Source organism: Chlorocebus sabaeus, chromosome 17 (assembly GCF_047675955.1).
Source record: "Chlorocebus sabaeus isolate Y175 chromosome 17, mChlSab1.0.hap1, whole genome shotgun sequence".
NCBI classification, from domain to species: Eukaryota; Metazoa; Chordata; class Mammalia; order Primates; family Cercopithecidae; genus Chlorocebus; species Chlorocebus sabaeus.
In genome coordinates this window covers 44,485,096-44,554,330 of record NC_132920.1, presented here as the reverse complement: position 1 = coordinate 44,554,330, position 69,235 = coordinate 44,485,096, and the positions used below count along the sequence as shown (strand labels likewise).

General features: G+C 50.5%; 4 protein-coding genes across 7 annotated transcripts in view; 3 read left to right on the top strand and 1 right to left on the bottom strand.

Moving 5' to 3' along the window:
• Nucleotides 1–22,611: 22,611 nt before the first annotated feature.
• On the top strand, nt 22,612–36,345 carry AARS2 (alanyl-tRNA synthetase 2, mitochondrial). 3 transcript variants are annotated; one of them, XM_007972392.3, is made up of 22 exons: nt 22,612–22,878; nt 23,707–23,898; nt 24,431–24,576; nt 24,805–24,972; nt 25,525–25,669; nt 28,588–28,733; nt 28,953–29,061; nt 29,449–29,487; nt 29,590–29,701; nt 30,195–30,328; nt 30,775–30,919; nt 31,150–31,322; nt 31,433–31,546; nt 31,644–31,784; nt 32,539–32,676; nt 32,787–32,896; nt 33,054–33,162; nt 33,456–33,578; nt 33,809–33,919; nt 34,526–34,609; nt 34,724–34,834; nt 35,283–36,345. In XM_007972392.3, the coding sequence occupies exons 1-22, from the start codon at nt 22,636–22,638 to the stop codon at nt 35,445–35,447; spliced, it is 2,958 nt and encodes a 985-aa protein (XP_007970583.3). In that variant the 5' UTR covers nt 22,612–22,635; the 3' UTR covers nt 35,448–36,345. The 3 variants fall into 3 exon arrangements, with proteins under 3 accessions (XP_007970583.3, XP_007970582.3, XP_007970584.3); XM_007972391.3 differs by having other exon boundaries at nt 22,617–22,878; nt 25,378–25,669; XM_007972393.3 differs by lacking the exons at nt 25,525–25,669; nt 28,588–28,733 and having other exon boundaries at nt 22,617–22,878.
• A 10,832-nt stretch (nt 36,346–47,177) lies between these two features.
• Nucleotides 47,178–55,586, top strand: DRC5 (dynein regulatory complex subunit 5). Its single transcript, XM_007972386.3, has 4 exons — nt 47,178–47,552; nt 48,571–49,139; nt 52,548–52,997; nt 54,731–55,586. Exons 1-4 carry the CDS (start codon nt 47,276–47,278, stop codon nt 54,938–54,940), a joined length of 1,506 nt encoding a protein of 501 aa, XP_007970577.1. The 5' UTR covers nt 47,178–47,275; the 3' UTR covers nt 54,941–55,586.
• Nucleotides 55,587–55,675: 89 nt separating this feature from the next.
• On the bottom strand, nt 55,676–64,335 carry TMEM151B (transmembrane protein 151B). 2 transcript variants are annotated; one of them, XM_007972384.3, is made up of 3 exons: nt 63,907–64,335; nt 61,276–61,716; nt 55,676–59,691 (listed from the first exon to the last, which is right to left on the bottom strand). In XM_007972384.3, the coding sequence occupies exons 1-3, from the start codon at nt 64,039–64,041 to the stop codon at nt 58,567–58,569; spliced, it is 1,701 nt and encodes a 566-aa protein (XP_007970575.1). In that variant the 5' UTR covers nt 64,042–64,335; the 3' UTR covers nt 55,676–58,566. The 2 variants fall into 2 exon arrangements, with proteins under 2 accessions (XP_007970575.1, XP_007970574.1); XM_007972383.3 differs by lacking the exon at nt 63,907–64,335 and having other exon boundaries at nt 61,276–63,630.
• Nucleotides 64,336–69,225: 4,890 nt separating this feature from the next.
• Nucleotides 69,226–69,235, top strand: part of NFKBIE (NFKB inhibitor epsilon) — a 7,646-nt gene continuing 7,636 nt past the window's right edge. Inside the window, exon 1 of the mRNA XM_007972394.3 lies at nt 69,226–69,235. This exon is cut by the window's right edge and continues 560 nt beyond it. The gene's annotated coding sequence lies outside the window, so the exon portion shown is untranslated.

The following is a 69,235-nucleotide window of genomic DNA, read 5'->3' as shown; positions in this document are numbered from 1 at the left end:
CTCCCAGCTGTTACAGCCCTGAGGCATTGCCCCATTCCCTGCTGCTTTTCCTAAACCCACCTGCACCTCTGTGAATAGCGCCTTTATTATACCCTGCAGTTACCCATCTGGAGGGTGCCATTTCTTTCTTAGTAGAACCCTAGAGCTCTAGGGAGATTAGTCTGATGAGGTGGGAAGGCTGCTGTCTGAGGAAAAGGGCCAGCCAGAAGGAACTTAATGGATATGAGAAGCCAACCAAACAGAGGAGACAAAGACAACCCCAAGACTTATGGCCTGAGGACATCAAGTCTTGGAAAAATAGATCTAATTTTACATGAGTCTCTGTGCGAGCTGGAGAGGAAAGAGGGGTAGCAAAAGAAATGGTTAAGTTGGTTTCGGCCAGGCTGAGAGTGAGAGATGTTGGCATACTAACAGGAAGTTGAATGAACTTTTTCTGGTGCCTGGAATTTGTACCTGGGGCTCCAAGTTGGAGACAAAGAGGCATTAAATAATCCATATTCTAAAGAGAACATTCACCCATGGAAGGCCAGATTATTCCTGGAGCCTATTAAAAGGCTGCCAAATTGCTGAACATTGCTGAATATTTGTTACTTTTGCAGAAAATATAAGCAAATAAATGTTATTGTGGTCTTCAACCCAGACAATACTGTGAAAATAAGCATTATGACGTCAGAAGTACAAGTGCGGTCTTCAGAACCAAAGTTTCCGAGCGCAAATCTTGCCACTCCTGCTTACCAGCTGTCCACTCTAGGTAAGTTACTCAGTCCCTGTGAGCCTCAGTTGTCTCATCTGTAAAGGGAGATCATAATAGTACTTCCCTCATAAGGTTGAGAGGATTCATGAATAAATACATGTCAGTCACTTAGAATGACATGCACATGGTAGGAAATCAATAACTGTGTGCTTTTGTTATGAAGAGCAATTTCTTCTACGACTGATTTCTATAACAAAGAAGTACAAACACTCAAATCTGATGCAAGAGGAACTGTACAGCAGTTGGCCTGTTCTCTTGGGAAAGGGTGGAGGAGAGAAACCAATAGAAGCGATTTCATTCTTGCAAGTTGTTAAAGAGCTGAAGGTCCTTGGGGAAGAAGTTAGACCATCTCCATACCCTGTTCATCATGAACTCTGAGAGGAGGGTGGCTACATCCTCCTGCATCTTCACTCAGGTTTGAACCAGGACTAGGGACAGACTAAAACCCTCCAGAAGGGCCAGCTTTTAGAAGACAATGGGGAAGACTGCCTCCTGAGACAGACGGGCTTCTCCAGACAAACTCTAAGAAAAATGCAAAAATGGCTAGGTAGTGAGCTCACTGGCCTTGGAAACTCTCCCCTGAAAAAGCAGAGTGCAAGACAGAACTAGGGCAGGATTCTATGGTAGGTTAGGAAAATAAATGCAAGTTAGCATGACAGGATCTTCCTGGTTTAAAAAGCCCCAGCTGTTGTTGTGATGAAGGTCATATGATCCATTTCACAAACCACAGGTGCAGCAGAGGGGTCACCTAGCTTATGGTGGAAGTGCCAACTATAAAATAGCATTTCCACAGCCCAAGCTGGTGGCAAGAGATAGCATACTGCTGAGCTCTGCCATCTGCTCTTTCAGGTCCACCTCCACCTTTTTTCCCCCCTGCAAGCATAAGAATAGACAGATTTCCTGAGAAACAGAGAAAGGGGAAAGAAAACAAAAGCCAGCAGGTTGGCTGATGTGGGCTGAGGAACAAATGGTAGAAGTCAGATTTCTGCTCGGGGTATTGCCAAGGAGAGTTCAAACTTAGTGCGACAGTCTATTTGGTGGGGACTTCGACTTTTTTTTTTTTTTTTTTTTTTTTTGAGACAGAACCTCACTCTGTCACCAGGCTGGAGTGCGGTGGCGCAATCTCGGCTCACTGCAACCTCCGCTTTCTGGGTTCAAGCAATTCTTGTGCCTCAGCCTCCCGAGTAGCTGGGATTACAGGCACACACGACCACATCCAGCTAATTTTTTTGTATTTTTAGTAGAGACGGGGTTTCACCATGTTGGCCAGGATGGTCTTGATCTCCTGACCTCAGGTGATCCAACCACCTCGGCCTCCCAAAGTGCTGGGATTACAGCCATGAGCCACTGCGCTCGGCCTTCTACTTTTAAGAAATATCTAGGCTCAGGAAAACAAGACATATTCATTTCTTACTGGACACCAGATATCAGTCTCATTACAAAATGGCAGCATAAATTGTGCATGGTAGCACATATCTATAGGCTCAGCTACTCAGGAGGCTGAGGCAGGAAGATCACTTGAGCCAAAGAGCTCAAAGCCAGCTTGGGCAACATAGCAAGACCCCAACTCAAAACAAAAAAAAAGAAAAGGAGAGAAATGGCGACATGGCTATTTATGCTAATTCATGGTGGGCTTCACTCTGTGCCAGGCATTATGTCAGAGGCTCCCTGCATTGACTCTTTGTAACAATCCTGTGGGGATAGGTACTGTTATTATCCCCATTACCTCCTAGCCTGAGTTTGGAGAGATTAAGTAGTTTCCTCAAGGTCACAGGACCTTACAGAGCCTGCTCACACCAACATGGCCCAGAAGTTTTGCTTTGGAGGGCTAGTTCCCTCTACTAATGACTGTGTAGAGTTAGGGAGCTCGCAGCTAGTGATGCCAATACCCATTCAGCAGCGTTCTCCTTAGATCTCACATGCCCCATCTTTCCATTATTGTTCCATTGACATAGCATGACCACGAGCCCATGTAGACCCCATAACTGGAAATCTTGACCCTGTTAGGAGTCAAACTTCTACTCTCTGGAAGCCTCCGGGATATTGACAACACTGAACAAAGATGTAAGGCCCAGTACTCAGTAGAAGCACAGAGGAGGGGTGTGTGGGGCGGGGGGCTGCCCCTCCATCCAGCCTCTGGTGGAACTGCAGTGCAGTATTCCATTCCTCCATCCTCTCCGCCTTGTTCCTGCAGGCCCTTCCCCACATGCTGTCTGCTCAGATCCCACCATCACTTCTGTATTGACTCACACATCAGCCACCTACTTCAGTTGCCCTTTTACTCTTGGCTTCTGTATTTTGGCCTTTGTATTACTCAGCTATTGACAAAATAGCGTTGTATAACAAACTACCTCAAACTCAGTGGCCTACAACAACGAACAGCTATTTTGCTCAGTCACGAGTCTGGAGGTCGGCTAACATCAATCTACTTCAGGCTAGACCTGGTCAACGGAGCCTGGCTTCAGACTGCAGCTCAGATCCAGGTTCGCTCCCTGGGGTTGATCTCATTCCCTAGGGATCAGCAGCAGCTCCCCAAGGCCTGTTCTTCTCATGTCAAATGGCATAGCACACGAGGGGTGAGTGAAAACGCATCACATCTCTTGAGGCCTGTGCCTGAAATTGTTGCACTGTCACTTTCACTCATATTCTGTTGGCCAAAGCAGGTCACATGGGAAAACCCAAAATCAGTGAGGTGAACACACAGACTCCATCTTCACATGTGGGAGATAATGCAAAGTCACGTGGCACAGAGCATGGCTGTGTCGTCCTAACACAGGGAGGCTGTGAGGAGTGGAGAACGATTATTGAGTCCTGTGAATTTCATCCATCCTCAACATCCCTCCAAGACATCCACGAGGTCAGGAGGCCGTTGGTTCTTGTTACTTTGCAAGTGGAGGGAAAGCACCTTCCTCTTCAGTCTTCTGCAACTCGAGAGGAACTTGTGGTCCACGTTCATGACGACTGGACTGCTCGCTGGTTTGTTATGGGGCTTTGGAGGGAGACAGGCCCAGCTGCAGGACTGGCCATTTCCTCCAAACCAAATGTTGTCATGGTTTTCAGGTTCTGGAGTGAGAAGTGGACATGTTCTCCCGCCACACTTCAATCTTGTGAAATTTCCATTCTGCTCTTTCATTTTCCGGAAATACTCTAATACAGATGTGCCTTTCTCTCACATGAAAAAGGCCTTTAAAAGCCCCAGATGTTCCTTATTCAGCGAAACAGGATTTAGGAGATTATTCAGCTAAAACAGATTTAGGAGAAGGGGTAATGGCAGGAAAGAAGCAGAACTGCATACTTAACACTTTTTTTTTCCCCCCAAACTGACGCTGTTTTGGGTACAAAACCTACCAATTTAGGAAGAAATCTTTCAGAGGAGATGAAGAAGAAAAATTCAGAAATCATCACTGGTAGAAGCAGCATCCTCCAAACATAGCGTCCATTTGTTCTGAGAGATCGTGTTCACAGCACCACTGGGCTCTTAACCGAATCCACTTAAGTGGAAGGAATCCACTTATTACTGTGACGGGCAAGAGGAATTAACTGTGAAGCTGGCAGCTCCTCCTGCTCACACTGGAGACTGCGGTCTGACATGGAAGCATTAGCTGCATCACAGTGATGACAGGAAATGAGAGAAAAATGCCTGTGCACAGTCTTCAAGGCACCGTAGCTGGCTGGGGACCGTCATCACACGGTTTACCATACACTTATGCCAAATAAACAGAAACAGGAGGCACATGATGTCAGGTGCTCAGGGTCACAGCCAGTGACTCATGACCACATATAATGTATCTGGAATAGTCAGACTGATGGAGGCAGAAAGTAGAATGGTGGGTGCCAGGGGCCATGGGGAGGGGAATGGGGACTTCACGTTTAATAGGTACAGAGCTTCAGTCGAGGTGATGAAAAAGTTCTGGAGATGGATAGCAGTGATGGCTGGCTACACAACAATGTGAGTGTACTCAATGCCACTGAATTGTACACTTAAAATGGTTAAAATGAGGCCAGGCATGGTGGCTCATGCCTGTAATCCCAGCTACTTGGGAGGCTTAGGCAGGGAGAAGTGCTTGAACCCAGGAGGCGGAGGTTGCAGTGAGCCGAGATCGCGCCACTGCACTCCAGCTGGGTGACAGAGCGAGACTGTCTCAAAAACAAAAACAACAACAAAAACAAATCGTTGAAATGGCAAATACTGTGTTATGTATATTTTACAACTACATGAACAAATAACATTTTTGAAAGTCCATGACCCCCAAAAAATGCATCCAGCAGTTCACTTGTGCACTTTTCTGCACATATGTTATTCTTCAATGACAAGTTTTAATATGATAGAGAAATGAACATAAAAATGAGAGCTAGAAATAAGTGCTATGAGACCAGGCACAGTGGCTCATGCCTGTAATCCCAACACTTTCGGAGGCCAAGGCAGGCGGATCACTTGAGGCCTGGAGTTCAAGACCAGGCTGGACAACATGGCAAAACCCCATCTCTACTAAAAATACAAAAATTAGCCAGGTGTGGTGGTAGGCGCCTGTAATCCCACCTGCTCAGGACGCTGAAGTACAAGAATCGCTTGAACCCAGGAGGCGGAGGCTACAGTGAGCCAAGATCACACCACTGCACTCCAGCCTGGGTGACAGACTAAGAACCTGTCTGAAAAAAAAAAAGAAAAAGAAAAAGAAAAAGAAAAGGAAGAAGTGCTATGAAGAAAATGAAATAGTGTAAGGGCATGGAGAATAAAGGAAGGAGAGGCAAGACTCAGGGCACAGTGCTCAGAAGGCTGTTATAAATTTAATTCTCTCTTCTAAGAACACCAGGAAGCAATTTTACACTTTTTTTTTTTTGTAGGGAGATTAGATTAAAATTCAAGCACTTAGTGTAGTGTGTATAGTAGTTACAGCTCAATATATTTGCCTATTACGTCAAAGAGGACAATGGTAACACATTCAGGGTTACATTTATGTTAAATAGAGGCCTTCTCATTTATCATTAAATTTTCATTTCAGCAAAATTCAAGAGCTCTTTCTTTCAGTATTTTATTTGTTCTATTATATTATCTTTTTTCACCTAGTCGCAACATTTTGCATGAAAAGCAAATGTGATAAATACATCTTTGTTGAAAGCCAAGTGAAAAGCATCTGTGTATATGTATATGTGCATACACATATATATTAGTCCATTTTCACACTGCTGATAAAGACATACCTGAAAGCCAGGTGCGGTGGCTCATGCCTATAATCCCAGCACTTTGGGAGGCCGAGGCAGGCAGATCACAAGGTCAGGAGATTGAGACCATCATGGCTAACACGGTGAAACTCCGTCTCTATTAAAAATAAAAATAGGCCGGGCGCGGTGGCTCACGCCTGTAATCCCAGCACTTTGGGAGGCCGAGGCGGGCGGATCACGAGGTCAGGAGATCGAGACCATCCTGGCTAACACGGTGAAACCCCGTCTCTACTAAAAATGCAAAAAATTAGCCGGGCGAGGTGGCGGGCGCTTGTAGTCCCGGCTACCCGGGAGGCTGAGGCAGGAGAATGGCGTGAACCCGGGAGGCGGAGCTTGCAGTGAGCCGAGATCGCGCCACTGCACTCCAGCCTGGGCGACTGAGCCAGACTCCGTCTCAAAAAAAAATAATAATAATAAAAAAAATAAAAAAAATAAAAATAAAAATAAAAAAAATAGCTGGGCATGGTGGCAGGCGCCTATAGTCCCAGCTACTTGGGAGGCTGAGGCTGGAGAATCACTTGAACCTGGGAGGTGGAGGTTGCCGTGAGCCGAGATCATGCCACTGCCCTCCAGCCTGGGTGACAGAGTGAGACTCCGTCTAAAAAAAAATGGACTCGGCCGGGCGCGGTGGCTCAAGCCTGTAATCCCAGCACTTTGGGAGGCCGAGACGGGCGGATCATGAGGTCAGGAGATCAAGACCATCCTGGCTAACCCGGTGAAACCCCGTCTCTACTAAAAAATACAAAAAAAAATCTAGCCGGGCGAGGTGGCGGGCGCCTGTAGTCCCAGCTACTCGGGAGGCTGAGGCAGGAGAATGGCGTGAACCCGGGAGGCGGAGCTTGCAGTGAGCTGAGATCCAGCCACTGCACTCCAGCCTGGGCGACAGAGCGAAACTCCGCCTCAAAAAAAAAAAAAAAAAAAAAAAAATGGACTCACAGTTCCATATGGCTGGGAGACTTCACAATCATGGCAGAAGGCAGAAGGCACATCTTGCATGGTAGCAGAGAAGAGAGAATGAGAGCCAAGCAAAAGCGGTTTCCCCTTATGAAACCATCAGATCTCATGAGACTTATTCACTACCATGAGAACAGTATGGCGGAAACCACCTCCATGATCTCCCACCAGGTCCCTCCCACAACATGTGGGAATTATGGGAGCTACAGTTCAAGGTGAGATTTGGGTGGGGACACAGCCAAACCATATCACATATATGGGTATATACATAACATACATACGTATGTGTGTATACACACACTCTTTATGTGAAAGAATGCAATTTTCCTTAAAATATAATTTTAGGCAATTTTCCTAAAAGTCCATGACCATATACTGCTGAATTTTGGCTTTGACTTACAGCTGAGTCAGAATAGGCCCAGGTCTTAACTCTGGAGACTAGAGAGGTAAGGAAAAAGTTTGGGGTGAGACCCCAGGAATGCCAGCCTCAAACCACATTTCAGGGAAAGAAAATTTTCATGACTGACACTACTTACCTTTATCTTTCCTCGCTTCTCCTCTGCCTTCTACCATCTTCTACCCCAACTACCAGAATCTGGACTCTCTTCCTGAGTGAATACTCTCTAAGGAAAAGAGAATGTCAGGTATCTTTCAGACATCAATATTTCTGTGAGACTGCTCCAAGGTAATTAATTACTGACTTTATTTCACCGTCTGGCAAGTGCCATCTAATACCTTCGATTGATCATTCCCCACAGTCCTCAGCTTGGGCAAGGGTAGCATCATTGTCCTCAGACCTGACAACCAGAGTTAAATAATTTGTCCGTCCTCTATCTGCCTGTCATTGAGGATAAGGGTGAGTGAGTTCCCACTTCCGTGAGCACTGTTTTAACTCCCCGAGGCCCCTGGCGGCTCCTTCAGCTTTTATCGCTGCTTAAAGATGAAGGAAGAGATGCTATCAGCTAAGGACCCTTCCTAATCCTGGGTGATATAGCCTAGGTAATGTCTGCTTACCTACAGTGCAAGACAGCACATTGGCCACCCAAAAGTTCACCAGAACCTGTCCCATGGGTGCAAGGAGCTTGGAACAAAAAGGAAAGGGGGTAACTCAAGATGTTAGTTTCATAGGTCACATTTCTCAAGGAAGAGAGAAGCTTCTGGATCTGGATGGGCTTTTCAATTCCAACTTCCATAAAACACATGTACTCCTTTCTTTAAGGAAAACTCAACTTGTCTTCGGCCTTAGGACTTTGTTTGGCCATCTCTCCAAAGAGCCTTCTCTTATGCCCTAAGCCAGGGCTAGATTCTGCTGATGTCTGCATGCTCATCTGTCGGTGTTCCCCACACTCCAGTGACTGAGAGCTTCCTGAGGGCAAGGGCTCTATCAGCCTTGGCTAGAGCATAGTAGCCATTCCATAAACATTTGTGGAACTGAACTGAATTTACATGCTCTCTTTATTACATCCAGCAAATAAAGTATACTTCCTTTTACTGTCATCATTAAGGAATTTTCCAGAGATATTTCCAAAGAATTAAAGTTGCCCCTCTTAGGACTCAAAGCTTGTTTATTATTGAATTTCTAAATGCTTTGAATAATTCCTTGACTTGTTAATATAAAGTAGCCTTTCTTTCATGCCCTGGGATAAATTCATTGGCTTGTGAGTTTGGCTGCTATCATAGAGATTTAAAGCATCTTAAACAGAAGAGTTTATTTCTTTCACATGTAATAATGCAGGAATAGATAGTCCAAGGCATCCGTGGTAATTCCACGGGGTCGGAACCCAAGCTCTTTCCAACCTCTTGCTCTGCCACCCCTGGGTGTTACCTTTCTTAGCACTCTGAACCCTAAGACCAGATTCCAACTCGTAAAAAAGGAGAGGCAAAAGGGCAGAGCTTATATGACCTGGCACATCTCACTTCTGCTCCTAGTCCAGGGACCAAAAATGTATCCACATGGCCACATCCAGCAGCAAGACAGACTCAGCATCTGTGGTCTGTGCAAAAGCTGTTGTATAACTAAAAGAGAGAAGGAAACATTGAGCATGGCGGTTAATAGCACGGACTCTGGCCTCAGGCTGCCTGGGTTCAGATTCCTGCTCTACCATTTACTGTCTATATGATGTCCAGCAAGTCACTTCACTTCTCTCACTTTCTTCATCTGTAAAATGGGAATTAGAACTTACCTCATTGGATTGTTGTGAGGATTAAATAAGTTATTACATATAAAGCATGTTACCTGGTACATAGTAAGTACCCAATAAAAGGTAGCTACTATTAATAATATAAAGGAAGTTACTGATTCCAAGGGCCCTGAGTGAGTGTGGGAAAGATCCTCCTTTGAATTGAGCTTCTCAGACTTTATGGCAGCACTTCTTGCTGCTCAGAGGCCTTTCTTGCTCACTCCCATGCTCTGGGCTGTGTCCCAGATGGCTTAAAGCCACTGGAAGCTGGTGGGTCAGAGAAATGGAGTGCCATTGTAAATCGGAATCAACTTGAATTTGATGTTTTATCTCACTCACATCCGGCATGCATTTTTAATAGCATCTCAAAGACAATGGAGTAAATTGATAGCAAATGAAAATTTCATCAATGTTAGGATTCTTAATTCTGTGTTTACATTTCCATTCTCCAGACATCCTTACCAACAGACAGAGGGCCCATTTCAAGAAGGCATAATGGAATTCTCTGTTCTAATTTATTAAACACTTTTCATAGAAAGGCTTCCTATCACAGGTTTCTAGACCAAAGACAGAACAACTATCTCCTTCCCTAATAGCTCAAATGAAAGATGGAAGTCAGATACTCTGGTACATGAGCCAATTTGACTCCCAGCAGCCACAGACATCATACAACACCTGACTTCGTAGCATGTCTTCTGAAAGATAACGTTATTCTACAAACAAAAATCCCGCATTTAGCAAGGGGTCTGTCTAAATATCTTTAATATCTTTATGAAAGGAAAGGATTTGGTGATAAACTTACCTGTAGAATAAACAAGCAAAATAAAAACTAAGCAAAGAGAAACGAAAACAATATCAAAATAAGGTACCTTGACAGCAGAGCCTCATGGACATTTACTGAGACGCGGGGTCCCTGTCTCACAGTGTGGTGCTCATCTTTGTAACTGAAATTATGTTTAATCAGGGAAAGCCACAGCCTAAAATTTCCCTCTCTTATTTCCTCCAAGGACGTGGAGAACATTGTTTCCTGTTATTCTATGTCTCTCTTTTTATATTTTATTTATTTAATTTTGGATGGGAAGTTCATTTATGTAGCTTGCAAAACCAAAAACCATACAAAGGCATACAGGGAAAGCCTCTCTGCCGCCCCACACCCCCGGCCAAGCCCCACCTCCACCCCCATCTCAGTTAAAACCACTGTTATTTCTTCTTTTCTTTTCTTTTTTTTTTTTTTTTGAGATGGAGTTTCACTCTTGTCACCCAGGCTGGAGGGCAGTGGCATGATCTCGGCTCACGGCAACCTCCACCTCCCAGGTTCAAGCTAGTCTCCTGCCTCAGTTTCCCGAGTAGCTGGAATTACAGTTACACACCACCACGCCTGGCTAATTTTTGTATTTTTAGTAGAGACGGGTTTGCCATAAGCTGGTTTTGAACTCCTGACCTCAGGTGATCCCCCTGCCTCAGCCTCCCAAAGTGCTGGGATTATAGGCATGAGCCATTGCGCCCGGCAACCACCATTATTTCTTATGTGTCCCTTCCAGAGCTACACAAGCAAATATGAGTACGTGTTTGGGTTTTTTTTGTTTTTTGTTTTTTGTTTTTTCATTCCTTTATATGCAGTAGTAGCATACAATCATACTATTCTGCATGTTTTTTCTTTTCAAGCTTGGAGATCTTGTCATAGCATTACATACAGACCTTCTTTATTCCAGATTTTCTGGAGGAAGGAAAAAACATTACACAAGACCCCTGGCTTTGGTTAATTCTGATGAAAAAATTGATTCTTAATTGTGAGGCCTCCAGGAAAGCTGCCCAGACACTTTGCCACATGAGCTTCATTGGCTAGTCAAACGCACTGCTTAGCTAATAGGGCTGGGATTATAGATGTGTTCTTTGTGCATCTCAACCCCTCTTTCCTTCTTCCTTCCTCTTCATAGTACCAAAGCATCTCAGGTCCATCACTGGAAGGCAGTCTTCTAAACAACACAAACCCAGCATTCACAACTACACTTAAAAAAAGCTGCTTAGCCAGGCGAGGTGGCTGACACCTATAATCTCAACTCTGTGGAAGGCTGAGGTGGGCAGATCACTTGAGGTCAGGAATTCAAGACCAGCCTGGGCAACATGACAAAACCTGTCTCTACAAAAAATACAAAAATTAGCCGGGCATGGTGGCTTGCACCAGTAGTCCCAGCTACTCAGGGGGCTGAGGCAGGAGGATCGCTTGAGCCCAGGTGGTAAAGGTTGCAGTGAGCCTAGATTGCCCTACTGCTGTCCAGCCTGGGTGATGGGAGTGAAACTCTGTTTCAAAAATAAAATAAAATTAAGGCTGGATGCAGTGACTCACGCCTGTAATCCTACCACTTTGAGAGGCCCAGGTGGGTGGATCACCTGAGGTCAGGGGTTCAAAACCAGCCTGGCCAACAGGGTGAAACCCCATCTCTACTAAAAATACAAAAATTAGCTGGGCATGGTGGCACGTACCTGCAATCCCAGCTATTCAGGAGGCTGAGGCAGGAGAATCGCTGGAACCTGGGAGGCGGAGGCTGCAGTGAGCTGAGATCGAGCCACTGCACTCCAGTCTGGACGACAAAGCGAGACTCCATCTCAAAGTAAAATAAAATAAAATTAAATTAAAAATTTAAAAATAGATGTTTACCTGTCCTATAATTTCATAAAAATTGAATCATTAAGTACATACTCTTGGCCAGACAAGGTGGCTTATGCCTACAGTCCCAGCACTTTGGGAGGCCAAGGAGGCAAGATTGCTTGAGTCCAGGATTTGGAGGCCTGCCTAGGCAACATAGCAAGACTCTGCCTTCACAGAAAATTTAAAAATTAGCCTGGTGTGGTGGTGCTTACCTGTAATCCCAGCTACTCCAGAGGCTGGGGTGGGAGGATTGCTCAAGCCCAGAGTTTGAGGCTGCAGTGAACCACAATAGTGCCACTGCCCTCTCACCTGGGCAACCAAGCGAGAGCCCATCTCTAAAATAATAATAATAATAATAAAGATAAAAATTAGATTTTTAAAAATAGATGTTTGGGCCAGGCTCAGTGACTAACGCTTATAATTCCAGCACTTTGAGAGGCCAAGGCGAGTGGATTGCTTTAGCCTAGAAGTTTGAGACCAGCCTGGACAACATGACAAAACCCCATCTCTACAAAAAATACAAAAATTAGCCAGGCATTGGTGGTGCACAGCTGTAGTCCCAGCTACTTGGGAGACTGAGGTGGGATAATTGTGTGAACCCAGGAGGTAGAAGTTGCAGTGAGCCGAGATCACACCACTGCACTCCAGCCTGGGCAACAAAGCAAGACTGTGTCTCAGAAAAAAAAAAAAAAAAGATGTCTGCCTGTTCTATAACTTCTACAACTTCATAAAAATGAAATCATTAAGTATGTACTCTTTTGTGTAAGGCTTCTTTCACTGAGCATCTTTTTAGATTCATGTATATTGTGTGTATATCACTGGTTTGTTCTCATATTGCTGAGTTGTAGTTCATTGTATGAATATATCACAATTTGTTTATCCATTCCTCTGTTCATGGACACCTGGACCGTTTCAAGTTCTTGGTTATTACAAATAAAGTTGCTATGAATGTCCACATATAAGTCTTTTTGAAGATAGTTGTTTTCATTTCTTTTGCTGAAATACTTAGAAGAGGAATTGCTAGGTCATGGGTAATATTATTCTTGATATGGTTAGGTTTAGTGCCACCATTTTGCTATTCGTTTTCTGTTTGTTCTACATGTTTTTTGTTACTCTGTTCCTCCATTTCTAAGTGTGTGTGTGTGTGTGTGTGTGTGTGTGTGTTTAGTTTACTAAATAATTTTTGTAATTCAGTTTTAACTTATCTATTAATTTTTCTTTTTTTTTTTTTTTTTTTTTTGAGATGGAGTCTCACTCTGTCACCCAGGCTGGAGTGTGGTGGCGTGATCTCAGCCATGGCAACCTCTGCCTCCCGGGTTCAAGCAATTCTCCTGCCTCAGCCTCCCAAGTAGCAGGGATTACGGGCACACACCACCATGCCCAGCTAATTTTTTATATTTTTAGTAGAAATGGGGTTTCACTATGATGGCCAAGCTGGTTTTGAAATCCTGACCTCAAGTGATCCACCCGCCTCTGTCTCCCAAAGTGCTAGGATTACAGGCTTGAGCCACTGCTCCATTGAGCCACCTTCTCTATTAATTTTTAATGATATTTTGGCCAGGGACAGTGGCTCACACCTGTAATCCCAGCACTTTGGGAAGCTGAGGCGGAGAGATTGCTTGAGCCCAAGAGTTAAAGACCAGCCTAGGCAACATGGTGAAATCCTGTCTTTACCAAAAACACAAAAATTACCTGGGCGTGGTGGCACATACCTGTAGTCCCAGCTACTAAGGAGGCTGAAGTGGGAGGATGGCTTGAGCCTGGGGGGTCAAGGCTGCAGTGAGCTGTGAGCGTACCACTGTACTCCAGCATGGGTAACAGAGCAAGACCTTGTCTCAAAAACAAATAAATAAAATTAAAAATTAAATTTGTAATGATATTTTGTTGCACTATTTTTTTAATTGAGGTAAAATTTACATAACACAAAAATACTCATTTTAAAGTGTACAATTCAGAGGCATCTAGTACATTCACAATGTTCTGCAACCACCACCTCTATCTAGAGCTAAAACATTTTCATCATCCCAAAACAAAACTCTATCCATTAAGCCACACTTCCCATTCTCCTCTTCCTCAGCACCTGGAAACCACTGATCTGCTGTCTTAGTGAATTTACCTGTCCTGGACATTTCATATAAGTGAAATCATACAATATGTGCCCTTTTATGTCTGGCTTCTTTCATTTAGAGTAATGTTTTTGAGGTCCATCCCCACTGTAGCACGTATCAGGATTTCATTTCTTTCTGTGATTGACTAGTATTCCATTGTATGCACATACCACTTTTCATCTATCCATTCATCCACTGATGGACATTTGGATTGTTTCTCCCACAATGAATACTGCTGCTCATTGCATAATTTTTTAGTGGTTGCTGTAAAGCAGAAATTTTCAAATGTTTAGTTTCAGGCTGCACTCCTAAAAGGTATTGAAAACGCCCAAAGAGCTTCTATGTGGGTAATATGTATTAGAAATTAAACAGGGAGGCCAGGCGCGGTGGCTCATGCCTGTAATCCCAGCACTTTGGGAGGCCAAGGCAGGCAGATCACTTGAGGTCAGGAGTTTGAGACCAGCCTAACCAATGGCGAAACCTCGTCTCTACTAAAAATACAAAAATTAGTCAGGCATGGTGGCGTGCGCCTGTAATCCCAGCTATTCCGGAGACTGAGGCATGAGAATCGATTGAACCCAGGAGGCAGAGGTTGCAGTGAGCTGAGATTGCACCACTGCATTCCAGCCTGGGTGACAGAGCGAGACTCTGTCTCAAAAAAAAAAAAAAAAAAAAAGAAAAGAAAATTTAAAATTAAACTGGGAATCTTAAAAAATTCGTATTTAATTAAAATAATAAATCCACTACATGTTAACATAAATAACATGCTTCATTAAAAATAATATACTTTCTCCTCAAAATAGGAGAGTGACACTGTTTCACATTTTTGTAAATGTCTTCAATTTCTGGCTTCATGAAAGATGAATTCTTTTTTTTTTTGAGATGGAGTCTCACTCCCGTCGTGCAGGCTGCAGTGCAGTGGAGCTCTTGGCTCACTGTAACCTCCACCTCCCAGATTCAAGTGATTCTCCTGCCTCAGCCTCCCGAGTAGCTGGGATTACAGGCATGCACCACCACGCCTGGCTAATTTTTGTACTGTAGTAGAGATGGGGTTTCGCCATGTTGGCCACGCTGGTCTCCAGCTCCTGACCTCAAGTGATCCACCTCAGCCTCCCAAAGTGCTGGGATTACAGGCACGAGCCACCGCACCTGGCCATGAAAGATGAATTCTAATATCTGCTTCTTAATCTGTTGTAGATACATTGTTTTGGTTGACTTATATGAAGAAACTCCAGCCTCACACAGACACATAGCTGAAAATGGGAAGACCTCGAAGAAGTCCTAAATGGGTTTTGGGGACCCCCAAGGTTCTTGTACCACACTCTGAAAACCACTGCTCAAAGGATTACAAAATACATCTTTCACTTTTCAGAGTCTACCTAGAGTTAATATTATACCACTTCACGTAAAATGTAGTCACTTGCAACTGTATGGTTCAACTTACCATTCCCACTTTGTATGTTGTAGTCATAGTACATGTCCTGAAGGACAAGAGCAATAAACAGAACTAACAATTGCAATTTTTTTTTGTTTTTTGAGACAGAAGTCTCCCTCTGTTGCCGAGGCTGGAGTGCAGTGATGTGATCTCAGCTCACTGCAGCCTCGACCTCCCAGACACAAGCAATCCTCCCACCTTAGCCTCCCAAGTAGCTGGGGCTACAGGGCACATGCCACCATGCCCAGCTAATTTTTGTGTTTTTTGTAGAGATGGGGTTTTGCCATGTTACCAGCCTGGTCTCAAACTCCTACGCTCAGAAGAGCCACCCACCTCAGCTTCCCAAAGTGCTGGGATTACAGGCATGAACAACCACACTTGGCCAAATTCTTTTGCTTTAAACAGTTAAATATATATTTTTTAATTGAGGAAAAAATAGCATTTTATATTTATCTACATACAACTTAACATTTCGAGCACTCTTCATTCCTTCCTAAAGGTTCAACTTCCTATCTAGCCGTGTTTCCCTTTAGCCTGGAGAATTCTCTTATGGTGCAATCTGCTGGTGATAAACTCTCTTAGTTTTTATCTGAAAATTTTATTCTGTCTTCTTTAATGATATTTTTGCTGGATATAGAATTTTGTGTTTACGAGTTTTTTCTTTCAGTGCTTTAAAGAAGCCTTACCACTGTCTTTTGGACTCCTCTTTCTGATGTAAAGTCAGATTAAAGTTAAAATTTTCTCTTGCTAAACTAGTGACTACCTCTTTAACATAATATTTACATGTTACACACTAACAGTCTCTTGTCTCTTTCCTCCATCTAAAAAAAAAAAAAAAAAAGCTTCCAAAGGCAGGAGGGAGAAGTCACATGTCATATACATCATTATGTTTTTAAAGGTGTGTTTTAAGGTTTGAAACAGGATACTAAGGCTATTAGATGAAATGAGACCCAAGATGGGTAGTGTTTACAACTCAAATACTGAACAAGTTTCAGAACTTTAACCATTTCCCTGCAAGCACCCCTCTTCATGCCTGCCTGACCCCCATCACACTCAGATGGCAGGACCGAAGCCTGATTATGCCTAACTGTCTGCCTGCTCTGAACCTGCAAACAGTAGCTGGGCGTGGATGGAGAAAAGCCCACTGTGCTAATCAGTCTCAGTTTAAATCGAGGACCTCAAATCTTAAGTGAGCAGCCAACAGTGTCAGCTAATCCCTAGTAAATCACCTTCTCTCTTTCAAGACAGCAGTTTCATCTCTACACCTCACTGCATCTTCACTAAGGAAATAGGTGCATGAGAATGAGTACTCCCTTGCTTGCTCCTCAGCCCTGCAGCCACTGACGTACTAGAATTACTATCCTCCATCTCCTTCTCTTTTTTTTTTTCCAGACAGAGTCTTGCTCTGTTGCCCATGCTAGAGTGCAATGGTGCGATCTTGGCTCACTGCAACCTCCGCCTGCTGGGTTCAAGCAATTCTCCTGCCTCAGCCTCCCAAGTAGCTGGGATTACAGGCACCCACCACCACACCTGGCTAATTTTTGTATTTTTAGTAGAGATGGGGCTTTGCCAAACTGGTCAGGCTGGTTTTGAACTCCTGACATCAGGTGATCTGCCTGCCTCGGCCTCCCAAAGTGCTGGAATTACATCCTTCTCTTATTATAATAGAAGAGGTGTCCCTGCACATGGCAATGGCCTATCCCTCTATTTTGTACTGAATTTTATCTTTTCAAATACTTTAAAACTTTGTTCCTTCAATATCCTTTCATTTTCTTGCTTTATCAGCTTCTTCTCTGTACCAAATCACTTCTATCTGCATACAAATAAGCCAAATGTTGCTGTTCTTAAAAATAAACAAACAAGCCATGCACAGTGACTCACGCCTGTAATCCCAGCACTTTGGGAGGCCGAGGCGGTTGGATCACCTGAGGTCAGGAGTTCAAGACCAGCCTAGCCAACATGGCGAAACCACATCTCTACTAAAAACACAAAAATTAGCTGGGCGTGGTGGTAGGCACCTGTAATCCCAGTTACTTTGGAGGCTGAGGCAGGAGAATAACTTGAACCCGGGAGGCAGAGGTTGCAGTGAGCCAAGATCATGCCACTGCACTCTAGCCTGGACTTTCATATCGAACACTGAATGACCTCTCCATGTAGATGTCTAATTTGAAACTTAACATGACCAAAGTAGACTTACACAAATAAATAAACATACTCCCTAAAGCCCACAGTCCCGTCCAGCCTCTACTGTTTGTTTTGTTGTTGTTGTTGTTGTTGTTGTTGTTGTTTTTCCTACTTCTCTTTCCTGAAAAATTCCTCCGGAGTTGCCTATGCTTCCTGTCTCCACCTTCTTGTCTCTCCTCCTCTCCCACTCCAGTTGGGCTTTCCTTCCCATCATCCCACTGAAACTGCTCCCATCTTGCCTGATCCATTGGTTAGGTCTCCGCTCTTTTTCTGCTTAACCCCGCACAGCACCTGGCACACTGGCCACTCCCTTCTTCTTGAATACGGTCATCTGGAGGCCTTGGTGCAACCACACTCTTTCCAGTTTTCCTCCTGACCCTGACTGCCCTCTCAGCCTCTACTGCAGGCATCTCCTGTTCCAGCTCCCCAGGAAGCACCCATGATCTCACCTTCCTCTCTTTTTCTCCATCCTGATCTTCCACTAGATGATCTCATCTCATCCAGGACCACCAATGTGCTAGTAACCCCCCAAATCTACAGCTGCAGCTAGATCTTGCCTCTGCACTCCGGACTTTCATATCGAACACTGAATGATCTCTCCGTGTAGATGTCTAATTTCAAGCTCAACATGACCAAAGCAGACTTTTTATTTCCCTTCCACAGACCCGCTCGTTCTCCAGCTTTCCTATCTCAGTGAATGGCACCACCACCCTCCCTGTTATTCGGGTCATAAACTTAGAAATGAATCTTCTCCCCCTTTCTCTGCATCCCATCCATTGGCAAATATAGCCCTACCCTCACATGCAGCCTGAATCTAACCATTTCTCATCTTCACAGCTGCAATCCTGTCCATCATCTCTCTCCCAGACAATGTCAGCAACATCCTTAAAGGCATTGCTGCTTCTGCAATGACCCCCATAGTCAACTCTCCCTCAGTGGAAGGATCTTTCAAAGGCATAAATCAGATCATGTCGCTCCCCTGCTTAAAAACTGCTAACAAACTATTTTATCTGTAAATATATATTCCTCCTATCTCCGTCCTCTATAAAAATCTGGAAACAATGACTGACCCAGTAGCAATAAGTATCACTAGCACCTAGATTGTAGTGTTGAATTACCTTCTCACATTAAAAGTAGCTGGGATTTTTGTAAATGGCTGATTCCAGGTCTGGGGCAAAAAATGGACAAAATGAGCCAGAAATATCTTGCCATAACAGAAAGCAAGGAATCTATCAAAGATTACGAGAGTCATGTCAAAGGAACTCAGAAGCCAAATCAAAAAAGTTCCCACTAACCAAAGATGGGACACTTGTAGCTTTAATGGACACAGCACTGTAATTGCAATGGATTGAAACCGTCAAATAGGCCAAAATCCATGAGTTCACAATGATGCTGAAAATATAATAATAGCTCACTCTTGGAGAGTGATAGGAACAAATTCATTATCTCGAACACTGATAATCAAAGGAGGAAAAATCAAGCATGTAGCCTTTTCTACATTAACTATACCACTGGTTAACAAATAATTGATTAGCGGAAGCATCTTTTCATAAAGACTCCGATTAATAAATGAAAAAGAGATGATAGAATTAACATACCACCATGTTGCACCTTCCAGTGAGTTAACAGGTATAGGCATTATGTTATCAGGGCCTGCTAAGATCACAGAAATACAGACAACCAAACACTGATGTACCCTCTGGTGAAGGAGCATCTATGGTCTTGCCAAAGGGATTCAAAATTGTGTCTAATCAAATCTCTACATCCAGGTGCTAATTTGCATGAAATAGAGAAGACAGAGGAACATGTTGAATGTGAGTTGAATGTCGAATATGCAGTCAGCAAAAACCTAGACTGTGGGAAACCACAGAAAGGGAGAACCTAAGGGCACCTAAGTCTTAGGCTCCAGGACCAGACAAAAGAACATTTCCTAAAGCCTGTGTCCAGACTCCCCTCACGAGTCCTTTACTACATCCTTGTCACTCCAGGTATGGTCTAGTAGACTAGCATCAGCAGCAGCATCACCGGGGAGCCTGCTAGAAATGCAGAATTTCACCCACTCCAGACCTACCGGATCATAGTCTGCATATTTAACAAGATAGCAGGAGATCCATATGCATATTAATGTTTGACAAGTGTTGGTTGCTTTCACAACCCAGATAAGCCAATGCCATAAATAAACACATCAAACCAGAAACACCTCTCGTAGGTTGACTTTTTAACCTAGACGCTAAAAGACTGCTTTTATGATTTATAAGAGGAAATTCCCAAAGTTGAGTTCCCCATGCTCAGTGAGAGTGAAAATTCCCTCCTATCTTCTCTGACCATCAATCCAGGACAGAATGTCTCACCGATCTTGGGGTCTTGCTCTCAAAGCCAATGGGGAAATCAGAAAGGACACTTTCTACTCCTAGAATAAGAGTGTTACATCTTTTAAACAAGTGAAAGGGAGAGCACAAAGAATGGCTGGATGCCTTGAACGTACCAAGATAAGTAGGTCAAATGGCAACATAAGGGAAAATCCCACCTCCAGGGAAGATAAAACACCACTGTCTTAAACAATGAAAGGAGCACCCGAAACGTTGCTCACAAAACCCAGCTGAGTAACCCCCAAAAAGCAGACCCTATTTGCATGTTAAACCTCAAAATGAAATTCCCACAAATACTGAGACAGTAGATCAGTATCCTTCAGAGAAGTTCCCAGGGTTGGTAACTTCCCTGTCTGATGAGTTTTCTCCACCTCCATCTATCTTGGGAAGCTGCAGGCCTTCAGTTTAACTTCCTCATCAGATGACAGTTGCAAACCAGAACAGACACATCCCAAGCGTACATGAACCACTTTGCTTCACTGGGAAATATTAAAAAGAACCTAATGATTCATCAAAGAGCACCACATTTAAAGAAAAGAAAATTATCATTTTTAGTGGCAAAGACAAAATAAGATGAGAGAAAAACCTACTTCAAACAGAAAACAACTAAAAACATTTTTCTAAAAATCCAGGGTACATGCTACAACACAGATGAACCTTGAAAACATTATTTCATGTGAAAGAAGCCAGTTACAAAGAACTACATATTATATGATTCCATTTACATGAAATGTCCAGAATATACAAGTCTGTAGAGACAGAAGGTAGATTAGTGGTTGCCAAGGGCTAGGAGGGATGAGACGATTGGGGGTTAATGGCTAAAGGATTTGGGGTTTCATTTGGCAGTAATGAAAATGTTCTAAAAGGGATTGTGGTGATGGTTGGGCAATTCTATGTAAATATACTAAAAGGCATTGAACTATATACTTTATTTAAACGGGTGAATTGTATAGTATGTAAATTATATTTCAATAAAGCTGTTTTTAAAAATTATATGGCTCCATACTAGATCCAAGTTTGGAGTTTCTAATATAACACAACGACTTTCTGGGCAAAATCTGAAAAAAAAAAGGTGATGTCAGTACTGAGTAGAGGCCCCACCAGGTTTGTATGGCAAAACACTCCCATCTCAGTTTGGGAAATAATTTCACAGTCTTGTCTAAAGATCATCAATCTTAGCTGGGCGCGGTGGCTCATGCCTGTATTCCCAGCACTTCAGGAGGCCGAGGCAGGCAGATCGCCTGAGGTCGGGAGTTCAAGACCAGCCTGACCAACATGGAGAAACCCCATCTCTACTAAAAATACAAAATTAGCCAGGCATGGTGGTGCATGCCTGTAATCCCAGCTACTCAGGAGGCTAAGGCAGGAGAATTGCTTGAACCCATGAGGCGGAGGTTGCTGTGAGCCAAGATTGCGCTATTGTATTCCAGCCTGGGCAACAAGAGCGAAACTCCATCTAAAAAACAAAACAAAACAAAAATCATCAATCTCACAGAAATCCCCAGATGATTTTAGCTTCCTGTTCCAGAAACACTGGAAAAACCAAAATAGGCCAAACACACTTTCAAAACAATACCTTTAATCTATGTGGGCAAAGGGAGAAAAAGGGGATCATGGAATAGGAGTTATAGGTGCTGTCAGAATACAAAGTTGAGAATTTACTATCACTATAAAAATTCAAGTCCAATGTCGATTCCCCAAAGAAACTATGTATCCAAAGACCCCAAATAACTTAACACACACAGAATGGTGGCTAAAACAGACCACCTGGATGGTTAAGGCCTTCTCCATTATTACACTGACCTCAGCGCTGGAACCTCTGTTGAGTTTTAGCTTGGCAGATTCTCTTCTCTCTTCCTAATCTGTTTAATTTTCCAAGCCAAGGGCATCATGAGAAACCCCATGAGCACCCTGATTGCATCCACAAGGACCTGTTGGCTTCAGGGTCACAGCTGCTACTATGGAAAGACAGAAGGGAGAGGTAGGACGGGTATATCTCTTACCTTAAACGAAAACACACAAAACCTCAGTGCATTAGAAGGCTTAGAGAGTGAAATCTCTGCAGCTATCAGCCAACAGCTTCCTCCTGCCTTGACGACCTGGATTCTCTCTGATCCCCAGGCAAATGACAAGACCAAATGTTAGGCAATTAATAATATAGCAGATGCTGTTTGGTTTCTGTGTTGTCCTATAGACTCCTGCTTCAAGGGCAAAATGGCGGTGTCTGATGCCAAGGTCCAAGGGAACTGGCAAATGCCTAGAACGTTGCCTAGCACATACTAGGTCTTCAAAAACTATTTGTTGAATACCTCTTGAAGGAATGCTGATACTCCCCTGTCACTCTCTGCCTTCTTCCCTCAGCCTGGAAACATCGACACAAAACACACACACACATACGCACACACACGAAGTTGAATCCACACTTGTTTATTGCAACCCCATTTGTAACTTTGCAAAACTAATAAGCACAACAGCAATTACTGCTAGAATACAGATTTCAATGGGCAGGGCATTTTGTTAATTGTGTACCCTAAACGCCCAAAACAATGCCTAGCACATAGTAGGCTGTCAATATGTGTTTAATGCCGAATGACTTAAAAACCTACTATGTGCCAGGCGCTGTGCTAGATCGACTTCTGCCAGCGACCCAATCGATTACTTCCACACCGGCGGCAGAGCCGCCCTGAGTCCTCCTACAGCCAGGGGCCGCTGTAGGAAACGCCTGGCTTCCTTCCCTCGTCACTCTTTGACCCCGTAAAGTCACTGCCCGGAGCTAAGATGGCAGCGTCGGTGGTAGCTGCAGCTCGGCGGCTGCGGCGGGCCATTCGAAGGTCGCCCGCATGGCGGGGCCCCAGCCATCGGCCGCTCTCATCGGAGCCCCCTGCAGCCAAGGCCTCGGCCGTGAGGGCCGCCTTTCTGAACTTCTTTCGGGACCGCCATGGCCACCGGCTGGTGCCCTCCGCCTCCGTGCGGCCCCGCGGCGACCCCAGTTTGCTTTTTGTCAACGCGGGCATGAACCAGGTGAGGGCCGAACCATACTGATAGGGAGCAGAGTTTGTGAGTTTTCCGGTGAGAAAGACGCTGCAGGATTGGGCAAAAGAAGCGAGAGGCGGAGTTCGTAGCTTTTGGGGAAAGAGGGCGGTGCTTGGTTGGGTAAAGTGATGGGGGTACGGCGCTCAGAGTATAGGGAGGGCTTGGGGAGGGCTTGAACTGGGAACTTCTGAATTGGAATTGAGTATTAGGTCCAGAAATGGCTGGAGTGGAATCCCGTGGGGGCAGACTGGTGGGGGAAATCCCATTTCATTTATTCGCTCTTTAAATAAAGATAACACTTTCATTAAATGTTTATTGATCACCTGTTGTGTGCTGAGTACTATTTTCTAAGCTTTTGATTTTTATCAGCCACTTACCTTTTCTAGACTTCATTGTCCTCATCTGTAAAATAGGGGCGGCGTAAGTTAATCTTAGAGGCCGTCTGAGATCCCTACTAAATAAGTCTTAGTTTTGTACCCTGAAGTTATTTGGTGTGGTTGAAGAAGCTGAGACGGAGGATGCCACATTTCAGTGCCCTGTTTCCAGCTCCCAACACATTCCTCCTTTTACCTTGCCCATTTTACTAGCAGAGGGTCTCCGGTTCATGATTTATTTACCTCTTCTGTGCTCCCCACATACCAGAGATGGCTGTCTCCAGGCTCCCAGGTTGTCCTCCTAGACCAACATTACAGTGCACTCTCAGGGGCACCTTCAGCCTTCGGTCTGAACAGCCATCCCTAAACCCACTCCCCACATTTCCCTTCTACTGAGAAATTGCGATATCCCTCTCCTCCTCCCCACTCTATGTGCTTCCAGTTCAAGCCAATCTTTCTGGGCACCGTGGATCCACGAAGCGAAATGGCAGGCTTCCGACGTGTGGCCAACAGCCAGAAATGTGTGAGAGCTGGAGGACGCCATAACGACCTGGAAGATGTGGGTCGAGACCTTTCCCATCATACCTTCTTTGAAATGCTTGGCAATTGGGCCTTTGGGGGTGAATATTTTAAGGTGAGTCTCTGGAGAGCATTGATCAGCCAAGAAGGGAGTCAGTTTGTCCTGTTTCCATTGTACTGTCTGCTTAGGCAGGGCCTAATACCAGATGTGGAGGCAAAGTGCTAGTTGAGCAGGTGTAGCAGGAATTACCTCGCTTCCCTGATTGGATTGTAAGTCCCTCAAGGGCAGAGACTATGCTTCCTGCCTAATGACTACTCAAAAATTGTTGTTTGAGCAAATGGTCAAATAGCAATGCTAAGGTACTTACTAAAGTTAAAGATCACTCCAGGCTAGAGTAGGCAGAGAATTTCATGTGAAAGTGGGACTTGTTCTGGGACTTGAAAGAAGATAGGATTTAGAAGGGGAAGCTTTCTGGGCAGTAAACACTCAGAGGCAGTAATGGTTCATGGCTTATTCTGGGAACAAGATGGCCACAGAAATGCTTTTGTCTTAAGTGGGGGGCTAAACTCATGTGGCTTGATTACTTCAGTGGGGTCTCCGTCTCACCCATCTTCCTCCCCCGACCCCATGCTGGTTTCTGCTGCAGGAGGAGGCATGTAGCATGGCCTGGGAACTGCTGACTCAGGTCTATGGGATCCCTACGGAAAGGCTCTGGGTCTCCTACTTTGATGGTGACCCTAAGGCAGGGCTGGAGCCAGACCTGGAGACCAGGGACATTTGGCTGAGCTTAGGGTAAGTCAACCCCCTACTTATGTTCATTCCTGGAGGGCAGAAGGACTGGATAATGGAGACTACCAGCACCAATCCTCAGAGTCTCAGCATTTCATTCCAGGATACTGTGGACTTAGCCCTGTTCTTCCTCTTGCTGAGCTTCGACTTGAGGGAGGGGCTCTCGTGGCAGAGAGGGTCCCAGCTTCTGGGTCTATCTATCTCTCACCACTCGCCTGCCTTTCTCCTCAGGGTGCCTGCTACTCGTGTGCTTTCCTTTGGACCACAAGAGAACTTCTGGGAGATGGGGAATACTGGCCCTTGTGGACCCTGTACCGAGATCCACTATGACCTTGCTGGTGGGGTGGGAGCCCCCCAGCTGGTAGAACTTTGGAACCTGGTCTTCATGCAACACAACAGGTAAGGGGGTGCAGAAGCAGGACGAGAATCCAGAAGTGGAAAAGGTGGCAATTAGAAGACTTTGATCTGTTTCGTATAAAAACAAACACGTAAATGATGCTTACCATGTGCCAGGCACAATTCTCATCACCTTGTAGATAATAACTGATTTAATTGTAGTCTTTGCCTGTGACAGCTTAAACAAGTCACTGCTATTCTCTGTTGAACTTGATGATCAACAAATTGAGTTGAACTTGATGATCTCAGATTTTCTTCTAGCCTTGACATGTCTTTCTAGGGGCAAAGAATTCTGTCCCAAGATGGGATGTCTGCTGCCCAGGCAAGGGCCCAAGCAGGGGTGAGAGTGGAGATAGCTCTATATGAGAAAGGACAGGACCCCAAGGCCATCATCATCTGCTATTGCAGGGTGGCAGGAGAAGACACTGATTGTCTGGTTCCTCCCATTGTCATCCCCCTTGGGCTCACCGCCCCCCAACATTTCTCTACTCCACTTGGGCATCTCACACCTGTAATCCTGGATGGGGCCTCACCTTGCACACCTTCCCTGGACAGAGAGGCAGATGGAAGCCTGCAGCCCTTGCCCCAGTGGCATGTGGACACAGGAATGGGCCTGGAAAGGCTGGTGGCTGTGCTGCAAGGCAAACACTCCACCTATGACACTGACCTCTTTTCCCCGCTGCTCCACGCCATACAGCAGGTGAGTGCCTCTTCCCTTCCAGAAGCCCTCCAACTTGCTCATCATAGCCCTCAGCCCCATTGCATTCCATCTTTGTTGATAACTCAAAGTGTTCTCAGCATCTGAGGACAATAACCAACCAAGAATTCCAAGACGTCAAGCGAGACACTAGGATTAATTATTACCTGCTGTTCCTCCTAACTCCTTACCTCTTTCATTTATTCAGAAAATACTTGTTAAGTGCTTGCTTTATGTTAAGTCCTTTGTGTTTGGTACAGAAGACACAGCAGTAAGCAGGAAAGGGATCATGGAAATTATATGCTAGCATGAGAGATAGACAATAAATGTGTTAAAGAACAAAGTAATAGCTTACAGATTGTGAACAGGCAGTAAACATGGGTGAAAGTAACTAGGAAGAAGGAGGGGTACAGAGGAATCTTAGATAAGGTACTTGGGGAAGGCTCACCAAGAAGATGACCTTTGAGCTGAGCCCCGAAGAAGGAGGAGTCAGCCACAAGAAGCTCTTTCCAGGCAGAGGGGACAGCAGGTACCAAGGACCTTGGTACTGATGGATTAGATGGGGAGGGGAAAGAGACATCAAAGATGACTCCCAGGCTGTTGGCTTGAGCAACACAGTGAATGGCGTGACTGTTTACTGAGATGAAGAAGCCTGGGGAAGAGAGAGCTTTGGAGCTAGGTGAATCAAGCTCTCTGCTTTGGAGCATTTCCGTGTGTGTATAGCTTATACTCTCCCCGTTGCCCCCCAAGAAAGGGCTTGACATGTGCCAGAAACAAAAAGGTGGCCAGCCAGCTAAAGGAGAATCCCATGGGATATGATAGGACCATGTGTCAGTTAGCTTTTGCTGTATAACAAACCACCCTAATGCTCTGTGGCTTAACCACCAACCATGTATTTGCCCCCTGAGTCTGTGAGCTAGAGTTTAGGCTGGGCTTAGCTGGCTCGTTCTTTGGTCTTGTGTGAGCTCACTCATCCATCTGTGGTCGGCTGAGAGGCAACTCCTCCTCTGGGGCTTGGCTGTCTGTCAGTTTGGAGGCAGTAGGGGTGACTGGGCCATGTGTCTGTCATCACCTAGCTGGCTGGTCTGGGCTTGTCCACATCACAGCTCAGCAAGGTTCCAAGACAGAGAGCAGACACATAGGCTTAGAACAGTGTTGTTTCCAGTATATTCTGTGGGCCAAAGCAAGTCACAAAGCCAGCACAGATTCAGGGGATGGAGAAACAGAGTCTATCCCTTGATGGGAAACAGCTGTGAAGTCCCATTTTTAAAGTGGCATATGCATAGGAAAGGGCCATTTTTGTGAACAGTCTACCACAGACAAGAGGGCAGAGTTCAGTCTTGTGGGCCTTGAAGTCCAAAGTGGGGCTTTGATTCTCAGAGTGGCAAGAAGGGTTCTAAGGGCTGGGCACGGTGGTTCACGCCTGTAATCCTAGCACTTGGGGAGGCAGAGGGAGGCGGTTCGCTTGAGGTCGGGAGTTGGAGACCAGCCTGGCCAACATGGCAAAACCCTGTCTACTAAAAAATAGAAAAATCAGCAAGGCGTGCTGGCACATACGTGTAGTCCCGGCCACTTAGGAGGCTGAGACAGGAGAATCACTTGAACCCAGGAGGTGGAGGTTGCAATAAACTGAGATCGTGCTACTGCACTCCAACTTGGGCAACAGAGTGAGACTTCATCTCAAAAAACATAAATAAATAAAAATGTATATCAGATCATGCCACTCCCCACTGAGAACCCTTCTTTTTTTTTTTTTTTTTTTTTTTTTTTTTTTTTGAGACAGAGTCTTGCTCTGTCATGCAGGCTGGAGTGCAGTGGCATGATCTCAGCTCACTGCAACCTCTGCCTCTTGGGCTCAAGCGATTCTCATGCCTCAGCCTCTAGAGTAGCTGGGATTACAGCCACCCGCCATCACACAAAAAAATTGTATATTTTTAGTACAGATGGGGTTTCACCAAGTTGGCCAGGCTGGTGTGAAACTCCTGACCTCGGGTGATCACCTGCCTCAGCCTCCCAAAGTGTTGTGATTACAGGTGTGAGCCACCGCGCCCAGCATGATGTACACTTTTAAAAGCCTACTCCTGTTGCTGTGTGGAGGATGAACTGGAGGGAGATGAGAGCAGAAACTTAGGAATCGATTGGGAAGCTATTATCGATCCAGGCAAGAACCACAGGGCATGACTTCGGCTAACAGCAGTGGAAGTAGAGACAAGTAGATTGATTTGAGAGATCTCATGGAGGTAGAAGCAAAAGGACCCACTGATGGATTACGATGGGTAGGAGAAAGAATTCAAAGATGGCTCCCAGACAATTGATTTGAGCAACACAGTGAATGGCATGACTGTTAGATGAAGAAGTTTGGGGAAGAGAGAGGTGTGGAGCTAGGTAAATCAAGCTCCCTGCTTTGGAGCATTTCCATGTATGTAGCTTACACTCTCCCTCCCTGCCCACCCCCACAAAAGATGGGAGAGGCAAGAACAGGTAGTGGAGAGCACCTGGAGTCCGACAGGCCTGGCTGAGATCTCAGATCTGCTCCTTGAGAGCTGGGTAGCCTTGTGTCACTGAGTTCCTCTGAGCCTCAGCTTCCTCTTCTGTAAAGCAAGGATACTAATACCTCCTGGAATGGGCTGTTTTGGGGATTAGAGGTCATGTTGTTCAAGTTCTCACCCAGTTCTGATAGTAGAAATTCAGTAAATGATCACAGATATGTTCACTTGTAGCATCAAATATGAGCTCCGTGAGGGCAGGGCCTGGCTCCTGCTCATCCGTGAGGCTTCTCAGCCCAGGACTGGACTGGCAAGGCCATTCTGGATGTGGTTGGCTTTAGGGCTGAGTGCAGATGCTCTAGAGGCGATAAAGAGCACCTACCTGGGCCAGTTCAAGCAGGGCCACTGGCTGACTCTTTCTCTCCTGCTTCCCAGGGCTGCAGGGCACCCCCTTACTTGGGCCGGGTAGGGGTGGCAGACGAGGGGCGCACAGACACAGCGTACCGCGTGGTGGCTGACCACATCCGCACACTCAGTGTCTGCATCTCTGATGGCGTCTTCCCTGGGATGTCAGGTCCCCCGTGAGTCTGGAAGGGCTACAGAGAGGACAGGGGCTGCTGGGGGTCGCAGGTGGAGGAGGGAAGGAAGAGGAGAGGTGGGTCTGGTTGAGCCAGTAGGAGGAATGGGGAGAGGGAGAGCTTTGGGGTGGGAGCGCACACTGTGGATCTTGTCCTTCCCACTCCCCATGTTGCTGACCATGAGCTGCTAGGGGTTCATGTCTGGGCTCTGAAACCCTTTAGGCTGGTTCTTCGTCGGATCCTCCGTCGAGCTGTGCGTTTCTCCATGGAGATCTTAAAGGCACCACCTGGCTTCCTAGGCAGCCTGGTGCCTGTAGTGGTGGAGACATTGGTAAGGACAGAGCTTCTTCTCCACTGTGGGCCTCCCTGGGCACTTTGGGGAGCCTACCACTGAGCCTAGACAGTGCCCCCAGCCTGGGTGCCCAGAGGTCCCCACCCTAAATGTCCAGCCCAGCATCCTATCAGCAAGCTAAGAAAGCTGTTCTTGCTTACAAGAAGCAGGAAAACTTGAGGCTCCTTGCCCAAACCGCTGAGCCTTTGACCTCATGACCCCCTTCTGCCACCCTACAGGGAAACCAGTTCCCCATTTGAGTCCCTCTCCCAGCCCCTCAATGTGTCTGAGCCTCCAGGGCACGTGTCCTCAGGGAGGCCCAGGGTGGGGAGGTGGGGGTGGGTTGGTTGCCTTTCACACCTCCTCAGCCCTCTCCACCTCCCCCAGGGAGATGCTTATCCAGAACTGCAAAGGAACTCAGCCCAGGTACTGGATTCCGGTGGGAGAGAAAGGGGTTGATGGGAGAGTTGTGGAGAGAGACCCTCCTTTCAAGGAGACCTAGCTCCACTTCTGCTCTGTCTGGTTCAGATCTCCAACCTGGTGTTAGAGGACGAGGCAGCCTTCCTGGCCTCCCTGGAGCGGGGTCGGCGGATCATTGATCGGACTCTGAGGACCCTGGGGCCTTCAGATATGTTCCCTGGTCAGTGGGATACCTAGCCCATGCACAAGGGACTTGCTGAGACTCGCCAGGGTGGACAGAGGAGGGAGCTCTGGGCCAGCCCCCTGCCTCATGTCCACCCCCAACCTCTGCCCAATGTTCCTCTCTCCCTGGACTCTCCTTCCATACCCAGACCCCTCTGCAGCAGGAACACCACCCTGCCTCTCCCTATGTCCACACTGCCCAGCTAGCCCTGCCTCCTGCTCTCCTAGGTTGGCTTCATGCATAGACTGAGCGTCCCTCCTCTCTTGAAATGACCTGTGCCCAGGGAGTACCCTGGACTACCCCCAGCTCTGGCCTTGAGGCATGAAGCCTGAATGTGACCCCTCTCCTGAGGCTACCCAGTATGGAGGGGGTATTTGTGTTTGGCATGTGGTGGCTTCTGCGTGGTTAGAAGGACCCTGGACCTTATTTTTCTCCCCTTCTTCGTCTAATCCCTCCCCTTGTCAACACTCTTTGTCTTCCTTTCTTAAAGCTGAAGTGGCCTGGTCCTTGTCACTGTCTGGAGACCTGGGGCTCCCCTTGGACATGGTAGAGCTGATGCTGGAGGAGAAAGGGGTCCAGCTGGACTCCACTGGACTGGAGCGGTTGGCCCAGGAGGCGGCCCAGGTACAAGCTGTGGCACCCCCATGCTGGTTCTGTTGGGACACCCCTTCCCTAGCCCTGAGCTCCTGGGGGAAGAGCTATGGATATTGAAAGAAATCAAGAGTCTGAGATAGGATCTGTCCCCTCACCTGGGAGGTTTCTAAAACCTCAGGCCACAACTTGTAGAAAGCAACACTAGCCAAACACTGGCTAAACACAAGAGCAGAAGCCAGCACAGCTTCCTGGAGAGGGGCCTTCCAGGGGCAGCGGTGGGCAAGAAGGCCTAATCCCGAGGATCCCACATGATGGATGGTTCACCACCCAGCCCAGGGGCTCTAGCAGCCAGCCAAGCCCTGAATTCTTATTCCAGAAGGGCTGCAGAGTCCACAGCTGTGTGGCAGGGACAGGGCCCTGCGAGGCCGAAGTCCCACTTTCATTCTCCATGTACTTCTTCCATGCCCATCCTGCAGCACCAGGCACGGCAAGCTGAGCCAGTTCAGAAGCAGGGATTGTGGCTTGATGTCCATGCACTGGGGGAGCTGCAGCGCCAAGGAGTGCCCCCAACTGACAGCAGCCCCAAGTACAACTACTCCCTGCGACCCAACGGAAGTTATGGTGAGAGCCTGGACCGAGGTCTGCCACCACAAGCTTGCCTGACCATGACTGAGAAGAATGTCCAAGATGGTTGCTGCTGGCCCCTATGTATTCCCCAGGATGGCCACCAGGGGTCTCTGTGGCCCCCAGCTGGAAGTGCCCTGCGGGGTGCCTGTTAGCCCCAAGGCACAGACCCACCTTCATGTCCCCAGCCCCTGCCCACCACTAATAACCATTCTGTTCCCTGGCAGAGTTCGGCACCTGTGAGGCCCAGGTGTTGCAGCTGTATACAGAGGACGGGACAGCAGTGGCCTCTGTGGGGAAAGGCCAGCGCTGTGGCCTCCTGTTGGACAGGACCAACTTCTACGCAGAACAGGGGGGCCAGGCTTCAGACCGTGGCTACCTGGTGCGGGTAGGGCAAGAGGTGAGTCTCTACCACAGCCCAGGCTGATTTCTGTGGGTGGCAGACCCAAGCCTGGGTGGGAGCCAAGGGAGGGAAAGGCTACAGGCACCTTGACCCCTACCCTCCCCCAGGACGTGCTGTTCCCAGTAGCCCGGGCCGAGGTCTGTGGGGGTTTCATCCTGCATGAGGCAGTAGCCCCTGAGTGCCTACAGATCGGGGACCAGGTGCAGCTGCATGTGGATAAGGTAAGGATCCTCCCTAACTGTTCCCAATACCCTGCAGCCCTTCACTCTCCCCACCCCCTGCCCTCACCCAGGACCCTGGGTGACAAAAGTATTTCAGGCCTGGCGTCTAGGCTGCATGGTGAAGCACACGGCCACCCACCTGCTGAACTGGGCACTGCGGCAGACCCTGGGCCCTGGCACAGAGCAGCAGGGCTCCCATCTCAATCCTGAGCAGCTGCGCTTGGATGTGACCACCCAGGTGAGCCTGGCACAGAAAGACAGGCTTCATGTGAGGTGACAGGCTTAAAGAGAGACAGCCTGCTGTGAGCAGGTTGCCCTTAGAGGCCTGGGCTCTAGGCCCAGCACAGCCACCCAATCACTATGGGACCCTGGGCAAGTCCTTTCCCCTTGGGCTCCTCGTGCACCAGTGAGGAGTCAGGCTACAGAGTATCTAGGGCCTCACCCAGCTCTGATGTGGGATTCTGAAGGCCCTCCAGCAGGGGCCCTCCCTTCACCTCCAGCCACTCCTTCCTTGTTTCTACTGTCACCCGAGACATTCTTGCTCAAACTGGGCTGCCCTCTCCCTCTGCTGCCACCCTGTCTCCCTGCCCTTCTTACACATCTGGCTCAAATCCTTTCTCCAGGAAGTACTTGCTGGCTAATCCCCATCCCACCTGCTTATTCCCTGCCCCTGCATCCCCCCATCCTGTAGTTCTCTCTTCCATTGGGCTGCCCCTTGTAAGCTCCATGTGGGTACAGCCTCCTTTTTCTGTTTCTTCAACTTTTGGTGCCTATTGAAAGGCCTGGAGCTTCCAGTAAGCCCAACTCCCAGATAGCTTTCTAAGGAAAAGAATTGTTTGCTCAGCTAGTGTTTATTGAGCACCTATCATGTGCTAGCCACTATTCTAGAACCTGGGGATAGCTCAGTGAACATTGACCATGTTTCAGTGCATCAGTTACAGGTGTGGGGCTGACTGCATGTTGGTCTTTCCATTTCCTCCCCACCCCTCCAGACCGCATTGACCCCACAGCAGCTCCGGGCAGTGGAGAACACTGTGCAGGAGGCCGTGCAGCAGGATAAGCCTGTGTACATGGAGGAGGTGCCCCTGGCGCTCACTGCCCAGGTCCCTGGCCTGCGCTGTCTGGATGAAGTGAGTTGGGGAAGCCCTTTTGGTGGAGATCGGGGGCCTCCTTCAGGCATACCTGGAGGCTTTATCCTTCTCCTTTGGCAGTTAACGGGCCTGTCCCCTCTTGACCTCAGGTTTACCCAGACCCTGTACGGGTGGTGTCAGTGGGGGTACCCGTGGCCCATGCATTGGACCCAGCCTCCCAAGCCGCACTGCAGACCTCTGTGGAGCTATGCTGTGGGACGTGAGTCACTCCTTTGTGCTGCCTGGCCCAGGGGCCCCAGATCCTCGCCCTTCCCTTGGTCTTTGGAGCCATCACCCCTTGATGGGAGATGCACTCTGGCTTCTCCCTTGTCTCCTGTCATGTCCCCTGACATTCTGTTCCCTCCTTCCTCCCACAGGCACCTGTTACGTACAGGGGCTATAGGGGACCTGGTTATCATCGGGGACCGCCAGCTTTCCAAGGGCACTACCCGCCTGCTGGCCATCACTGGGGAGCAGGCCCAGCAGGTCAGCTTGCCAGTAGGCCTGGGACTTCTGGGTTGAGTGGGTGCATGGGACACACGCAGGTGACATGCTCGGGCTCAGGGGTACCCAGCAGCAGAGCCAGTATTAATACTTGCACACCAATGTGGCCATATCAGCTGTTGGCAGCTGGCATGTGTTTTATTTGGTGCTGGTGCCTTGACTGGTCTTGATTGTTATATCTTATTTGTCCCTGACCAGTAATGAGTTGAGAGGCCTTGTCCTGGGGAGATCAATGTAAGCCTGGCGGCCCTGACCCTCCTGTCCCCTCCGTGCAGGCCCGAGAGCTAGGCCAGAACCTGGCCCAGGAAGCAAAAGCAGCCACTGAGCGACTGAGTCAGGGGAGCCGGGATGTGGCAGAGGCACTGAGGCTGTCCAAGGACATAGGACGACTCATTGAAGTGAGGGCCACGCCTACTATGGAGCTGTTCCCCACCCTCTCTTGGCCCTATTCCCTCCCCTATTCCTCCCTGGACCCCTCTAGACTCTCTCTAGCACTCCAATCGGGTTGGGCTCCAGCTGGCCCAGATGTTTGTCTATAGGGTGGGTGTCTTCCCTGGCTCTGCTGGTCCCTACCTCAGAGACTATGGCTCAGGGAAGGGCAGGGGTGATGCACTGCTTCTGGCCATAGGCTGTGGAGACTTCTGTGATGCCCCAGTGGCAGCGGCGGGAGCTGCTGGCCACACTGAAGATGCTGCAGCGGCGTGCCAACACTGCCATCCGTAAGCTGCAGATGGGGCAGGTGAGAGGAGGTTTGGCTGCACCCATGTGCCCAGAGACACTCCAGCACATATACTGAGAAGTCTCGAGGGCTGGGGCGTGGGGGTGAGTCTGAGGCTGTGCAAGGACATGGGGACGGGGTGGTGGCAGCTTCTTCCTTCTCCCGCCAGCTGAAAACCATCACCCAGGCCATTCCCCCACTTCTGTCTCTTTCAAACTGTGTTTCTCCCCCAACTCCCAAGTCTGGCTCAGGCCCCCTAACCCCGGAAGCCTGCTGACTTGATTAGTGCCATTCAGCCCTGATTACACCTCCACTGTGGATCCCCTTTCTCCCGCCCACTCCTGGTCCATCTGTGCTCTGACCTTCCTCCTTTCACCTTCAGTGACCTATTTGTAGGGGCCTGAAGCTATGATGAAAGTGGCGAGGGAGGTGAGGAAGGACACATGTGGGACCCAAAAAGGAGGCCACCCTAGGCAGAGTCCCTGCCCCCTCTGCCTAGAGCTGATGACCTTTGGGGTGGGTGGGGGAAGCAGGGGATTGCTTAGCTGGGTCTCAGATCAGAGGTGGGGGCTAATTGGAAACTTGCCTCTCAGCCTGACCCCTCTGCTCATCCTTCCTGCCCCATAGGCTGCAAAGAAAACTCAGGAGCTGCTGGAGCGGCACTCGAAGGGGCCTCTGATTGTGGACACAGTCTCTGCTGAGTCTCTCTCTGTGAGTGCTGGCCAAGCGGGGCTGCCCCAGGGTCTGAGGAGGGCAAAGTCCTGACCAGGAGGTAGCTAGGGGTCTGGGAAGCTATGGGCTCACCATCTGTCTTTCATGGTCCAGGTGCTGGTGAAGGTGGTACGGCAGCTGTGTGAGCAGGCCCCCAGCACATCTGTGCTCCTACTCAGCCCCCAGTCCATGGGGAAGGTGTTGTGTGCCTGTCAGGTGGCCCAGGTGAGGGAAGTGGGAGAGCAGCCCACCACCCCCATTAATACCCATCCTGGTCCAGCTGTCTGATTCTACACCTTTAATTCTTCCCAGACAAAGGGGCCAAGGCTGGGTGGAGGTATCTATGAGAATACTCCAGGACAGGGATAGGGGAATCTCCTTGTTCCTAAAAACAGCCCCTCCCTACTCCAGAAAGCACCAGAGATTCCTTAATTACCAGCCCCTCCCAGGCCTCACATCCCTTGTAAACAAGTAGCAGATGTTCACATTCATAAACCTCCCCACACACATTTCCACCCCAAACCTTTTCCGACTTGTCACCTGACTGCCCCACCATGTGCCCAGCTGGGAAACGGGCGCTGATCACCTTCAACTCCACTCTTGAGGGTACCTTGGGTGGATGCTGGCAGGGAGGGCCACTCTGCATCACTTCCCCTTCTGATTCTGTTCCTAGGGTGCCATGCCCACTTTCACAGCAGAGGCCTGGGCACTGGCAGTGTGCAGCCACATGGGGGGCAAGGCCTGGGGCTCGCGAGTGGTGGCCCAAGGCACCGGAAGCACTACTGACCTGGAAGCTGCCCTCAGTACAGCCCGAGCCTATGCCCTCAGCCAGCTCTGACCCAGGCCCACCCGGGGACCCACATGGACTAAAGGCAATGCCAGGAGCCCTGAAGGAGCCAGCAGAACCTTCCCACTGGCTGAAGCAAGGACTAGAGGCTGGAGGCCAAGCAGCTGAGCCAAAGAGGATCACCTGGGCCAGGCCCTACATGACACAAGGAGACATGGGCTAGGGAAGGCAGAAGTGGGCCCAAAGACACACACCCCCTTGGTGAATGAGAAGACATGGGCAATTATGGCTGTGACTGCACATTAGAAATTATTTCACTGGCCGGGTATGGTGGTTAACGCCTGTAATCCCAGCACTTTGGGAGGCCGAGGCAGGATCATGAGGTCAAGAGATCAGAACCATCCTGGCTAACACAGTGAAACCCCATCTCTGCTAAAAACTCAAAAAATTAGGCGTGGTGGCACACGCCTGTAGTCCCAGCTACTCGGGAGGCCGAAGCAGAAGAATCGCTTGAACCTGGGAGGCGGAGGTTGCAGTGGGCCGAGATCGCACCACTGCACTCCAGCCTGGGTGACAGAACGAGACTCCGTCTCAAATAAGTAAATAATTTCACAGAGGACAGGAAGCTGCAGAGGTTCTGTTACTTTAAAAAAGAGTAGTTTTGCCCCTCCCAGCAACCTGGTATGGGTGCCCTAACACCAGTCTGAACTCACACTGTCTGAAAGGCCACCCAGGATCCAAATCAGGCCATCTTCATTGCCATGAGTGTTCAGACAGGCTCTGCGTGCCAGGCAACAGTGGGCATTGACAAAGGGCTCCTTGGCTACTGGGACAACACAGAACCATCCTGTGAAAATCATTTCAGCAGTGGAGACCTTTGCTATCACTTCTTTTCATTAGCAATGACCTCTAAATTAAATTAGGCCCTGCTGGTTGGTTGATGAATTGAGCAACTGAGAACGTGGCGGGCACCAAACACGGTTCCTTCCTTCATGGAGCCTGCTTCTTGTGGAGGAAACAGGCAGTAAAGCAAAAGAAGAGGGTCAGGCTTGGTGGCTCATGCCTATAATCCTGGCATTTTACGAGGCTGAGGTTGGAGGATTGCTTGAGGCCAGAAGTGCAAGACCAGCCTGCGCAAACACAGCAAGACCCTGTCTACAAAAAAAAAAAAAAAAAAAGTGATCTTCCTGCCTCAGCCTCCCAAGTAGCTGAGACTACCCACACTTTGGTCCCAGCTACTTGGGAGGCTGAGGTGGGAAAATCACTTTAGCCCAAGAATTCAAGGCCACAGTGAGCTATAATTGCACCACTGCACTCCAGGCAACAGAGTGAGGCCCTGTCTTACAAGGGAGAAAGTGTCAGATGATGATGAGGTCTGGGGGGAAAAATAGATAATGGGGATTAGGAGTGTGGATGGTAGTATTCCTTCACCGAGAGGTGGCATGTGAGCAGGCAGCTGGGAGGTGAAGGTGTGACCCATGTGGAAATCTGAGGGAAAAGCATTCCAGGCTGAGGGAACAGCCAATGCAGATGCTGTGAGGTGGCCAGTGCCACTGAGCAGTGAGCTGGGATAGGGGCAGGTGATGAGGTTGTAGAGCGGGGTCAGAAAAACTATACTTCTTAAAACAAGTTGTATAGCACCTGCCTCAAGCCTGAGCTGAAGCTGAAAATTGACACCTCAAAGCAGGTGGAAGCCAAGAGATGGAGGAAAGCCCTCCTTCCCTACTAGAATGAGTCCACCTCAGACAGCCAGATGTTGGACCTCTGCCTCTGTTCCTAGATCTCTGTTGCTAGATGAAGGAAAGGGCCCCAGGGGACCCATGTTCAAATCAAGGGCTCCCTGGGTACCAAGTTCTGTCTAGTAAAAATTCTAGCAGCGTGGGCCTGCCTGACATCATTTTCTGCACGGTTTCTCATTCTAATTAAGGCATAGATGATTCGCTGGTGAGGCACTGGTGAGGGCTTGAACGAACCCAATCCCTGGTGCCTGGCCCCTCGCTGCTTGCAAAGCTTTGCCTCAGCATCCTGGCCACTGGAGCAGTAGCCACTGTTCAGCAGTGCTCACCACAGGCCCTGGTCCAAGTTCCTCCGCGGGTGCCAAGATGAGTTGTGGCACCCCTGATTTATTGATGAGTTAACAGAGCTTCGAGATGTACATCCAGGGTAACCAACTAGTAGTCCTCGGCAGAGCTGAAATCAAAGCTACCCTTTGAAACCCCCACCACCCTGGCTGCCTCTCCCTTCCTGAAGGCCACTTTCTTTTTTTACTAGCCGTCCCTCTGAAGTCTGTCCCTCTCACCCTTCAGGAGATCAGGGGCCCCAACCACATCTTGTGGCGCCAGGGCTGGAAGGGTGTTTGGCACAGGGCATGGGCTGTGTGAAAGAGCACTGTTGGCCTGGAACCTTCCTGCGTCTGGTGCCAGACTTTCAGCCGGGGAAAAGGTGGACAGTGCCCTCCCGCAGGACCTAAGGTCAACAGGAGACCTCAGGGGAGTTCAGTGACTTATACAGGTGCCCTGGAGAAGGTCCGTCCACCCTCTTCATCTTCCACAGACGCTTTTCCTGGACCAGCTCCCTATCCATGGCCACACAAAAGCTAGCAAGAGAGCACAACCACTCCAGACCAGCAGCCTGCCCGACCTCCGCCTCCCGCAGAAAGCCCACCCGTTCCTAGACACGTCCCACGGAAGCACAGGGCCTAGCTCAAGGCCACGGTCCCACTACCCCCAAAGCGGCCGCTTCCACGGAACCGTCCGAAGGGCTGGCCTCGCCACCCTGCGCGCGAGTGAGCCGCTTGCCGTGCGCGCAGCTGCAGCCGAGGAAGCAGCAGCGCCCCCTCCTCCAAACCGCGGCGCACTCGTCCTCCCCGCCCGGCCCGCTCCTAGCAACACGGGGCGTCCCCAACGACAATGACCGGCGCCGGCGCGCGGGACTCTGTGAGGCAAGCGCCGAGGCTCCCGAAGCGGGTGAGGCGACCTCGGGGAGTGGGGACACACAGCCCCGGTCTCCCTTATCGGGGCCCGCTCAGGTCAGCTGGGCCCGGGAGCCCCTCTAGCGTCCTCTGCCCACACCGCCAGAAGCCCACAGGCTGCCATTGCCTGGGTTCCGTTTTCTGTGGCGGGGAAGCGCCGGTCCGTACCCACAGGAGACCCCACGCCCTCCATGCGAGGACGCCCCGCGCCTCCTCCCCACCACAGTCACAGTCTGCGGACTGTCTGGCCTGGGGCTGGGTATCCGAGTGAGGCGAGCGGAGGGACTATGGGAAGAAGAGGGGGAAAATGGGGCATCCGTAGGGCGTGGAGGAGAGCGGTCCCAAGCCCTGGGGCCCCAGCCTTCTGCGAAAGGCCGTCCCTGTTCCCAGCACCCGAGGGCTGTAATCCCTCCCGCGTGTCCAGAAGCTTGCTTCTGCGTCTCCCTCCCTCCCACCGCACTGCCGGTTTTCCTGGGTTACCAAGGAGAAACCAGGGCCTCTACACCCCAGGTAGGATGGGGGAGGGACCCCGTGGCCTTTGCAGCTGAGCTTCCCTGCTAGAGTGTCTGAGCTGAAGGTAAGGAGGGGTGGGAGCAGAGCCGCTGGTGTCCCTTTGGAGACAACAGACCTGAGTGGTCAGGAGTTGGGAGGAGGCCAGCCCGGGGGCTGTGGTAAGTGAACTGGCGGTTTCACCCAGCCCAAGTCCAAGTACGCGGGCCGAGGCCCAGTTGGAGAAAGTTTTTTGCCCTTCCATAAATGGAATTCCCAACTTGGGAGTGACTTACCCCAAAGTAAGACATGGTGGCCATGAAAGAAATGGAGGTGGGTGTAGACAAAAGCCGAGAGTCTTGAGGACAGACGAGGGCTCTCTTGAGGGGATCTGGGATGGGAGCGGCTAAGAAGGCAGTCAGAGCAGTGGGTGCAGAGCCAGCTCCTGGGGAAGTGTCCCAGGCACAGAGGTGCTGTCTGCCCAAAGAGAACTGGGTGTCTCCTCTTCTCGGCTAAGAGGAAGGGAGGTAAGGACAGTTGAGGACCAGGACTGTGATGCACAAGAAGGTGAGAATGCTCCCCTACAGCATCTTCCTCGTGTTCCCATTAGGGCAGGTGGAAGGAGCTCCTGCCCAGAATGGTTAGATTTAGCTGGGGACCTGAGGAAGGATGGAGAAGACCGGAGACTTCCTGTGGAGGGAATGTGCCAGGGGCAGGAGAGCACTACTCTGCAGCAGTCCGTTGGGCTCCTCCGGCCCTCCAAAGGATGCAGGCAGTGGTCCAGCCTTGCAGAAGGCTCCTGTGCCCAGCAGTGAACTGGAAGAGGGAGCCTGGACTATTTAGGTCAGCACCAAGCGGATAACCCTGGGCTCCGTGTTGGTGAACAAGAGAGCTCATGAGCTGGAGAAAGTGGGAGACTCACTGGAAAAGTGCTGTGAATGACTGAGTTGGGAGCAATTTATAAGCAACCCCAGCATCTCATGGAAGTAAGAGCATTAGACAGACACAAACTAAAACCTCAGCTTCTCCACTTACTAGCTAGTGACATTTAGTAAGTTACTTAAGCTTTCTAAGTTTCAGTTTCTTCATTTGTGAAACAGGGACAATAGTGTTCAATAATAATCCTCAATAATTCATTTGAGAATTTAATGAAATTATGTAAGTAAGCCATCTAGCATCTTCACTCTATCTAACACACATCTTGAGTGCTGGCTCTGGGCCCAGCACTCTATGAAATGTCTCACACACATTAACACCTTAATCTTCTGGGTAATCATATGAAATAGGTACTATTAAGTACTGTCCTCACATTATAGATGAAGAAACTGAGGCAAGCAGGGACCTGCCCAAGGTTGCGCAGATAGTGGGGGCCACTGTGGAGATTTGACTTGAGGCAGCAGCTCAACTCCTGAGTACTTAGCCAGCTGCTGTCCTGCCTCCTGCTATGTACATGCTATTGAAGGCCTAGAGCTCTCAATAAATCATAGCTATATATAGCCAAGGGTATGGTTCCCAGAACACCTGTCCACCAGATTCAAGCCATCAGAAATGAGGACAACTCTGGCCAAACTGGAGCATCTTGTCACTTTCTATTACACGTGCTTGGGCATGGAAAGAGCAGTCCTTCACACCCGGTCCTTTGAGTTAATGGCCTGGTATGGATGATGTTCCCTGTGTGTGATTTCAGGACCCTGGACCCTGGTCCTGAGGATGCACAGTAGGGGCCCAGGGGAGGAGGATTGGCCCTTCCCTAGGGACTGTGGTACCGGGTTAGAGACACAGCCATGTGAAGCCGAACAAGCTGGTAAAGGCAGGCCCCAGAGAAGTGAAAGTCCACTGCTTGTGTCCCCACTTTCCCCCTCTGAGAGCACAGCACATCCTTGGATGGGGACACCAGGTGGTGGCACAAGACATACCCACTCCTGGTGGCCCTGACCTCTCTGGAATGTCAGGATTCCTGCCCTGCCCATGTTCAAGACTGGAGTCTTGAATGTGCTCCTAGTCTTCAAACTCTGGGATTCTCTGACTGACCCAACAGGTTCCCCAGGGAAGGAAAGCTCCAGAGAGGAAGGTGACCCTTCAGCCACCTCCAGGACTGCCCTGATGAAAATATTAAATTTTGTTTCATTTAGGGGGAAAATGCATTTACCCTAACAGGGATGAAAACTGTACATTAGGGCCCTGAAATTCCCATAGTAAAGTACCAAAGGCCTGGGAGTGCTCTCAGCACAGGGAGGCCCTCCCCACTTTCCAAGGAGCAAGAATATTCTTTCTTCTTTCCTAGTGGAGGGCAGGAACAGCCAGGGGAGGGGGACATACTGAGTGACTGTGGAGGGGTAGTGTATTGTGACTAGAGGTAGGAGACCTGCCCTCAGATGCTGGCCCCGGCTCTCATAGGTGTTTTAGACCCAGTCATTTCCTGTTTCCTTGTTTCTTCATCTGTAAAATAGGGATAAGGAAGCCCATCCTAGCTCCATTATAGGGTGGTTGAAGAGTCACATGAGATTTTTTTTCTTTTTTAGAGATAGCATCTCGCTATATTGGCCAGGTTGGTCTTGAATTCTTGGCCCCAAGCAATCCTCCTGCCTTGGCCTCCCAAAGTGCTAGGATTACAGGTGTGAGCCACCACACCCAGCCTTTTTTTTTTTTTTTCCCTGAGAGGATAGTTCTGAAAGGACCTTGAAAGGACCTTGCAGCTGTTAAGTGCTGGACAGTTGTAAGGTGCTGATACTGTCCCAGCCCTGGAGACATGGAATGTGAGACTAGAGGCTCAATGTAGTCAAGAGAGGAAGAGGCCACAGGAGTGAATCAGGTCCTGTGAGTAATAACCTGGGGGCCTTTGGCCCTTCTCAGCTATCCCTTTGAACTCTTTCATCTACTGATTTAGGATTTTTCCCATAATTTCACTCACCAAACAGTGAGCCTTTTGGTCAAAATGGGGCAGGACCTTTTGGTCAAAAGGAGTAGAAACCCAACTCTTAGCTTTGGCAAAGGGACTTATTAGAAGGCTGCCAACTTAGCTCTCAGAGCTGAAGGCACTGCCAACGAGCCAGACAGCTCTGGGAGCCTCCGGGACTAGGCATGGGGATCGAAGATACCAGGATGCTGTCTGGGTCTATCTTTCGTTTCTGCTGCTCTCCCCCAGGCTTGATTCCCTCCTGCTGCAAACAGACCTTGTAAGTGTGGAGAGAAATGACTTCCAGCAGCAGGAGATCCAGATCCTTCAAGGACACATGTCCTTCTGTCCTCCTCCACTTGGACAAATCTCAAGAAGGACTCTGATTGGCTTATATCAGATAGCCACCCCCAAACAAGTTGCCCTGATCAACAGGATACTCCTGTTGGCCAGAATCTATTATCAGAAGCCAGTGGAGCAGCCCCAAACACCAGCTACCTCGCCTAAAGCAGACCTACCACTGGGCTAGGAATTGGAAACAAAAATGAGGAGGAGACAGCCCCTACACCTCGAGCAGCTCACAGTCTAGTGTGGGTGTGGTGAGAGGGTGGGCAGTCAGGTCACTGGAGTGATGCAGGTACTGGAAAGATGGGGTCTGACAATGGGAGGGGTTGTTTTGTGGCATCAGGGACAAAGAAGCACCTCGCCTTCAGAGAGGAAGTGGTGCTTGAGCTCAGACTCAGAAGACCAGTGATTGTCCCTTTCCCTGGCTGAGATGGTGGGAAAAGCATTTCAGAGAGAACAATTTGAGCAAGGGCTTGGCAGCATGAACTGGGCTGCAATGTCCCAGATGCAAAGAGGAGCTTATTTCCAACAAGGTGTCCAGCCACGGAGGGCCTCACACACCAAGGTGAGGAGGCTGGATTTTACCGTAAGCAGTGATGAGCCGCTAGAGGGCTTACAAGGAGCCTGCCACAGTGGCTGTGTGAAGGCTGGATGTGAGAGAACCAGACTGGATGCCAGAGACTACATGCCCAACAGCTGATGCTGTGATCCAGACAGACACTGAGGCCCTGAGCTAAGGCGGCAGCAGGAAAGGAGAGGCTGCCTGGGGGGGAGGCAGAACTGAATCAGTAACTAGATGGTGGGGTGGGGTGGGAGGGCTGAAAGAGAGGTGACTCCCTGGCTTCTGGTGCCGGCATCCGGATGGATTGAGTTTGAGGGACCTAGGCAGCATCCCAGTGGACTTGAGTCTGGAATGCAGATGTAGGAGAGTCTGGCATTACTCACACCACCACCCCGCAGCCTCACCATCCTGGTAAGCAGTACCCTCTGCTTCTCTGGGACGTCACAGTTAGGAAACCCCACCTGGAAGAGGTGAAAGCTAGAGTCCATCAGCAGGAATGAGTGGACGACCAGGGCAGAATTCTGAGGGACCTTGGCACATGGGGGATGGGCAGAGGGAGAGAAGTCTGTGGTGAAGACTTTTGGAAAAAGAATGGTCGGAAAGTAGGAGGAGAGCCAAGAGAGTGGTACACCAAAGGGTGGCCCCCAAGGGCAGGGGTCAGAACGTGGCCCGCCGAGGGAGGAGCCACACTGCATATCCTCCTCATAACAGTGATAGCGGGGCAGCAAGGAGTTAGTTTTGCTCGTTATCCTTTTAAATATACTGTGTTTTCTATTTTGTTAGTTTTAAAAGTAGATTTTTAAAAAACACTTAGAACTAAAATCCTCCTTAGAAGAATCTTCTGTGTCTGGTAATAATTTGCCTGCCAAAATATTTTTGCAATATCCATTTTTTAAAAATCAGGAGATGATTAAATGAAAATTATCCACTCTGATCTTACGCAGTTAATTTTTTCAGCATTTGCCTGCCTTGTGGTATGGATGATCCTGTAAACGCTGAAGGTGGCAGGGGCTCATTTTTATACCAGCCATGCACACGGCAGCCATGTGATTTGGAGCGAGGCCCTGCGCCTTCCTTCTGAGAAGTTGATTCAGGGCCCTGGAACATGCCCCGATGGGTCCTGCTGTGTCATGCCCAGAGGCGGGCTGCAGGCACGAAACAGCAGCAAGAGCAATTAGGACCAGATGGCAGGAAGAACTCCAGGTCCTGAAAGTGAGGTGCTAGGCGGTGGGACTAGAGTGACCTCATTGCAGAGGCATCCCGCCTGGCCCTGGGTGGGGTTTCCCAGGTGTGGCTCCCCAGGAGAAGAAGGAGAAGGGACTGCCTGCCAGGATGCTGAGGCTGGATGGTGCTGTGAGGAATGACTAAAGAGCCAACTCCAGGGCAATGCATACCAGCAACCTGGGGCTCCCCCTGCCAAGCCTGGTCCTGCTCCCTGGGTGTGGCCCATGGGTGTCCAGGGACATATCTGGGACCAAGGGAAATTATAGAATGTTTTAGGCCAAAACCAAGCAGGAGTTGGTCTAGTCTGTTGCCTCTGACCTTCCTCCATTGCCTCTGTCGTGCTGTCTATGAGCCCTCAACACCACCCTGCCTCCTTGCTCTTCACATGGATCCTGGAAATAGGGAAGGACCTCAGAAACACTGCACTCATCCAAAGATACCATCTCAGGTCAGCATTCAAGAAGCAGGTCTCCAGGATGTGTTCTCTCCAGCCTCAGACCCCTGCCCCTCATAGTACCTTCATTCTCCACACACCCCTCCTATATTCTTTACAATGATCAATATTAACCGACCATTATCTCAGGGGGATCTCCACTACAGCCCATGTAGGAAGATATTATTATCCAGTTTCACAGATAAGAAACTGAAGCTCAGATAGGTTAAGTAACTTGGCCAAGGTCACAAAGCACATAACTGGCAAAGTCAGAAATGCAAAGTCAGCGGGTACCGCTAAGCAACAACCCCCTCCAGCCCTACACTCTGAGAGGCCATTAGTCAAAAAGCACGATCTGGTTATTCCACAATTCTGGACACAATCTGTGTGTGAATTTGCATTTGATTTGCATAAGGGATGTCACAATACCTAGATATCTTTCCTGCACTATCCCTCTCCCCGCCACCTGCCTCTCAACCAGGCTTTTCCTCCTTGAGATGCCTGGCAGGCTGGGGAGCACCATCTGGTCCCTCCCTCTGCCAAGGATGCCTTTGCTGGTTCAGAGTGTTCCCTCCCACCGGCCACTACCCAGTGCACTGAGTCGTCAGGGTGCACATCTGATGGGAAACTGCCTGGAGGAGGAGCTAAGTGCCAGCAGCCCCATTTCCTCCTGCAGATCTCAGGGCAGGAGTGCAAGGGTACAGGAATGGGCAAATGGGGGAGGGTCCCCGGACCAAGACACATCCTCTGTCTTCTGTCTTCAGCCCCAGATTTAGCTACCTTCTCGCCTCCCACGCCTGCCCGCTGCTGTCTGGAATGCTGGGAGGCTGGGAGAGCTAGAGGCACACTGGATGGGGAGATGGAAGGGAAGGGACCTGGAGCTTGAGCTCTCAGTGGGAAGGAGGAGAGGAGGCTGCGGGCACCCTGGGCAGGGCATGGGTCTCTTTCCCCTCTCCTTTCTCTCTCAACCTGCACTTTCCAAAACGGTAGCCACAGGCTTAATGTGCCCATTGAGCCATCAGATTTTGAAGACTTCATATGAAAACATAGTATATAAAATATCTCATTAATAATTTTATATTGATTATATGATAAATAACATTTTAGACATACTGGGCTAAATATAAAATTAATTTCATGGTCAGGCACTGTGGCTCACGCCTGTAATCCCAGTACTTTGGGAGGCTGAGGCGGGTGGATCACTTGAGGTCAGGAGTTCGAGACCAGCCTGGCCAACATGGTGAAACCCAATCTCTACTAAAAATACAAAAATTGGGCCGGGCGCGGTGGCTCAAGCCTGTAATCCCAGCACTTTGGGAGGCCGAGACGGGCGAATCACGAGGTCAGGAGATCGAGACCATCCTGGCGAACACGGTGAAACCCTTCTCTACTAAAAAATACAAAAAACTAGCTGGGCGAGGTGGCGGGCGCCTGTAGTCCCAGCTACTCAGGAAGGTGAGGCGGGAGAATGGCGTGAACCCGGGAGGCGGAGCTTGCAGTGAGCTGAGATCCGGCCACTGCACTCCAGCCTGGGCAACAGAGCGAGACTCCATCTCAAAAAACCAAAAAAAATTTACAAAAATTAGCTGGGTGTGGTGGCGGGCACCTGTAATCCCAGCTACCTGGGAGGCTGAGGCAGGAGAATCACTTGAATCCAAGAGGTGGAGGTTGCAGTGAGCCAAAATCGCACCATTGCATTCCAGCCTGGGCAACAAGAGCAAGACAGAAAAAAAAAAAAACTACTAATGTCACCTGTTTCTCTTTACTTTTTTTTTTTTTCTTTTAGGACAGAGACTTGCTCTATCACCCAGGCTGGAGTGCAGTAGTGCAATCTTGGCTCACCTCTGCCCTCCAGGTTTAAGTGATTCTCATGCCTCAGCCTTCCGAGTAGCTGGGACTACAGGCGCCTACCACCATGCCCGGCTAATTTGTGTATTTTTAGTAGAGATGGGATTTCACCATGTTGGCCAGGCTGGTCTCGAATTCCTGACCTCAAGTGACCCACCCACCTTGGCCTCCCAAAGTGCTGGGATTACAGGCATGAGCCACCACGCCCAGCCTTGTTTCTCCTTACTTTTTAAAATGTGGGCACTAAAGAAATTAAAATAGCATATGTGGCTTGCATTTTGGCTTGCATTATATTTCTGTTGGCCAGAGCTGTTCTCAACCCCATCCTACAGATCAGGCAGTTGCTGTTCTATAGAATACTTAGTGCAGGGTCCTGTTTTGAGTTGAATGGCTCTTTATTATACCTGTCTTTTGGCAGTATACACCCCTCACCCTCAGAGGGCCCATCCAATGTAGGGTTCAGAGCATGAATTTGACAGACTGAATTTAAACCCACCCGTAATATTTCTAAGCTGCATGACATTGGGCAAGTCAATTCGCCTCTCTGTGCTTTAGTTTCCCAGCAGAAAAATGGGAATAATACAAGTGCCTATCTGAAAAAGGCTTTTCTGAAAAAGGTTTTTCTGAGGACACATGAATTAATAGGCATAAAGAACTAAAAAGATTGTCTGGCACAGAGCAATTACTGTAATTGCTATAGAGCTATTATCTAAAATTTTGGGCTGCTCCTTGCTAGTTTCATGTGTCAGATAATATATTATGCCCTTTGGATACATTATTTTATCCACTCCTCCAAATAATCCTACTGGAACTGCGACCTTCATTTCTAAGAGGCAGCATCTGAAATTCAGAGAGGTTCAGTAACTTGCCTGAGGTCACACAGATAACCAGTGGATGTGTACCTGGATCTGCTTCACTCCAGGGACTGATCCTTAAGCACTATTCTGTACCACCTCTCTTAGTAAATGCCCACCAAGACCCTCCAAAGTAACACCACTACCTCTTCCTTTTGCTCCAGATCCCTACCTGTATCAAGGACCTGCCAGTCTGAGAAGTTTCTTGTCATAAGGCCATCTAGGGGCCACCCGGCCCTACATTACCAGCCTCCAGCATGCAGGATACTGTAACAACATCAGCATTGTTGGACCCCAGCCACTCCTCAGTCTCCACCCAGGACAAGTCCTCCACTGGCGGACACACTTCAAGCACAGGCCCACAGCCCTCAAAGCCTTCAATCACACCAGTCTCTGCAAAGTCCAGGAACCCACATCCTGGGGCCAATTTCCATCGGATGCGCCGGATCATTGCTGAAGATCCTGAGTGGTCACTGGCCATCGTGCCCCTCCTCACAGAGCTCTGCATTCAGCACATCATCAGGAACTTCCAGAGTGAGTCTGTCCCTGCTTTGGGTAGGAAGAAGAAGGCCAAGAGTGGGGCAAGGTGGGTGGGACTCTCTGGAGCCAAGACTGCAGAACCTGGGTCCTGGGGCAGCCCCTGCTCTCCCGTATGGCATCCTCATACCTACTCAACACTTCCCTTCCACCCAGGGCCAAGGCAGTTTCTCCTTCTGTTCCCACTGGCAGATCCCACCAGGCTCCCACCCACACTGCACCCTCCATGCCTCTGCCCTCTCCTTGCCTTTTCCACTCTCTCCAACAAAACTCAGCCTGAGCCATATCTACTTCCTTCCCCAGAAAGCCTTCCCAAGTGAACCACCCTCCACTCTGATGGAGTCTTCCATGCCATGTAAGGTCTCTTGGTTTGTTCCATATTTTGTGCTCTGTAATATGGATCCTTTCCAAAGATGGGTTGCCAGCCTCTCCTACCAGATGGAGCGCTGTCTGAGGACAGGGCCATTATTTCATCTCCAGCAACTATTGTCACCCAGTCTCACTCATTTTACTTGTTTATTGTCAGCCTCCCCTCACTGGAATGTAAACTCCAAAAGGGAAGAGCCCTGTTTTGCTTACTCTTATATCTCCAGCACGTGGGACATAGTAGTCTCTCGTAGTGGTACCTCCAGTTTCTGGCACATAGTAGGTGCTCAAAAAATTTCTTGTTTTGAAATGGATGAATCAAATAAGATTGGAAGCCTCTGACCTCAGGAATTGTATTCCCCATCAGACCAGGTGATAATTGAGAGTTGGATCTGAGATTCTTCCTCAGTCTGGGAGCTCCCTGAGAACAGATGCTGAGATGTCCCCCTTCAGGCAGGGAACATCCCAAAGCTAAAGGCTGGTGTCCCACCCTCCCCCTGATCCCCCCTGAGAGGAGAGGCTGTCTATCCCCTAAGCAGGGAAGGGTCTTCCCTTTGCCTGGTGCTCCCAGGCAGGCCCAGCCTGAGGCATCATGTTGAGGTGTCCCCCAACACTGTGACCCCATGCTTTCCTTCCTCTGTTCCCAAAGAAAACCCTATCCTGAAGCAGATGCTCCCGGAACACCAGCAGAAGGTCCTGAACCACCTGCCCCCTGACCTACCACTGGCTGTGACCGCCAACCTGATAGACAATGAGAACTACTGGCTCCGCTGCTGCATGCAGCGCTGGCCCGTGTGCCACGTGGCCCACCATGGCGGCAGCTGGAAACGCATGTTCTTCGAGCGGCACCTGGAGAACCTGCTAAAGCACTTTATCCCAGGCACCACGGACCCCGCGGTGATCCTCGACCTGCTGCCCCTCTGCAGGAATTATGTGCGCAGGGTCCACGTCGATCAGTTCCTTCCGCCGGTGCAGCTCCCGGCCCAGCTCCGGCCGGGCGACCAGTCGGACTCAGGCAGCGAGGGAGAGATGGAGGAGCCCACCGTTGACCACTATCAACTGGGCAATCTGGTAGCTGGCCTGAGCCACCTGGAGGAGCTAGACCTGGTGTACGATGTCAAGGACTGCGGCATGAATTTCGAGTGGAATCTCTTCCTCTTCACCTACCGCGACTGCCACTCCTTGGCAGCCGCCATCAAGGCGTGCCACACCCTCAAGGTACTGTCTGCTCCCAGCCTTCCCCCGACCCATCCTCCGCATCTCTCAGATTCCCTCTCCCCACCTCTTCCTCCTTTATTGTTACTTCTTCCCATTTCCTTCTCTTTCATTGGCCAAGTGTTTTTTAATGCACTCTGCACCAAGATACACGGTTCTGGGGGTGTAGAGATGAACAAGGTGCTCCTCTCCCAGTTCACCAGTTTGTTTCATTGAACAAACATATGCACTCCAGGCCGTGTCCTAGGTGCTGAAGATTCAAGGATGAGCAAGATTGTGCCATTTGTGCCCTCTGTAGCTAACTCTCTTGATGGGATAAAGGCACTAATCATCAATCATATAAACATAAAATTGATACTAGAATAGGGTTGCCAGATTTAGCAAATGGAAATACAGGACATCCAGTTAAATGTGAATTTCAGGTCCAGGCACGGTGGCTCACACCTGTAGTCTTCCATCGACTGAGGAGGCTGAGGTAGGAGAATGCCTTAAGCCTAGGAGTTCAAGCCTGCAGTGACCTGCAATCACACCACTGCACTCCAGCCTGGATTACAAAATGAGACCATGTCCAAAAAATTTGAATTTCAGATAAAGAGCAAATAATTTTTAGTATATGTCCTGAATATTCCATGGGGCATTCTTATTTATCTGAAATTTATATTTAACTGGGCATCCTGTACTTTTTTCTGGTACCCCTGAATTGGGATGAATGCCATAAAGAAGAGATACTCTTATGAGAGATTATAAAGGAGCATTTGACCTTGCAGGGGAAGGCTTCCCTGAACAAATGTCACTTACATAGAGATTAGAAGGAGGAGTAGGAGTTATAGTCTCAGAGGGAGGAACATTCCAGGCAGAGGAAGCAGTGCATACAGGCTCTATGGGCAGAGTGAACATGGCCAGCTCAAAGAGAAAGAGAAGACTGTGTGGCGGGCACAGAGTATGAGGTGGTCAGCCTTGCTGGGTAAAGGAGGCCTTGTCCAGGAGGCTGTCTTTATCCTTAGGAGCTCTGGGACACCATCCAAGTGTTTTAGGCAAAAAGGTAGGTACGATTACTGGATTTCACACGTGAAAAGGTCACTCTGTCTGTGAGGGATGATGGCCTGGGCAGGGCAGCAGTGGACGTGCAGATTACCTAGGAGATCATTGCCAAATCCAGGTGAGGGTGAGGGTCATTTCAGCGAGGGTAGTGTCTGTGGAGTCTCAGAGGAGTGGAGAGAGTCAAGACATATTTAGGCAGACATGTGTCTGGCATGCACGGGCCACACTGGCACAGGGAGGATCTGAAGGAGAAGGAAGGAGAAGGAGGTGAGGTGCAAGACGTCTGGCTTGTGAGGCTGGATGGCTGGAGGGGCCATTTGCAGAGACAGGGAATGTGGGAAGAGGATCGGTTTTGAGGGGGAAGAGTGTAAGTTTCAGTTAGAGGCATCTCAAAGAAGGGGTCATTTTGTTAGTCGGGTAGAGGGTCCGAAGCTCAGATGAGAGGTCTGAATTGAATGTGGAAATGTATGCCATCTTCATGAAGGTGGCAGTTGCAGCCCTGGATTTGGATGGAGTCTCACAGGGGAGAGCCAAAAGCAAGACAAGGAGAGGCCTGGCATGTGGTCTTAGTGGAAGAAGAGCTTGCCAGGAAGCCAGAGGGAGGAGGAAATGGGGGACATGGCATTGTGTCACAGAGCAAGGGAGGGGTATGTTTCAAGTAGAAGGAGTGAACAACGGGGTGGAATAGAGCTGAGGACTGGATTTAGTGAACGTGGAGGTCACCGAGGGGGAGCTATTTCAGTGGAGTGGCAGGAGCAGAGGCCAGATAGCAGTGGTGTCTGGGGAGAGTGGGAAGTGAGGAATGGGTGGCTGTGATCAGCTCTTTCAAGAACTTGGCTGTGAAGGAGGAAAGGTACAACCATGACAGATGAGAGCTTTGGGTTCCTTCAGAATAACTCACACATGTTTAAAACCAGTGTAAGGTTCCATCCAGTTGCAAGAAAGGGGATGAATGTAGAAGAGAGGCACAGGTTCATAGACCAATAAGTCAGTGCTTGGTATCAGGAAAATGACAGGTTCCCATTCAATGGCTGGGAAGGCAAGAGGTGAGTTCACCTGCTGAAAGAGGGAGCTCAGCAAGGAGGCCCCTGAATTATGAGGAGGCTGCAAAAAGCTGAAATAGTTGTTGTAGATTATAGGCAGGTATTTTGGCCAGAGAAATATAGTTAGATTGGCATGCAGCGTTACAAGCCTATTGGTGGTTCCAGTGATAGCAACCAGTCCCGTCAGCTGATGTTTTCTATTTTGTCAGTTGCTTGCGCACAGGCATGCAGAAAATAGAGAGTGGGGCTGATCCAGGGTAGGGCTTTGCCAGAGAGATGCAATGAAAAGAGAAGAAACACAAAAGACTCAGCTGGGTAAGAGGAGCATAAAGAGGAGTGAACTGAAGGGCAGGGAGAGAGAGGTCAGACACTCAGAGGTCTCAAGGGAGAGAGAGGAGCAGGACAAGCCAGCAGGAAGGTGAGGGGGAGAGGCTCCCATGGACAATATTCATACTGCCAGCCCCATCTCCTTTCCTTCATTCCTTTATCTCATCCTTTTCCTGCTTCTCCACCTCCCCACTTTCTCCCTGGTTCTTGCCCTGGCAACCTCCTTCAAAGAGGTCCTCTCCTTGCCCTGGTGGATCTTGGCTGGCAGAGGAGGATGCAGTGAGGGGCTGAGGCCTCAGGCAGGCTTGGATTCCAAACCTGTCTCCACTGCTTCAATCACTGTATTACTCTGGGGAAATAATGTAAACCTCCATTTTCTATCTGCAAAATGGAGAGAACTTTCTCTTCTTCATTGAGATGCTGAAGATTAGAGATAATGGTTATGAAAGACCCAAGCGGCCGGGCGTAGTGGCTCATGCCTGTAATCCCAGCGTTGTGGGAGGCCGAGGCAGGTGGATCACGAGGTCAGGAGGTCAAGACCATCCTGGCTAACACGGTAAAACCCCGTCTCTACTAAAAATACAAAAAATTAGCCAGGTGTGGTGGCAGGCGCCTGTAGTCCCAGCTACTCGGGAGGCTGAGGCAGGAGAATGGTGTGAACCCGCAAGGCGGAGCTTGCAGTGAGCCGAGATCGTGCCACTGCACTCCAGCCTAGGTGACAGAGCGAGACTCCATCAAAAAAAAAAAAAAGAAAGAAAGAAAGAAAGAAAGAAAGAAAAAAGAAAGAGCCAAGCATGTAGTAATTGCTCAATAAACAGTGATCTTTCCTCCCTGCTACCTGCCACCAATTCTACACTACTCTGCCATGCTGGTAGGCCTGGCCCCCTCCATGACCTAGCCAGGTGGCCAACACTAGGTGAGCCAAGTTTGCCAAAGATCTAGGTGGGCAGGCTGATTATCCCTGACTGGCAGGTGCCATAGACCCTCTGCCTGCCCACAGATCTTCAAGCTGACCCGAAGCAAGGTGGATGATGACAAAGCACGCATCATAATTCGAAGTCTTCTGGACCACCCAGTCCTTGAGGAGCTGGACTTGTCACACAACCTCATTGGGGACCGTGGTGCACGAGGTGCTGCCAAGCTGCTGAGCCACAGCCGCCTGCGTGTGCTCAACCTGGCCAACAACCAGGTGCGTGCGCCTGGTGCCCAGTCGCTGGCTCATGCTCTAGCACACAACACCAACCTCATTTCCCTCAACCTACGTCTCAACTGCATCGAGGATGAGGGTGGCCAGGCTCTTGCCCATGCCTTGCAGACCAACAAGTGCCTCACCACCCTGCACCTCGGTGGCAATGAGCTGTCTGAACCCACCGCCACACTCCTGTCGCAGGTGCTCGCCATCAACACCACACTCACCAGCATCAACCTGTCCTGCAACCACATCGGGCTGGTGAGCCACCTACTCTGGGCTTGTGAGGGTGGGTGTGGAATCCGACTGCCAGGAGTACTTGTGGGATAATTGTGAAGATCACAGACTTTACATACTACATACTGCATCGAGTATGCACAAATACTGTGTATCCCAGTGATTATTATTTTTCCTTTAATCCTTACAGTTACCTAAGTAACTGTATATTAACCCTAAGCGTATTTAACTCTAAATATATTTAAGTATATAACTAAGTATATTTAACCCTACTTTCTAGATGGAACACTAAGTCTCAGAGAGGATTATGAATTGCCCAAGGGCATCAAGTCAGTAGAAAGTGGCAAGGCTGTGGTTCAAATCCAAGATTGATTGAAAGCCTGAGTCCTTTCTAATAGGCTGTGTCTCTCAAACTTTCTTAGCCAAGTCTGAGAGTAAGAAATGCAACTTATGACCAGGCACAGTGGCTCACGCGTGTAATCTCAACCCTTTGGGAGGCTGAGGTGGGTGGATCACATGAGGTCAGGAGTTTGAGACCAGCCTGGCCAACATGGTGAAACCCCATCTCTACTAAAAATACAACAATTAGCCTAGTGTGGTGGCATGCGCCTGTAACCCCAGCTACTCGGGAGGCTGAGGCAGGAGAACTGCTTGAACCCAGGAGGCGGAGATTGCAGTGAGCTAAGATCATACCACTGCACTCCAGCTTGGGTGACAGTGCAAGACTCCATCTCAAAAAAAAAAAAAATGCAATTTACATGAACACCAACATAAACATGATTTTGAAATTTATGACTTGTGATATATGCTGATATTTTCCTTTACATTCTACTCTATTGTATTTTTAAATGCTTCTGTGACCCATTAAGTTGACTTTGCAACACACTGCTGGGTCACAACCACAGAATGGTGGCATTCTGCCTCCCAACATGAAATTCTTTCACATTGGGGCTAGCCCACCCAACCCAGCAGGGGTTGGAGCTGTGATGACCATTGAGCGGGGCCCTCCCTTAGGTCACTGAACCCTCTGCTAAACCTCCCCATGAGAACCTTGCTCACCTACACAGGCACATACACACGTGTGCATGCACACACACACACACACACAGACACACACACACACATTTTCTAGAGGGGGTGCTGTTGACTGCAAGTAATAAAAAGCTTAACCAGAAATGGCCTTAAGCAGGAGGAATATTCAGTGTCTCCCACAACCAGAATTAGAGGGTTGTAGGGTTGGTAAACCCCTGGGTTCAGTGCCACCCTCTGCTCTGCCCACCCCAGCCTCGTGGCTAAGGCCTCTCTAGTGCTTCTCTCGGTCCCAAGATGGCTGCCACAGTTCTGACATCTCACATAGGGACATGCCCAGAGGCAGAAAACAGGAGAACACCTGCTCCCTTTTCTTCTCTTTTTGGAGTGAGGAGAACCTTCCCAGAAGCCACCCCCTCTCAGCTTCCCCCTCGCATCTCATTAGAGTTGTCCCACATGCCCATGGCTGAACCAAAGGAATGGAATTCTCATCATTGCCAGAGATTCATGTTTTTCAAGCTAGTAGGGTTGAGAAATCAATTTAGTGGGTATTGGCTATCATTTTTCAAATGGAAAAGAATAGAATATGTCGACATGCGTCACAAAAAGGTTAAGTATTGTTTTGTGAAACTTTATGTTTTAGTCACATCTACATGAAAATGTGTAGTATGCATGTCAGATCCTGGGTAGTGATGTATATGACCCCTTCCTTTGCACCCTTCTCCCAGGATGGTGGGAAGCAGCTCCTGGAAGGCATGTCGGACAACAAGACCCTCCTGGAATTTGACTTGCGCCTGTCAGATGTGGCCCAGGAAAGCGAGTACCTCATTGGCCAGGCCCTCTATACAAACCGAGAAGCAGCCCGCCAGCGGGCCTTGAATCGCAGCCACTTCATGTCAACCATCACTGCCAATGGCCCTGAGAACTCTGTGGGATAAAATGACCTGACTTGGATCATGGCCCCAGCCCTGTCCCTCATTTCATACCCCCGCCATGCCTGCTGCAGAGTATCACTCTGGTTCAGAGGGAGCGGGGAGGGGGACCGTGAATATCCTTGGAGTGATCAAGGGTTGTATGGATGGAGACATGAGGCAGGAAAGGGAGACTGGCATGGGGGAAGAAAGGGTATGCAGTAGGAACCCGCCCCTGTGCCCAGGGAAAGGATATTACTGAACCCCCACAAATGACCAACTTCTTCCAGGAATAGGGAAGTCAGAGAGGTGTCTGAGGGACTGTGCCTGCCAGATTCTCCCACGGGGCCTGCCTGCCTCCCTGACTCCCCTCCCCACCATTTTCTTCTCTACCAAACAGATCCTTGATCTTCAAACACGCACGCGCGCGCGCGCGCGCACACACACACACACACACACACACACGCTCTGGCTACAGCAGAGCTATGTCTGGCTCTCTTTGCCACCCTCAGCCCTGTAGATGCATTTCCCTGTTGCTTGACTCTGCTTTAGGTGATCCAGTTCTATAGGCCACTCCATCCCCTATTTCCCCAACCTGGGAAGGGGACAACGAAATGACACCAGGGACTCAGACCCAGTGGCCTCCTCTGGGGAGGCAGCTGTAGATGACGACTTCCAGGGAAAGATGACACGATTCCTGCCACCCACCCCAGAGAGCTTCCCTGGGAGGGAGGGAAAGAAGTGCCACACTGGGACAGGAAGTCAGTGAGTCATCCACAACTTTATTATCCACCAGTTTGATTTGTACAATCTTTGCGCTTAAATCCACGACAAAAAGGCCACAGTGTGATGCACCCAATTGACAGAGACCTGTCTTCTCCCCAGCCAGGCCCAGCCCACCCCACAAGCCCTTGTCCCCAGGCCACATGGAGCCTTCTAGGTGCCCTCCATGAGTCCCCATCACTCTGTAGCTGTCCACCCTGGGGCCACACCTACAGGAATCACATCAGCCCCCAAGGCCACAAGAGACCTAGCTGACTGATTCAGGCTGAGCGCCATTCCCCATCCTCCTCAGGCTGACTGATTGGCCCAGAGCCTCCAGAACTGTGTCCCCAAAGGGCAGGTCATGGGCTACAACCCCAATGCAGGATTGCCTGCTCTCCAGGGACTCCTTCCACTAAGCAGATGCTAAGCAGAGCACCAAAGGGGGCTCGGGAGTGACTGCATGTGTATGCCTGTCTAGGCAACCTAGAGTCTGTCTGTGCCTGACACCCTCTGACAGTTCCGGAGTGCAAACGTGTAGGTGTGAGGGTGTGTGTGTGTGTATAGCCACAGCTGCTAGCAGAGGTTCTAATTAGAGAAACAAGAACATTCAGTGTAAAGTTTAATTTTAGAGATTAATTTTCTGGTTTTTGTTTTCCCTGGCAATCAATAAAGCTACCAAGAAAATAGACCAAAGAATTGGTTTCTCTCTAAGTCTGTGCGTGTGTGGGAGATGAGGCTGAGATGACCTAGGCAGAAATAGTCAATACAGGCAAAAATAATAATAGAGGTCCCCCTTCCCCTCTTCTGAGACCAGGCTCTGTCTCAGGAACAGGCCTGAGGGAGGAGGAGCCATGTTCCTCCTCCCCTGGAGCCCTGAGGTGGCCAGGCTGTCCCCACACAGAGCATGACATCCGGGTGCCAGCTGGCTAAGAAATGGAGCCTGAGGCCGCAGCTCACCACCTGTACCTCACAGATGTCCATTCAGAGGAAAGAAGGGTGCTCCAAATGCCAGGCCCCCAAGGAGCACAGACTCGGGATCCAGGCAGGTTCAGTGCTAATAGGCAGGTGGGCACTACTGCCAGGGAAACCTGGTGGGCAGCTGTTTCCCCTGCCCAAGCCTCTCTCTAGCCTCTTCTCCCTCCTCACTCAGCCATCTCTACCTGAAAGTAAAGCTAAACCCTTTAGAAGCCATGGGCCATGGTATCCCCACAATTTGGGCCCCTCTCCCTAGGAAGAAGGGAAGGGGAGCCAGAGGTGATGTTGCATAGGTGGAGGCCACACAGTTGGTGGTGCAGGCCTGGCTGGGCTGGAGGAAGATGACAGGGGCTGAAGGAGGGGAAGGAGGAGTTCTGATGGCTCAGGCGAATGTAAGCAGCATCAGGGGTGAGAAATGTGGGTGGCCCAAGGGTTATCCTCTCTAGCCTAAAATGTGAGCTCAAGCCCTGGGCACTAAATCTGCGGGGGAGACTTTAGCCAGGGGAGTTGGGAGGGCAGGAGGGCTGTTCACAGACATGCACACTGAAGCACACTGGGGTGGAGGTGGTGGGGTGCGCACAGGGAGAGAAGGCGGTGTCAGAGCTTTAGGGGAACAGGATGTGGGGCCAGCACCCTGGGGTGGTGGCAGGATGCCCCTTTGAAGACCCTGGGACACACAGCAGGGCTTCAGCTCATAGGATAGGGGAGGATGGAAGGGTTGGGCAAGATTTAGAGAATGCTTGCCTCTGACCCTGCCATTGGAATTATTTCTCCAGTTGGGACTTGTGACAACGTCCTCAGCCCCCCAGAGATGTGTTTGAGGGAAAAGCACGCTCCACTCCTCTGCACAGGTTTAGGGAGGCAAAGGCTGCCCCCACAGATACCCCACCTTTGGAAGTCCTTTCCTCTACCCTCCACTGCCCTCTTCTTACTCCCACCTGCTTCCCTCTAGAGGTCCCCGTTGTCACCCAGGTCTATGTCATGCTCTCTCCCCTTAGTCACTCGCCCTGGCCAGCTTTAACAAGCGCCGCCCGGGTGTATCTCACACTCTCTAAAGGGAGTACACACCCAGAACCCAGGTGAGGAGGCCCCTGCCGGGAGGCTGCAGAGTTTAGAGAAAGGACTGAGGTACACAGCCCTCCATATTTCACTCTCCTCCCCACTGCACCCTGGCAACAGCTCTGCAGGACCAAAGAGCGGGAGATGAGAGCCGTCTGTGCGGTGAGCACAGTCCCTCTGGACCTGGAGTGGGGGCCCAGTTAGATAAACAACAGCGGAAGGAGCGGCAGAAGGGAAACCCCAATCTTGGGGTCAGCGCCAAGAAGAGGGCAGCAACATTTCCACGGTGTTGGATGGAGGCTTGGGGCTGACACCTGGCCCCAGCCTCAGACCCGCTAAATGCATTAGCTAGTTGGAATCCAGCCTGCTGGTCACCAAACCACTGCTCCCTCCACAGAGAGAGGCCCCAGGGGAGTGAGGCCACGGAGGAAGGAAAACCCCAAGTTCCCTTCTCCACAGCCTCTAAATCTCCCAGCCGCACGCCAGGGCCTCTCCCTTCAGACAAGGCCCAACGCGGGGCCCACGGCGCGGTTGTCATCTAACAGTCAGAAGATCTGTTGAAGGGCTGGACAGGAGGGAGGTGTCCCTTTAGGAACTCAGGGGTGGGGCTGGAAGAATGACTCTGCCAGGGGGATCTCGGGGAGCAGCCGACCCCCTCCCACCCATCGGTCTCTTTATGTACAGGGACGACAGGGGTTTCGGCCCCATCCAGGTCTGTCTTGCGGCCCTCACCTCCCTTTCCCTGCCCCCCGCGCGGCCTCAGTCACCGTGGTGACTCGCCCTGCGTCGCACAGGGAGCATAGTCCAGCGAGGGGCAGGCGGGAGGGCGGCGCGGGCCACGCCGGGGACGGAGGTCACAGTGAGGTCTCTACGCAGGAGCCGTGGCGGTGCAGCGGCCGGTGGCTGTGGCCCAGACACCCCTCCTGCCGGTGGACGATGAGGACCGGAAAGTAGAGGGCGTCGTGGTAGGGCGGCGGCGGCCCGGCCTCCTCCTCGTCGTCGTCCTCGTCGTCCCCCATGCTGGCCTGGCTGGACAGCCGCGTCTGCTCCGTGGGGCAGCTGGCCTCGTTGACGCTCCCGCTGCGGCTGCGCCACAGGCAGCTGCGCCGGGAGCCGTAGAGACGGCCGAGCGAGAAGCGGCTGCCCCCGCAGCCCGCGCCCCCACCGGGGCCCGGGCCGGCCCGCGGGCTGGCGCAGATGCTCAGGGCGCTGCGCGAGAAGATGGACGAGCTGCTGACGGCGCGCTGGCAGTGCTCGCAGCTGCGCCGGTAAGGAGCCACGCCCGCCGCGCCCGGGCCGCCTACCCCGCCGTAGCGGCACGAGGGCGCGTAGCCGCCGCTCGCCCCGCCGCAGCGCGTCCCGAGCCCCGCCAGGTCCATGAGCACCGCCTCAGAGTAGCTGGGCACCAGCTGCTGGTTGGAGCGGATGTGCCACTCGAGCTCCGTGCTGTCCACCGTGTTGACCCGCGGTAGGCGGTGGGTGAGCGGGGGCAGCAGCTCGTCGCTGGGGCTGAGGCCGCCGCCCGCGCTACTGGCCGACCCCGGGCCCTCCAGGCCAAAGAGCTTCTCCACGTGGTAGTGTGCGTAAGCCGTGCGGTACTCTGCCAGCACTCGCAGCGGCCACGACAGCGTGAGCAGCGCCGCGGCCCAGAAGGCTGAGGAGCAGGCGTACCAGGGCGGCCGGGCCGGGTCCGGGAAGGCCACCATGAACTCACGGAAGTCCACGTTCTTGAGGTGCATGCCCTCGCGTGCCTCCATGTAGTCGTCCAGGCCCTCGTTCTCTGCGAAGAAGCGCGCGCGCTGGCACAGGTACGCGTTCTCGGCCTCCACGCTGGCGAAACTGAAGCACTTGGTGAAGCGCAACCTCGTGGCCGGGGCGCCCTCCAGCCCCACCAGCGTCTTGGACACGTCGCGGACGCCACAGCGCGCGTAGTCGAACTCGGCCTCCGCCACATGCGTGTTGACGCGTTCGTGGTAGACCTGCGGCGCGGGGGGCAGGCGGCTGGGTCGCGAGGAGCCCGTCAGCGGTGCCCGCTTCTGCCCACTCACCCTCGCCCACCCCATCGCTGCTCTGGTTGCCCGGTCGGACCCTAAGTCTGTCTTGATTTAGGTGCCGGCTGGAGCTGGTTAGGATCTTTCCGAGTTGCAGAGCAACTGACGCCCTCTGCATAATCAGACGTGAGGACCGGACTAGAACCAGCCCCACCTGTGCGTATTTAAATTCTAACTAAACCCTGCGTCCTCTAGGGGTCAGGCCCTGGCCACGAACTGCCCCTCTGGCTTGCCTGATCCATTTGCCACTGCCTCTGTTTTCCAAAGTGCTCCCGCATCACCACAAACAGCCTTCTCTTCTTCTTTCTTCCCTTTTACAATTGTGTTTCCAAATGGGTTCCCCAGAAGCACTTCCTAAAGAACCCCTCTGTCTCTAGTCTTACTGTTCAGGCTATAGCTATCACTCAGCCTCCTTCCTGCTTCTCACCGGCCCCAGGCTTCTGTCTGTTGATCCTTATACTAAGACAGATGGCCTACATCTGGGAACGTCTCCTCCAGGACTCCAATATGTCTCATCCTGGCGAGTCCACAAAGTGCTGATTGACCTGCCCACCCCCAGTGAGAATTCCTATGCCCACCTCTTCTTAGACCCTTGAACTTGAGATCCAGGAAGCTGGGATTGAGCCTAGTACTACCACTTAAGAGCAGCAGACTTTAGACAAGTCACTGAGTTTAGGTGTCCATACCTGTGAAAGAGAACTCGGTAGCAGTCACCTCACTGAATAGGTAGAGCATGCTATGATATTGGGCATGTGAAGCCATCTCCAACCATTAAGCACTAATTTTTTTTTCTTTTTTCTTTTTTTTTTTTTTTTTTTTTTTTTTTTGAGATGGGGTCTTGCACTGTGGTGATCACAGCTCACTACAGCCTCAACTGCCCAGGCTCAAATGATTTTCCCACCTCAGTTTCCTGAGTAGCTGGGACTACAGGTGCATACCACCACACCAGCTACTTATTTTTATTATTTCTAGAGATGGGGTGTTACTATGTTGCCACGAGGCAGGCTGGTCTCAAACTCCTGGCTCAAGAGATCCTCCTGCCTCACCAAAGTGCTGAGGTTACAGGCCTGAGCCACCACACACTGCCATTAATCACCAAATAGACCCATTAAGCACTAAACAGTATACAGATCCTGGAGCCAGATTCCTTGAGTTCGAGTCTCATCTCCACCACATACTGCCTATTTGACCTTAGACACGTTACTTAAACTCTCCAGGCCTCAGTTTCCTCATCTGCAAAATGGGAATACCTGCCTACCTCATAGGGTTGTTATGAGGGTTAAATAAATGATTTGATGTGTGTAAAATACTTAGAGCAGAGCCTGGCTCCTGGTCGTTGTTTGCTGTTATGACTATGGTTGTTGCTATTGCCCTGCTGTTGCAATGCTCATGGGAGCTCACTGCTGCCTTGTGCTCCTCCCACCTTCCCCCCAGGGAGGTGGGGAGGGAGTAAGGCAGGGCCAAGTGCCACCTCCCATGTTGAATATCTTGCACTCCCCACCAGCTCCTCACCTGGGTGGTGGTATAGGCGTCTCCGTTGCGGTATCTGGTGACCTGGCGGGTGCGGCGGACATAGTGGTAGCTGATGGCCTTCCACCAGATGCAGGGTGTGGCTTGCTGCATGCGGCCCACACGCTCCCGCACACTGCTCACATCAACACGGTGCTGCAGCTCATGGCGGGCTTGGCAGTGCCAACACTCCACCAGGTAGACGGCGTACAACATGAGCAGGAAGGCCAGGGGGATGTAGACATAGCCGTTGGAGCAGGGGCTGTCATGGTACATGAGGCTGTTGCCCTGGTAGGCGCTGCTGAAGGTGAGGCGCGTCACTGTGGTGACGTGGCACCAGGCCACTGCCCCCAGGCAGCCGTACATGAGCAGCGAGAGCAGGAGGCACTTCCAGTGGGACTCACGGCAGAGGGACTTGGTGAAAGAGGGCTGGATGGGACGCTGCTGCTCAGGTGGGCAGGGAGAGGGGCCGAGATGAGTGGGAATTGAGAGCAGGCAGGACCCAGCACAGAGATGGATGCAGGGATGGAGGGGCAGAGGCCAGCACCAGAAATAACAAGCAAAGAGAACAAGGATATGGAGAGAAAAGGTGAGACCAAGATGGAAGTCAGGGGCCAGAGGTAGAAATGGAAGTGACACAGAGCGAGCCATGAGGATAGGAAAGGGGACCAGAATGCCAATACAGGCAAGTGCAGAGAGAGACACCCCAAGAGGCAGAGAAAGATCAGAGCCAGAGATGAAGGCCCAGGCAGCAAACACAGATGGATAGGATGGTACCCAGAGAGTGTCCAGAGACAGACATAAAGAGGGCAATGAAACAGGAGAAGGTGTGGACAGAGAAGACAGGGGAGGACAGACAGATAGGCATCAGCGAAGGCAGGTCCCCAGCCCAGACCCCTTCCAGGTCCTCTAGAAAAGGGGGAGGGACCCACTGACATCACCTCCCCACTTAACAAGTGGGGCCCTCACTTCCAGATTTGTTTCAGGCCTAGGTTCTAGAGGAGCTGCTCCCCTCCGACCCATGCACCTCCCTAACCCTCACAATTAGCCTAACACCTCCTTTGGAGAAGGGCCTCCAGAGAACCCCAGGCCCTGTCTCATTCCCCATGTTCTGGACCCTGGTTCCCCTGTGAGTCTTCCTCCTGTGCCCTGACATCCTTCCCTTTGTCCTAGGATGGGAGGGAGGGGGCTGGGGTCCCTGAGCGGCAGGCAGTCCAGGAGGAGGTATCCAGAAGGGCAGAGGCATGTGGCTGAGGAGAGGACAGGCATAGGGGATGTGGGACCAGGGTAGCGAGGACAACGTTTGAAGCCCAGCAATTTGTCGAGAGAAAATGATTTTTGGTACTCTCCTGGAGCCTGTCTGTTAAAGCACTTGGCACATTCTGTCCCAGGGTTGGCCCAGGATTTGTTTACATGTCGGGCTCCCCACTAGATTGGGTACTCCTGAGGACCCACACTTCATTCTCTTTGCATCCTAGGTGCCTACCATGGTGCTGGCCCCCAGCAGCCACATCCTAATTGAGTGTTGAGTTTGATTTATTGTAGTGGCCTGTTTTCCCACCCCTCCTCTCTGCTTTCTAGCTTTAGGAACCCATCCCCCCACCACACACACACACACACACACACACACACACACACACACACACACACAGAGCCGCCTGCTGGGATCCTGACTTACCCCCTCAATTCCTCAAGCCTGACCTAGAGGCCAGCCAGGGAAGAGAGGAAAAGAGTGGAAAAGAAGGTACAATAATAGGCATCAAGCCCTGGATCTAGAAGTATGGATAGTTAGGCGAGCTAGGAAATAGCACACAGTACATGTGGACAAGGAGGTTAGGGTACGTGTGCCTTTTGGGGAGCCTTGTCCTTAGGAGGTATGAACACATGGGCCCCTTCGTGTGCCTACTTGGTTGTGCGTTTGTCCCCATGTGGGTACCTCTGAAAGGGGCTTTACCTGCAGGCCTATCCCCTCTTGTGTGCCTCTGCCCTAGTGCAGGGTGCATGTGTGTGCACAAGTGTGCATGGGAGGCTGGAGTGGGGGTGCTCTTGGTACTTTCCTCCGTCTCTTTGTCTTCAGGTTCAGAGGACTGAGGACTAGTGACCCCAACTAGGGATATGAGGAAGCAGCAGGAGCCTCGTGAGAGGTGCACACCCCCCCTCCCACACACACACATTCCCAATGACCACAGGGGGGATCCCCCTGTACACATCTGACCTCCTTAGGGTCCCAGATCAGGTAACGCCACCACTTCCCCATGGTACCCTCCTCGTTCTGTAGCCCCTACAAGTCTCCCTTCCTGGCCTTCAAGGTAGCATCCCCCTCTGTGAGACAGGATCCCTGCCACCGTCCCCACCCCGGTAGAGCCTAGACCCCTCTCTCATAAGCCCAGGGTCCGCGAGGCTCCGCCCCTAGGCCCCTCCCCCTGCCCGGGACCCCTGAGCCCCGCCCCCGGCGCGGCCCCTTCCCCGGCACCGCGGACCGCCGCCGGGTGGGGGCGGCGGCGCGGACTGCGGCTGCAGCTGCCGGTGCGGGGCGCCGGCCGCGCTGCGGCGGAACCGGCGGGGGCTGCGTGCGATGGGGGATGGGGGGCCAGGCTGCGGCCGCGCTCGGGGAAGGGGCGCCTCGACTCTCACCTCCTCTCGGGCGGGGCCCTCGTCCGCCGCCGCCGCTGCCGCCGCCGCCGTGAGCTCCTCCGGGACTCCGGGGCCGCCACCGCCGCCGCCGCCGCCGGCGGCGCTCTCTCCCGCAGCCGAGCCAGGGGGGGACATGGCGTAGAGGGGGCGCGTCGAGCTCAGGACCTCCCGGGGGGCTGCCAGGGGCCGGGGGCATCCTGCGCGGGCCCTGGGGAGAGGACGGGAGGGGGCGGGGCCCTCGCTGCTCCCCACCCCCCGCCGGGGGGAGGGGGCCCGGAAAGGGCACCGGGAGTAAGGGGCTGGGGGTTGGGGGTGGGAGGCAGGCTAGGGGGGCCGGGCCGGGGGGGCCGGGGCCGGGGGCGGGTGTCACCTTGAGGCCCTCGCGGCGCCGCTCCGCCTCCCGCCCGCTCCCGCCGCCGCCTTTTGTCTGAGCCGAGCTGGAGCCAGCGCGCCCCCCCTTCCTCCCAGCGCAGCCGAGCCCCGCCCCCAGCCCCCCAAACTCCGCCTTCCCAAGCCTACCTAATAACCAGCCCCCGAAGGGGTAAAGCAACAGGGACTCCCCACACCCCTTCCCCGCTCCCAGCCCTGCTCACTGCACCTCCCTCCCGCACTCCCATCTTGGGAGAATCTATGCCGCAACTCCTCTCCATCTGTTCTCCGTGGACTGGGTCCCCGAGGTTCAACTAACAGCACCCCGCCACACACGCACACATCTCTGGTTCCCCCAAGTTCCTGGGGCACAGGAGTGGGGAGAGGAACTTGATCCTTGAAACCCTAGGGAAGATCCTTACTCCCAGTTGCATAGTGAAGGGTTAAAGCAGAAGCTAGACTTCCAGAGGAATGGAATAGGGTGAAAGGGAAGAGACTGAAGCTAGAGGTGGGAAAGGACTAACAGAGGGCAGAGGGAGGACATTGGAACCGGCCTTCAGTGAACCATCTTCCTTCCCTAAAAGAGCAGCTCCAGAGAAGCAGTGAAGTGTGTGCAGTGCCCTACGCTGGAGGGCAGGAAACCTGAGTTCTAATTCTCAATCCTGTCTCTGTCATTAAGGAGTTATGTGACCTTGGGCAAGTGCCTTCCTCTCTCTGAGCCTTAATTTCTTCATCTGTGCAGTGAGGAATTTGACTGGACAATTTCTAAGGCTCCGACTTGTGGGTGTAGGAAGCAGGCCAGGCTGAGCCACTGCAAGCAGGCTATCCTTTCAGGCCATCCCACACTGCTCTTCCCTGCATTCCCTGGCACAGCAGGGAGGACCCTGACATTTATTCATTCATTCGTTCCTGGATGTCTCCATTCGGTAAACAGGTGTTGGGTACCTATTGCGTAACCAGTACAGAAGTGAAACACAGTTTCCTTCCCTCAAGGAGCACAAAGTCTAATTGGGAGAAAAGAACATGAAAACCAACCATTATGAAGGATGTAATAAAAGCCATGCATGATCAATCTTGTGCATACACAGTTACTGTGGAATCCTACTATGTGTCATTAGAGTCTTTGACATACAGTAACTGTTCTCGCCAATTACTCATAGGGAACCAAGGCAGAGGGAGAGTGAATGGCTTACTCAAGGTCACCTGCTAGCACTCACAGAGCTAGTCCTAGAATTCAGATTTTTCCCACTCAAAAGTCTATGGGGAATATTTGTGGGTAGGAAGTTAGTTTGGGGCAAAGCCTTGATGTCTGATTTTGGGGGATAGGGTACAAGCACACTGATCTGCCCAGGATGTTCCTTCCCCTTATTGGGAACAGCCACTGTTCCCACCCCTCTAGTACACTCCTGGCCCTGTCTTCGTTTTAGTACTCTTCCCTTTCCAGGCAGGTGAAGGTGGCTCTCTGTCCACCTATTGCTTAGAGCTATCCAGCCTGCATGGCCCTCTCCAGGTTGATGGGTCCATTCTCCCTGCCCAGAGGAAGGCGGCTGTCCAGAAGAGGCGGGGGTCTTGTTCACTCCCTTGGCAGAGGCAGAATCTCACTTGGTGACTCATTCCAGCATCTCCCGCCCATGCTTTTTGGGAAGCTGGCCTCACAGCTAACTCCAGCCCTTCTTGTTCCAGTTTCAGCCCCTTCCACGCAATTCAGTCCTCACTGCCCACAGAGAGCAGAGCCCCTAACCTTGGCCTTTCCAAACCTACAGAGGATCCTCTCGTGCTCCCCATTTAGGCACTATAATCTTCCTCTTGACACTCACCCCCACTGCCTTTCTGTCTCCACTTCAAAGGGCTTTGGAGGAGGGACAGTTTAGCTCTTTTGGCCAGCCCTAGAGTTCCCAAGAGACAAAAGGCTACCCCTGCCTTCTCCATTCACACACAGTACCCTTCCTTGGAAGCTACAGGAAAGGGGGGTGAAGGAGGGGGCGGTGGAAGGAGCCAGCTGACCGGCTGGTCACCATGGAAACCAGGCCTGTTTCCTGAAGATGAGCCTAGCTGGGGTGGGTGGAGGTGGGGAGTGGGGGCACAAAGGGAACCAGAAAACAACAGAGAGAAAGACCAGAGGCCCAGCCTCAGAGAAGACTGGAGCTGAGGAGGCGAGGTCAGGCCCCTAACTATGCTGTGGCCTAAGTCAAAGTCCCCAAGTCACCCTTTCAGATAACACTGCTATGGTCCCTCTCCCCATTTGTGGAGTGTTGGAAAGGATTCCTGTCAAGAGTGCAAGCTCTGGTACTGGGGCCAGTGGGTGACTCAATGCTGACCTCATGTGGCCATAAAAGGGACTGCCACACACCTGTTATGGCTCAGGGCCAAACACCTGGCTGAGTTGAGTGGGTTTTTCCTTAAATTCAGACTCCGTATGACTAAAAAGGAGGTCCTTGCACACTCCTGAGTTCCTACATCCTTGCAGAGGGCTCAAACACTCCCACCCTATGTGGTTTACATCTTGATAAAGAAAAGAAGGTTTCACTAAAAAATATATAAAAGTTTTGGATTACATCAGAAGCCATCTCTGCACTTTCTATTTTACCTTGAGCAAGTCAACTCACCTCTCTGGGCCTCAGTTTCCCAACATTAAAATGTGGATGATAGTGTCAGATTTTGTATGTTTTTTTTGGGTTTTGTTTTTGTTTTTCGACTGAGTCTCACTCTGTTGCCCAGGCTGGAGAGCAGTGGCACGATCTCAGCTCACTGCAACCTCCACCTCCCAGGTTGAAGTGATTCTCCTACCTCAGCCTCCCAAGTAGCTGGGATTAATTACCGGTATGTGCCACCAGGCCCAGCTAATTTTTGTATTTTTGGTAGAGACAAGGTTTCGCCATGTTGGCCAGGCCAGTCTCGAACTCCTGACCTCAAATGATCCACCTACCTCAGCCTTCCAAAGTTTATAGGTGTGATTACAGGCATGAGCCACTGTGCTCAGCCAAATTTTGAACCCAGTTGGTCTGGGTCTGGAGTTTATTACTATACTTTTGCTGCAGCCTTTGAGGAGTGGAGAGGAACATGTAAGGGGAGGAGATTGAGAACATCTGAAATCATGCTGACCCAAGGGAAGGAGATGCTTCAATTTCCTGGGCCTTTCCCCTCACGGCTTCTCACTGGGCTTCATGCTCATCACATCCTTCCCACTCTGGTCCTACATGGGGTTGAAGAACAGTGGGCCATCTTCTCCCCTCAGCCCTCCCCCAACTCTTCTGTCTCCAATGACCCCCCAGAGACTAGGTCCTTCTCCTCTCCGTATCTCTCTTCCCTTCCCATTCTCAGTTCAAAGGGAACCTTCCTTACCTCTCACCCCACTGAGTAGCTGGCCCCACTGTGTGCCCCCACAACACCCTGTTCTCAGTTCTGTCTTATCCCAACCACTCTGAGCTGTAATTGCCAAGGAGCTTTTTTAGGACCATGGGATTTTTTTTTTGTTGGTCATAGGGGGGTGGTTATGGGTTATTACTGTGATAGTCAGTTTTGCTTCCAATAGAAAGAACAAAGTCAGACATTACAGGAGACCTTCCATACATGTTTAACAAGTGGGTGCATGATGGATGAATAAAATGAGGTTGCAGGGGAAGGGCAGTGGGAAAGCTGGCCTCTCCCCTGCAAAACATTGCTCTCTACACCCATCCACCTTCCTTTCCCCAATGCTGGAGATGGAAAAGCTACATGTTTCCTTGGGGATAACCCTGTAAGGGCATTGCTGGCACTAGGCTGATAGCACTTGGAGTAGTGGGGAGGAACAAGGGAATAAATCATGGGGCATGGGCTTAGGGCTCACTTGTAATGGGGTTCTCCCACGGCCTTCCTAAGCCCAGGGACAGCGGTTTTCGTACTAAGATTGGGGCTGTGTTAGGGACCTGAGCAGAGTGCAACCAGCATATCTGGGGCCTCCCCAATCTGACCCCACTTCCTTGACTGCTGGGGTTGACCAGAAACTGTAACTACCCAAGGCCAGGGTTTCACCCTTTGAGGAAGAAGAAACCCCATAACCACTTTGCTTTTTAGACAACAGTCTCCATGAGAAGACGCTCTTTCCAAAAAAATTTTTCATGCCCAATTCCATGTGATGTAGGACGTTGACACAGGAGACTGTCTTCGAGGACCCAGAAGAACTGCTCCTTTAAAGATAATGGGAGTCCCCTTTCCCTACCAATACTCCTGGGCACTGATAGGGAAAGATGAGAAAGCAAGAGAAATTGAGATAAATGGGCAAGGGATAGGAAGAAGTGCTTCCCCAACCCATCACCTACATGCCCTCCCTCAAAGATGCCAGCTTGTACAGACAGTTAATAGATATCTCTTTTAAAACAAATGAATGGTCCGGGCCCAGTGGCTCGCAGCCTGTAATCCCAGCACTTTGGGAGTCCGAGGCAGGCAGATTGCTTGAACCCAGGAGTTCGGGACCAGCCTGGGCAACGTGGCGAGACCCCCGTCTCTACTTGTAGTCCCAGTTACCCGGGAGGCTGAGGCAGGAGAACCGCTTGAACCCAGGAGGCGGAGGTTGCAGTGAGCCGAGATCGCATCACTGCACTCCAGCCTGGGCAACAGATCAAGACTTGGTCTCGAAAAAATAAAAAATAAAAATAAAACAAATGAATTAAGAAATAGAAGTGACAGAAGGAAACAGTACATGCGTGGAACTAATGAGTGAAGGAGGAAGGGGGAAACGGTGAATGAATGAATGAGTGAATGAATCAACGAAGGAGTGAGTCAAGGCCCGGGAACCACAGACTCCAAGCCTACGCAGAGCCCGGGAAGGGGGATTCCGGAGGGGCGGGGCCTCTTTCCGGAAGCGCCCGCCGGGGGCGGGGAGGGGGCGGGGCCATCTGGCATGCAGCGACCCTGTTGGTCCGGAGGGGCGGGGCGAGGAGGAGGACCCGCTTGGGCGGTTCGGCTGCCCACAGTAACCGCT

What these genes read in the sequence shown, in the direction of transcription:
- TMEM151B (XM_007972383.3), bottom strand. Translation starts at nt 61,923, where the DNA reads ATGGCTCGCTCTGTGTCACTTCCATTTCTACCTCTGGCCCCTGACTTC. An exon ending in ACGCCTATACCACCACCCAG is followed by an intron (nt 59,692 to 61,275) that starts GTGAGGAGCTGG and finishes CCCGCGCCGCAG; the next exon opens with GTCTACCACGAACGCGTCAA.
- AARS2 (XM_007972391.3), top strand. Translation starts at nt 22,636, where the DNA reads ATGGCAGCGTCGGTGGTAGCTGCAGCTCGGCGGCTGCGGCGGGCCATT. An exon ending in CTGTAGTGGTGGAGACATTG is followed by an intron (nt 29,062 to 29,448) that starts GTAAGGACAGAG and finishes CACCTCCCCCAG; the next exon opens with GGAGATGCTTATCCAGAACT. An exon ending in GCGACCCAACGGAAGTTATG is followed by an intron (nt 30,920 to 31,149) that starts GTGAGAGCCTGG and finishes GTTCCCTGGCAG; the next exon opens with AGTTCGGCACCTGTGAGGCC.
- DRC5 (XM_007972386.3), top strand. Translation starts at nt 47,276, where the DNA reads ATGCAGGATACTGTAACAACATCAGCATTGTTGGACCCCAGCCACTCC. An exon ending in CATCATCAGGAACTTCCAGA is followed by an intron (nt 47,553 to 48,570) that starts GTGAGTCTGTCC and finishes CTGTTCCCAAAG; the next exon opens with AAAACCCTATCCTGAAGCAG. An exon ending in CCTGCAACCACATCGGGCTG is followed by an intron (nt 52,998 to 54,730) that starts GTGAGCCACCTA and finishes CCCTTCTCCCAG; the next exon opens with GATGGTGGGAAGCAGCTCCT.